This window comes from Aspergillus pseudotamarii (assembly GCF_009193445.1).
Source record: "Aspergillus pseudotamarii strain CBS 117625 unplaced genomic scaffold BDV38scaffold_13, whole genome shotgun sequence".
Lineage (NCBI taxonomy): Eukaryota > Fungi > Ascomycota > Eurotiomycetes > Eurotiales > Aspergillaceae > Aspergillus > Aspergillus pseudotamarii.
Genome location: NW_022475027.1, coordinates 1 through 64,303, shown reverse-complemented (window position 1 = coordinate 64,303; position 64,303 = coordinate 1). Strand labels below are relative to the sequence as shown.

The window sequence follows — 64,303 nt, the reverse complement described above, 5'->3', positions numbered from 1 at the left end:
GCTGTGCTTGACCGCGCCCACTGGATATCGAACTGTGCTTTTGATGTTTGTTTCCAGGCCGCTGGGGAAGCGAAGGCCAGCTTTGGTCCATACTCCGCCCATGTATCATGCTGTCAATGCCATCCTGACTGACCCTGTAGTCGCCAATAGTGGCAGGGCTGCCGTTCGGTATTCTTCGTGTACTAGGCTCGTGAGATCGGCCACGTGATAATTCAAATCGGTTGGGGTTGGGCAGCTCATTCGGTGAGGACCCAAGACCCAGGAGATCATTCTCGGGACCGGTCCCCAGCGACATGGATGCACCAATATCCATCTCTTCATGGTCCGGGTCATAGTCGTAATTCTCGTAACTCTTCACCTTGCGTTTTTGGGCTTCCGTCGATGGTCCGCGAAGAGGAATAGCAACAGGGACGTCCACGAGATCATCCCAGACGCACACACGGGTTCTTCGTGTGAGCTCTAGGGGTCCATGGTCAGGTTGCTTCAACGTCTCCACAACGTTCCAAGCCTGTCCCTTCATGACTGCGATCTGTCTTGCAAACATGCTCTCCTTGAAGTCATCGTCTTGAGAAAATACGCGTCGCAGCGCCATCTGCGTACCGCTCCACCAGGATGTTGAGGTCAAGAGAGGTAAGAAATGGTCCCGAGTCTTCTGAGAGAAGGGTTGTCCGATCAAAGAAACCGGAAGGAATAGCCAGCCGAACGGAAAGCTTCGCCACTAGAGGGTGTGAGCAATTTGATGCGATTAGGCCAATTCACAATCTACTTACAGCATCAGGATGTTTCCATGGCCAGGACAAACTGTTATCGATAGCGCCGATCTGAATAGACGCTTGGGGCTCCGACGAGTTCAGAGGAGTGCCAGTGCGACTCACTGCCACCATTGCCGCGTGTCGCCTGTAGGGAAGAGGAGCAGAGCCCGTGCGCTCCGAATTGACAGAAACGGGGCGAGCGGGAGGAAGATGGTCGTCGTCGTCGTCGTCCTGCTGAGTCCCGTTAGGCTTCGGTGGATCGGCGACAATAGACACTTCTTCGGTGTTCCAATCGATTTTGATCATCCAGTTATCCAACCCACGGTCAGTATTGCGCATGATATAATCCAAAATCACCAACTTCTCCAACTCCTCGCGGAATGACTGCTTGAGCCCCTCGGTCCAATAGAATCGCCGCTCCCTACTCTCCTCCCTTGGTGATGGGGTTTGTATATCCCCGTTCTCATAATCTTCCTCATCTTCGTCATCCGACTGCATTCCGGAAGGACGGCAAGCCTCGTTCCACGGCCGCTTTTTGCGCTTCGGGGCATCTTCCGCGCGAAAGCCAGTATTGGTCTGGTCTGGCCAGGGATGGTCTCGCAGGAAGAGATTCGCATCCTTGTAGCCCTTGAGAAAAACCTGAAAGCTACCCGCCTTAGGGGGGAGGGGTCGCTTGCCCATCCATGCCTTTCTCCGGTCCCAGAAATCGTAGTAAAATGATTTCGAGGATAGCCACACAATATCGGTGTAGGGGACGAGATTAGTGCGTAGACGAGAGTCGAGGACATAAGCGGCTGCTTCCGAGACATATGATAAGTTAGGAATCAGGCAGGCACGACCAAAGAAACATGGGAACAGGTTTCGATGAATCCATTTCGTCCACTTGGGATTGCGGGACGCATAAGGCTCCTCGTCTTTGGGTTTGAAGACCCCGACGACTTTGCCTTCGCCGTTGCGCGCAAAGTAACTACCAGAGCTTCCCTGAGAAATCATCCGAGGGTGCATCCCCATCCGTATCGCTGAGTGGACACTCTCTACAACGTCCTCGAACTCCTCCCGAGCCCTTCGCGCTGCGCCTTCAATTTCATCCGACTCAAGCTCTTCGGCGGAGATCGGTCTTACACCATTCGGGGCTTGGAATACGGAGTGGTAGATTTCAAGCCTTTCTTCCTCCAAAGTCTTTCCCTTGACCTTGTTGATCTTAAACTTGGAGGCGATCTCTTCGGCCCACCGCTCCAGGCGCGCATTGATGGCCTTGATATCTACCCCAGAATTTCTCCGGCCTCGGCGATGGTAGCCACTCGGTCTCCGACGATGTCCTGGGGGCGAAGACAGAATGGACGCATCCATTTGCGCGTGGGAGGAGATGGGGGCATATCGGGGAGCGGAGTGGGAAGTTGTGCCGAGGGAATCGTGTAGGTCATCGTCATCTGAATAATCATACAAGTCATTGGCTCTATCCTCTTCTTCCTGGGCCAGACGGGCGTAGCCCGACGTTGCAGGTCGGTTCTTCGGCATGGTGTATCTGTGGTCTAATGGAAGGGCCGGGAGGCGAATGCAGGTCGTTGCATTTGAGGGAAGGAAGGAATGGCAGAGAAAGGAAGGAGGAAGCGAGAGAACGAACTAAAAGAGGGAAAAGAAGAGGAAGAAAGAATCGAATCACGGCATTACTCAATAACAACAGAGAAATTGCAAGTAAGAGAAGGGTTCCCTCTGGGGAGTAAAAGAGGGAGGAGGACTGGTAGATTAGGTGGTGAGAGAAGGGAACTTTACTTGATCCCTCCAATAAGCCAATAAGACCGCCGCCGTCATCCACCGAGAACTTGAAGGGCCAGCACACACAGAGTACCTACGGTGGCTCTTTACTGTACCGTACCGCGAAGTCCCGTGGCATGGGGCCAAAAGGCGAATAGCTAGTCTAGATCCAGCCACAGAGCGGGTACTTTACCGTACCGCACCGCCACAGCCCTGTCCCGTGTGGCTCCACCGGAGCTTAAAAAAGCCCCTGAAATTTAGAGGATCAACTTCTCTTCATACTTATTTCGTTGCCTATCCTCGGCCAGAATATGCGCAGCAGGGCGATCCGAGATGACCGGTCGCGTTCATTTGTTCAAGGCCCAGAACCCGACCCAGCTAGTAAACATACGTCGTGGATACAACCCTCTTTGCTCTTGAGCTGGTAGATTTGGTTGCATACAAAAACTGGGGCATAGCAACTCACATACATTGTATCAAGTTTGAACCGAAAGAATTCATGTTTACAAAACGTAGTAACGAATTGGATAGACCCCATCCGAGAAATCGGTCATGTCTGGACTCTAAATCACTTTAAGAAGCGAGCCAGCCGACAGACATTAGGGGTTCGAGAGCTGATATTTCAATGCGAAGCTCTGAGGACAGTTATTTACCTGCATTGGTGGCTACATATCACGGTCCATGTCTCGGTTCTTATCCTCGCTTTGAAATGAGCATTGCTACCAAGATCATCGATCTATTCATATATATATATATATATATATATCTCTCTCTCTCTCTCTCTCTCTCTCTTCGACAAGAGACGGGCGAAAAACCGGATCAATGTGACGGTCTTGTTCATGATATTAGCCACCTGCCATCACTAGTGTCATCGAACTGAGGCATGGGACGATCTTTTATTGATTGTGATGCCAATACTAGTACCCTAGCGCTTCTCTCGTGCCATTATGAGCCCATCTAGGTATCACTCAATGAAATTCTGCTACTTCATAACATCACCATCTAACCCCCAAATGCTGGGCAAGAAAGGGGGATGCAGGGGCGAGATGCGACTATCGCGTGGATTGCCATTTCATTCATTCCTAGCCCTGCGTGCTGCATACATAGGCGCATAAATCCTAGAGGCAGGAAAGAGTAACTCGTAGGCAATAAGCACCGCAGGAGCTTCATACTAATAGTAGTCCTGATACCATACGAGATACAGACACCAACCAACATAGCAAATTATTCAAAATCACGTTAATTCGTATGAGCAGGGTCCAACTGATTGAGATTATTACGTTTCATTAATAACCACGGCCAAGCATTGCTGCTGTTCCCGCCGATAAATAACAATCGATAGTGTCCGAGGGACACGCGATAGCGATCCCGATAATCAATCAATCTTTCTCCAGAACCTCTTCCACTTCTTCTCCGTCTCGTGTAACGAACGAACTTCTTGGCCACGACTGGACCTTTCTGTCCTATGAATTAAAGAGGTATGCTCTTCCTAACATCTGCCGCCTGGTTGGCTCGCTATTTCTCCCAATCCGTCTAAATCAATGACTCCTCTTCGTTGTCGTTCCCTCCCAGAGTCGATCTGGTTGAATTCTCCCTATCTCCTCTGTTCAGACCTTTTCCTTTTTCCACCGACTTCTTCGGCTTTGACGCTCCAACGCTAAGATTAGGAAAGAATATTTGCTACAGCATACCTTATATACGGACAGTCCCATTTTACGTTAAAAAAAAACCGGGAACATTCCGTATCTTTCCTCCCTTTTTCTACGTGGCTGGTCCCTTCCGAACGGCACCGATTTCCCTCTCAGTCGTTCTACGACGACCATCACGTACTGCTCTCAATTCGGTCCATTCAGGCCGGATTTCTAGGGGGTTCTTCACCACACCATTCACAGTGGCTTCACTCTTGTTCCGGGCGTCGCCCATCGACCCAGCCCTGCGTCCTACCTCGCCATCGGCCTCCCAGTCTCACGATCTCAAGTACAACAATACTGCTTCTTCAATTGACAGTCCGTCCGCCTCTCGCCAGTCGACAACGGACGCGGTAGCGAGTGCATCGTCGGCATCATCGCAGTATTTTGGAGCGCTTCCTGAGTTTGGTTCTCTGGATAAAAGCCCTGGTAGTAGCGACAGCAACGGTAGCAACTTTCCTGGTTCCCTAGGCCCATCCCTGTCAGGACTGTCTGCTTTGGCCTCGGTCGCATCGGCCCCAACTTCCAATCTGCGGTATGTACTTGGAGTGGTATCATGTGCTGCTGTCGCGTTACGCCCATATCGAAAGCGAACCTACTAGCCCTGAAATCTCTATCATCTTACGCTTCTATCCTATGAACCATATGGTCAAGGTTGCGAATGCCTGAGTGACTAACAAGAATTTTTTACGCGAACAGGAATTCCGGTAGTAATGCGCAGCCCATGACCAATATGACTTACGCGACATCATCTCCCGCAGCAACTACTGGTGGACAAGGCAATAGCCCTGTAAGTAGAGTGAGAGTGTTGAGGATTTGTTCTTATCGTATCGTATCTTGTGTTGGCGCTTATCAAGATGCGACCCCATTTGGTTTTTTTTTGGCTATTTTCTATTTTTTTTTTTTTTCCCCGGGGGCATTTGGAAAGTCCTTCCCAATCTGTTATCAGCAGCCGATGGAGTCTTGGCACCGCACCAGCCGCTGCGTGTCAAGTCTTATCGCGCCAGCCCGTCAAATCTCTCCCGATCTTATCAACCGTCGCTCTTTTCCCTCTATTCCACTATCAGCCCCATACCTCATCTAACCCATTTGCTTCCACCCTCCTTTCTCGATCCCCTCATCTTTTCCTACAATGGCGACGACCTTGGCTGATCAGAAGCGTCCTCAATTACAGCCCGTGTGCCAGAATTGTGGTACTTCCACCACGCCCTTGTGGCGCCGGGATGAACTCGGTTCGGTCCTCTGCAACGCCTGTGGCTTATTCCTGAAGCTCCACGGAAGACCCCGTCCGATAAGCTTGAAAACCGATGTGATCAAAAGTCGCAATAGGGTCAAGACCGCGGGTCAGGGCCCGAAGCGTAAGGTGAGCAGGAATCCTCGAAAATTTTTCTATTCATCATTGTTGCTCCGCCGTAGCTCGAAACTCCAGAATGGTACAAAGTGCTGATATGTAATCGCCTCAATTAGTCCAGCAGTGCCGTTGATGCAAATGGACTTTCCACGTCCAGATCAGAGGCCGGTACTCCCCCACTTGGATCTCATGGATATCGTCGCGCGTCGCGGAAGATGTCACCGGGCCATTCGGATCGTTCCAACTCACCAGTCTCCCGAACAGAAACGCCTGGTCTTCCTCCGATGCAACAGCAGCAGCTCCCGCCGCAGCATAACTCCAATATTGCGCCGCAGCACATGTTCGACAGCGTTACCCTGGGAGATCACGGTCTGACGAATGGGCTATCGTCTGGGCAACTTCGCCAGCAGTCTCCCACCTCGACGTCTGCGGCCGTGGACCGCCACAACGAGTCTCCTCAGACAATTGAGGGGCTCTTGGCAGCGAACACATCGTTGAAAACCCGCGTGCGAGAATTGGAGTTTGTCAATGACCTTTTTAGGGGCCGGGTAACGGAACTCGAACAGAGCGATGCTGCCGCGCGCCGGTCCGAGATGATCGCCCGCGACTCGGAATCGCGCCTTAAACGAGCCCTCGAGGAAGCGCAACGGCGTGAAGAAGACCTTAAGCGTCGAGTGTCTGAACTGGAACGTCACGTTGGTGAAGCCAGTAATGGCAACCCGGACGAAGATGAAAGTTCTGGTGAGCCGATGGCGAAACGGATGAGGCTGTCTGATGTGGTAGATCAACCCTCCACTTCTCCTACCAAATCGCCAAAGAGCTTCTAACCACAGGGATCACAGGGATCGAACGACGGTTCGTGAATCTCACCGGCCCCCTCGATTCGTGCAAAAACGAAATACAACCGCTTTGCTGAGTTCTCTGATCTACCTTGGTCTTTTTGATACCCTTTACGTGTCTTGTCATTTGGCTGGATGTATATCGGATTAAAACTAATAACTCTCCCTTCCAATACTTCAATTCTTTATTCATTCGTTTTCTTTACTTCACATCTTTATTGCTCTTGGATTGCCGAGCACCTTGAATTCCGGTACGGGACGGAGGAGATCATTTGGGACAGCAAACCGCGGAATCGCGAAAACGTTCATATGAAGAAAAGGAGATTTCAAAACAAAGGGGGGCAGCCTTGTTCAGTTGTTTTATGTTTATTATTCCCAATTGTTTTGTTTCTTTTACCGCCTAGCTTTGGCTTCCTCGGATCGTCGAAGACCAGGCTGGCAGGATGACGATAGGATTGCAAGCAGGACTGCAGTGGTTACGTGGTAATTGATTGAATTCAGGTCAGGATCTGGCAACCCAGCAGGGAAATGACTTGTGTTGAAAAACTTCGATATTCTTGTTGTTCTAAAATGCGTTCCATTCCATTCTACCGTGTTATTTTTAGCTAGTCTTTTTCTTGATGTGACTCTATATTATATAGTGTATGATGTGTGAATGCCCCGATCCGGCCATTTATCGTTTTGCCTGTCTTATCTTATCTTCCCAGTTTTTATCTATTATCTTCTGCCAATGGTTTTCACGCCGGTTTCGGTTATCTTACCTCGGCTATTGCGGGTGTCGCTCGGATATCCATTTGTTCACTTTACTTCACCTATGGAGTACTTACTACTCCGTAATGTTTGCTAAGACCGGCGTCATGTGTGGATAGTAAAAGAACATGTATGAATTTGGATGTGTGGGCTCTATACAAGGCATTGTCCCCTGATTGGTGAAGGAGCGTGGAATGATCAAGGAAAAATGCAGAATGAATACTTCCAAGGACGAAAGATAGGCCTCCCAAAATTACCATCCGTCTATACATAACCCAGTAGTGACATATGAGATGAGTTATCAAGATAGTCGTCGATACCGCTCAGGCTTGGGTATATAGCTAATAAAAGAATATGCAAAAATGGCTTCTCAGCCAAGCAATTTTGAAAAGATGGAGAGGCCCCCATTAATGAACAGGCGCCACATACATATCTCATTCCCCCCCTTCACGCAAGACGGTCGTGTTCGACCTTCTTGCGAATCGCGCCGTGGACCCGCCTCTCGCGCAGGATACTCCACAGGCATACTATGATACCAGCCACTCCTGAGAAGAATGTGGTATAGTATGCCGTCCGGTAACAGCCCAAGCCGTCGGGACAGTCCCGGTCTCCATCAGGACCGACAACAGAGTGTCGGTCGTAAATACTGCCGTACAACAAATTGAAGACGTTTCCGCTCAGAACGGGGGCGAGGGTCATCACGCCCCAGTTTTGGGAGAGGCCTTCAATACCGAATGTGTGAGCTACTAGGGATGGGAAGACACCGAAAAGGAATCCGTATGCGACCCCCGTGAATCCTGATACGACGATCAACTGGTGTGGGTTGGCAATCGCGGCTCCTGCTAGTTGGGTCACGGTGAATACAACCGCGGAGATGAATAGGCACCAAAACCTTGACATGTCAAGTTTCTTGACTAGTAGGTCTGATCCAATGCCTAAAGTGATAACTGTCGTTAGGAAATGTATGGATCACATGTATGATTGCACGTACCACTGCAGAGTCGGCCGATGAAGTTGCCAAATGACAGGACGGAGACATGCATGACCTGTCTCTGTTGGATGAACCTGGAGCTAGCACTATCGTCGTAGTATTTCCACAATGCTTTGGCCTGCGGGGGTAAGTATATGGATAAACATGCCTGTAACATGGGTATCTTACGCTGTTGCCAATGTTGCTACCATCATTGTTAGTATCTTAGTGAAATAAGGTAGAACTGAGGTAGAGCGAAAACATACTTGATCGTCATCAAACCGATTCCAGAAAGTAGAGCCATCGTCAAGAACAGCTGCCAGAACTCTACTTTGGGCAGCATCGCCAAGCCTCTAATGTCTGGGTGAAGTGAGCCGACGCCAACATCAGAGAGCGCATCATCCTCCTCATGGTAGACCTCCCGAGATTGCCTTGGGGTGCTTTTGGATACCAACGATGACGTTTCATCCAAGTCGGGATTGTGGCTAGTATGGTGGGAGTTGATCGACGCGCCAGATTGCGACCTTACATGCATCGGGGAATGGGATTCAAAAGCTGAAGAATTCTGCATACCTGCTTCATCAGACTCTTCTGGAACATAGCGCAAATCAGAGGACTTCGTCCTATGTAGTCGGGTGGACTCTACTCCAGGCGATCGCTCCCGTGATAACGCCGTGTACGCTTTAGCTGGGGGCATGAGTCGCAGGAGGGGAATGGAGACGAGGTTAAAGAAAAAAGTCCCCAGTGCCAGCAAAAGAAGGAACCGGCCAGTATCATCCTTGAAGATGAATGATGAGACGTTCGACCAGAAAAAAGCGCTCAGTCCAAAGGCTGCCAAGGGGAATGCGGTCGCTGTTCCCCGATGATCGGGGAAGTTCGTTGCGGCTAAGGTTGACGGATCTTAGTTCCGAACGTTCGTAAGGCAGAGATCAACACACCTGTCTTAATTGAAGCCGAGAAGGCGGAGCAACTTCCGAGACCAGTAAGGAATGAGAAAAAGGACAACACGCCAACACTGAGCGAGCCCTTTCCGTGCTCATAGGCTATAGTGGTAGAAGGTCATCAGCACAAACATCATTAAGCGCCGGTGGCAACCAGACAGACAAACCTATATATATAGGATAGTAGCCTATACCGAGGGCCACAGCACCAATAAAAGTTGTGAGTCGTGGACCTCGAGCATCAGTTAACAGCCCCAATGGAACACCCGATGCGTACATGCCTAGATTTCCGGCCACGCCCTAAGAGACATCAGTACGATATACATCGGCTTTTCCGAGGGAAACGAGACAACTTACAATGAAGTTGCTCTCGGTTGACGAGATCTTCATTCGTTCCGCAAATTGTGGCGCCCATGCTGAGTACGCATACTGCGGTCAATCAGTACATCTCTTCAGCAGATGATCTAGTCCACGAGTGAAGTTCAAGAGGGGGGACTTGGAGGCAGGGATAAGCATCAAAGGCAGTCATACATTGGTCCCACAGGCCAGGGCTACTAGTGTGCTCGCAACCACGGATATAATTCGCCTGGTTTTATGAGTTGACTCGGTCATGGTGAATTGTGACGGTGCCGTTGCACCTAATCGTAAAGTGAAGGGCTATGGTATTCCGCCCAGCGCATACACTGCGTGAAGAAGTAATTGAATTGAAATTGGGACCCTTGGGGGGAGGGCAGATAAATGCCGATGACTTTCGGCGAATGAGCAAGATAAAGTTTATCAGCGTCACAGACGTCAGGATGGTATAAGAAAAGGAAACGAATGCAAGGGGTGGTACTGAAATTAAATACGAGAGGTGGGAAAAAGGTTTACGATCCAACGAGTGTAGAGAAGAATAAGATTATAAAAAATAATTTTAAAAAAATAGGAACTTAAAAAAAAAGAGGGGAAGGCAAATTGAACAGGGAGAAAAGCACGCGACGACAGAATGCAAAGTGGCCGTAGGACTCGTAATCGTTGCCGAACTAAATCGTCCTTGACCCCAAATGTATTCGGAGGTACCCCCAGTATACGAATAGGGACGTAAGTACTGGTCAGGTACAGTACTTAACGTACAGCGTTATCGGCCCCTGATAGCCACCCCGTATCCTCGCTTATGTAACCCCCTATCGGCACATGACGAAGGCGGCGGCGGCGACGGCGACTCTTCCGGTCGCTTGCATCTCCATCGCATCATTCTAGCGGTCTATGCAAACTCACCCTCCAGGTCTAGTATATAACATTAAACCTTACCACTAAGTATCATCTGTTGAAGATCACAGTCCCTTTCCCGGGAGGGGAGCTTTAACAACATGGGCGCTCTACTCTCTCTGCCACTTTTGGCGGTGCCAAGTGCCAGTACCGTACGTGCATTTCCATTGCTACCTGATCGGACCTCAACTGATATCAACCCAGCTTATAACGCTTGCAACTTCATGTTGCGGGGCTGCAACTTGCTCGGCAGTATGTAGTGCGTGCGGCAAGTTTCAAAATAGGTAAGTATTCTTTTGTCTCGCTGAGTGTATGATCAGCCACTGACATTCGGGGCCCTCGGATTTCCAGTATGGCTACGAGAATCGCCTACGCCTTCATCCTTCTGATCAATTCAATCGTTTCGTGGATAATGCTCACACCATGGGCGCTCAAGAAGCTACAAAATCTGACTTTGGACTATATGGAAATCACTTGCGACGGCAAAGAATGCCATGGTTGGGTGGCGGTCCACCGTATTAACTTCGGTCTCGGTCTCTTTCACCTGGTTCTTGCGCTGTTCCTGTTGGGGGTGAGGTCATCTAAAGATGGCCGTGCGGCCCTTCAGAATGGCTTCTGGGGCCCAAAAATCATCCTCTGGATCGCCTTCGTGGTCGTGTCATTCTTTATTCCGCAGTCATTCTTTTTCGTCTATGGCCGTTACATCGCCTTTATTTGCGCTATGCTCTTCCTGCTGCTGGGTCTTATCCTTCTGGTAGATCTGGCGCACTCCTGGGCTGAGATCTGTCTGCAGAAGATTGAGGATAGCGACTCCCGAATTTGGCGCGGGCTGCTCATTGGTTCAACTATTGGCATGTACATCGCATCGATCTTGATGACCGTCCTTATGTATGTTTTCTTCGCCGGCAGTGGATGCGCCATGAACCAAGCCGCGATTACGGTAAGTCATTAATCACTGGCCACATTTGTCTTACTGGGGCTCGGCTGACGAATCAGGTTAACCTCGTTGTTTTCTTGATCATTTCCTTCGTGTCCATTCAGCCTATCGTGCAAGAATCCAATCCGCGAGCGGGTCTGGCTCAAGCAGCCATGGTGACTGTCTATTGCACGTATCTGACTATGTCGGCTGTTTCAATGGAACCAGATGACCGCCAGTGCAATCCTTTAGTGCGCGCTCGCGGGACGAGAACGGCCAGTATTGTTTTGGGAGCCATTCTTACCATGGCTACCATCGCATACACGACAACACGTGCAGCCACTCAGGGCCTTGCGTTGGGATCCAAGGGCGGCCATAACTATTCGCCGCTGGGGACGGATGACAACGAACATGGTCTTGTGACCCAACAGCCGACCAGTCGTCGCGAGATGCGGGCCGAAGTTCTTCGTGCTGCCGTGGCTAGTGGCAGTTTACCCGCTAGTGCACTCGACGACGACAGCGACGATGAATCCGATGACTATAACACTAAGGACGATGAACGAGGGTCGACGCAGTATAACTACTCCTTGTTTCACGTGATTTTCTTCTTGGCTACGACCTGGGTGGCCACACTTCTCACTCAGCGCTTGGAAACCGAAGCCGAGAGTACAGATGACTTTGCTGCTGTGGGGCGGACTTACTGGGCCAGCTGGGTGAAGATCATCAGCGCCTGGGTTTGCTACGCGATTTACCTGTGGACGCTGATTGCCCCGGTGGTTATGCCTGATCGATTCGGCGTGTACTGAAATTGTTGCACACCGTCACTTTGAATTGTGTTGACTATACAGCGGAGTTGGGCGTTCACTAGCAATGAGAGTTATTCCAATATCCACGGTGCATCTTTCTTCCTGAGTTATTATATAGTTTACTGCATGGGGTTGTAGCTATGATGAATGAGACTGTATTATCTACTATTATATATGGGAACTGCACTTTTGGCGAACCACGGAAGAATGCAATGTATAGTCTGAAATTCACGTCTACTCGATGTACAGCCGTTTCTCTACCCCTATCAGTCTGAGTAATCCGAGTAACCTGAGTAGATCTAGGGCCTGTGCTGCTAAGTTTACTGAGTGTATCAAATATACTGTAGAAGGGCTGTAAACAGCATGTTATACCTAAATCGTAAATGGAGATCAATGGGGTAGATTATCTTATCTTTGTCCGGTGCTTACGTAGTGATCGCGGTATCGCGTAAAGTGGCCGACCGCCCGCGTAAGTCGCGTTCGCATCAACTATCTTCACCATGGGATGAATATGGCGACTATCAAGGCCATCGAGGCCCGTTCGGTACGTACCCATGAATTTGTGAATGAGCAGCTCCTAACTTCGTCGTATTGCGTCTTTCCAGGTCCACCAAATCCAATCCGGTCAAGTCATCGTCGATCTCTGCTCTGTTGCTAAGGAGTTGGTCGAAAACAGTCTTGACGCCGGTGCCACATCGATAGGTACACAGGACCCTTAACTGCTTTATATAAAACTCTATGTGCCTGTTTATGGTTTCTGTAGGACAGCAAACTGATCAATCTATCTTTCCCAACAGAGGTCCGATTTAAGAATAATGGACTGGACCTGATTGAGGTGCAAGACAACGGCAGTGGAATATCTCCGGAGAACTACGAGAATGTCGGTAAGCTTTCCTCCCATCTTTGTGCTTAAGTATGGGAAGTATCTAACTCTACAGTCTACCAGCACTCAAACATTATACATCGAAGCTTTCTTCCTTCGAGGATCTATCGCGGCTACAGACGTTCGGTTTCCGCGGCGAAGCACTATCGTCCCTATGCGCCCTGTCCGAGTTCCATGTTATCACTGCCCAAGCCAACCAGGCTCCTAAAGCCAACCGTCTCGATTTCGAACCTTCCGGGAAACTGAAGAAGACACAAATCGTCGCGGGCCAGAAGGGCACAACGGTATCGGTGGAGGCACTGTTCAAGAAACTACCTGTGCGGCGCCGTGAGCTAGAGAAGAATATCAAACGTGAATATGGAAAGGTTTTAAACCTTCTTCATGCGTACGCATGCGTCAGCACAGGCGTCCGTTTCAGCGTCAAGAACACTGTCGCAAAGACCCGCAACGTGGTGGTCTTCTCTACGAACGGTAACCGGACAACGAAAGAGAACATCGCCAACGTTTACGGCGCGAAGACCCTCCTGGCTTTGATTCCGCTCGATCTAACCTTGGAATTCGAGCCATCTACGGCTGGAAAGCGAGCCGCTGTGGATGAAGGGCGGGAGGTGAATAAGATCTTCGTCCGGGGACATGTCTCGAGACCTGTTTTCGGGGAAGGCAGGCAAACACCTGACCGTCAAATGTTCTTTGTCAACTCTCGTCCTTGTGGATTACCACAAATAGCTAAAGCGTTTAATGAGGTTTATAAATCATTCAACGTGTCACAGTCACCATTTGTGTTTGCGGACTTTCATATGGATACTAACGCATACGATGTCAATGTTTCACCTGATAAGCGCACAATTCTACTGCACGACGCGGGAGTTATGATTGAGTCTCTGAAAACATCACTTACGCAGTTGTTTGAATCATCGGACCAGACAGTTCCCCAATCTCAAGTCAACAATGCTAAGCAGTCAACTACTAAACTACAGTCCGGAAAATTGCAAGACATTCTAACTCGTAAATCTTCGTCTGGGGGCACAGAGGCTGCGGATGATGAGGGATCAGAACTGGACGAAAGCCAGGCCAATGGCAGAAGCAGGCTCAACTCCCAACATAGGATGAGGAGCTTCTTGAGCGATCTCGGGTCGTCGCCAGGGGGTAGAGCGAGCATATCCTCGTCTCCCCTGCGTGCGGACAAAGAACCTGTGTGTGATCTGACATTGTTGCCTCCAAATACGCCTACCCAATCGAAACGCGACTCATTCGAAACAGACAATCAGCTCTTCGTTACAAATGATGACATCCAACATGAAGAGCCCTCACCGGGTGCAGGCGAGAACATGCGACCAGAACGCCCCACTGACGAAGGTTCACAGATTGCTGATGATAACGATGCTCCACTAAGAAGTGCACCACCAGACTCGCAGCAGACAATAACGCAGAGACGAGAGCCGTCTGCGGAAATACCTAATACTATACAGAATGCGTTCGACCGAATGAGGCCAAGACGAGCGCCGGCTGAGGTGGCGACGATCACTATCGGAAACAAGACCGTGACGTCCATAGTAGGAAGTGGTCCCTATCGAAAGCGTGATATTGACCATGTTGACACTACTAGCTCCACATCTCGGAAAAGACGTATACATACCCCATCTCGTCCGAGTATATTTGGGAAGCACATGAGGGGCTTTACAGCGCCTGGGGTACAGGTAGAGCACACCGCGAGCAGCGAGGCCGAGGAGGAGGAGGAATATGAAGAGGAAAACGAGGAAGAAGAGGAAGAAGAAGAGGAAAACGAGGAAGAGGAGGTTGAAGAGGAGATTGAAGATGAAGAACCTGAGGGTGATTCTCGATCTCATGTTCCTTCCAACCAAGATAGTGCTCAATCGCAAGATGAAGCTCTACCTGAGGCTGAAGTCAAGGATGAACCCACTCTGTCTCTGCAAGATGCTGCACCTGCGGGGAAGACCTTGAGCGACGAAGAGAAGAAGAAACACGAAGAAGCTGAAGTTCAGCGATTGATTCGACAGGCAGAAGAAAAAGCTGCCTTGCCACAGAAAAGCAATATCAACCGTGCCAACAAGCTGAATAAGGGCGCTGCTCATCGCGATTCCACAGTCAACCTAGTGAGCACTATCGATGGGTCACTTTCTAGGATTCAGCTTCAGATGGACAAGCTTCAGGAAAGGCTTCGCTTGCACGGCTCGAATGCTGTACATTCTCAGGACAATGAGGCTGAAAATTCGCAGGAAACTGCTGAGGAGCGGTTGTCGCTAACTGTTTCCAAGGATGACTTTGGCAGGATGCGGATTACTGGGCAGTTCAACTTGGGATTCATCCTAGCCACCCGGTCCTCAACTGATGTCTCTGACTCAGCACCATCCAGTGCGAAGGATGAGCTTTTTATCATTGACCAGCACGCTTCTGACGAGAAATTCAACTTCGAGAGACTCCAGGCGGAAACCGTGGTGCAGAATCAACGACTTGTGCAACCGAAGCAGCTGGATCTGACGGCGGTTGAAGAGGAAATCGTGATAGAGAATCAATCTGCGCTGGAGAAGAATGGCTTTGTTGTGGAAGTTGATGACAGCGGCAACGAACCAATTGGCCGCAGGTGCAAGCTGGTCTCGCTACCACTTAGCAAGGAAGTCGTCTTCGGCGTGCGAGATCTAGAGGAGCTCATTGTCCTGCTTTCCGAGACGCCGGCCAGCAGCGCAGCAGGGCCCATGTATGTTCCGCGACCGAGTAAGGTGCGAAAAATGTTCGCTATGCGGGCGTGTCGGTCCAGCATTATGATTGGGAAGAATCTTTCTCAGAAGCAAATGACCCGAGTAGTGCGAAACATGGGCACGATTGACAAACCATGGAACTGCCCACATGGTCGACCGACCATGCGACATCTGATGAGCCTGGGACAATGGAACGAGTACGATGAGTTCGATGGTGATGAAGAGAGTGAGTTGGAGGATCGCCGGTCATGGACGGATACGTTGGATATCTGGAAGGATTACTTCAAGGAAATGACCGGCGAGGAAGAGGAAAGTGAAGGGTGAAGATGAAGATGAAGCAGATTAACATCATTATCCTTTTTGGTTACGGGTCTTATATATCCAGCGATGTATTAGATCAATGAAATTAACTTGGAAATACTCCATGAGTGCTACTGCCCTAAATTCAATCGCATAAATCATCACATCATCAACCCTAACCCATGACTTAAAAGATAAAAGAATTCAAGTCACCACCACTGAAACCACCCCTTCCCCTTCTTTCCATCCTTATTCCCATTCTCAACCTCCTCTCCAAACCCATTAACCCTCCCATTCCCCTCCAACCCCCGATCTACCCCATTCCCAAGACCACGAGAATCCCCCTCCTCCTCCTCCTCCCCCTCCTCCGCCAACCTCACCGTCTCCTCCACAATCAACAAATCCCTCTCAATCAACTCCGCCCAATTCTGCACATCTCCGATCTCCTTCAACCCATCCCTCGCCTGATCCGCCACCTTGGCCAACTGGTCATTCTGCTTGGCGAGTTGCTCCGTCGCCCGCCGCACATCGGCCTCTTGCTTGTCGAGCACGGTAGCGTTCTCGTGGAGAGTGCGGGCTCGATCGCGGAGCGCGGTTTCGTAGTTTGCGCCGACGGAGCGGAGGGAGGCTGTGAAGGCGGCTTTGGCTTCGGCGGTGCGTTGGTCGGTTGTTTCCGGGGCGATTGTGGTTTGGTCTGTTGGGGTTGTTTGGGATGTTGTGGTTGTGGTTGTGGTTGTTGGTGGTGGTGAGGTGGACATTTTGGATTTGGGTTGAGGGTTGTTGTTTTATAAATGTTATAATGGTTACGTTGGGTGTAGGTGGATTGGTAGTATAGGTTAGTAGATATGGTTGTTTCTTGGGAGTGGGTAGATGGGGTTTAACATGCGTTTTTATGTATAAATGGGAGTTGGTTTTGGGTGACCCCACTTGGGAATTACGCTAAGAGGCTGTCGTGCAGATTAAAATGAGGTGCATACTTAGTATACTCTATTACTGATCTTGGACTCTTGGTGTGTGGAACTGAGTTAATTGAGAGTATTAACTTGATTGTGGTCATACTAAAGTTCATTTATATGTAGAGTGCTATCTATCAGGTGCTTGAATAGAGTATACATGAATCAAAATAGTATTTATATATATTCAGTCAGATGCTTAAGCGTCTTCAATCTCCACACCTGCATTGTGAATCGCTTCCAGAGCCCATTTCTGCTCAGCACCCCGGGCGATATCCACTGGCGTTTTGCCTTCTTTATTCGCTTGGTGGAGTAGTTCGGGCGCTTTTCGGACGAAGGTTTCTACCGTCTGTCGATATTGTTTCTGCCCAGCTACACTGTCACAATACACGGCTACCAGATGGTGGAGCGTGCTATTTCCTGCATGGTCAACGGCCGTGATATCCGCCCCGCGCTTGTACAACGTCATGGCTCGTGTGATGTCTCCCTCCGGGTAAGCAACGATTCTGATATACTTGGGAATGGGCTCATAGAGGGGATACGTGACTGCGAAGGAGTCTGTACCAACGATTTCACAACGCGATGCAGCAAGTAGGAGTGTTCGGCCCTGGGCATCGCGGCGCTCGAGGTCCAGGTCTGAAATCTCGAGGAAGGGCTGGATGGTTCCGCCGTGCTCGAAAATGTGGTGAAGGATTGTGGTTTCGTCGCTACAGGCGCGGAAGGGGTCTGCGCCTTGTTGTAATAGGTATTTGATAAACTTAATGGCGCTGTCTCGGGTGTTTGACTCGTTGAATTTTGGCATTGATAGGTAGTGGAGAGCGTGGAGGGTGAAGTTTGTTAGGTTCTTGTCATCGTGGAAGCGCTGAGTATACCATACATTGCCTTCTTTTTGTACGGTAGTCGTGTTGCAGTTGATGCCGCTCTCCTGAAGGAGGGATAGGATATCGAGGTTTAAGTTGTCTAGTGTGGTGAACAATACCCGGCTTGTGTATTTTTCCAGGGATGCTCCGTTCTAAAGTAGTAGACGGAACAGGTCAATGTCGTACGTTGCCAGACTCAATGGGGACCAGCCGTTATAGCTTGGCATGTTGGGGTCAGCGCCAGCTTCGAGCAAAGTTTTGACAATCTTCTTTCGTTGATGTGATTCGGATAGGGATTTGTGCACTGCGTTCAGCAATGGTGTGTTGCCGCTGGTACTTTGGAGGTTAGGGTTAGCGCCATGCTGGAGCAGGTATTGAACTGCTTTCGTATGCCACCACTGACCTCCTTTGGCAAGGTAATGTAAAGCACTTTCGCCGGGTTGGTAGGCCCGTCTTAGCCATATTGTTGATTGGAAGGGGAGTTTTGGTCGAATCTCTATTCCTGGTTGGAACTGGACGTTGATATCTGCTTTGAAGTGTTCCACTATGACCTTAATGACCTCCAGGTTGGGGACTTTTCGCTCTGCGGCTATCAGAAGATACGGCATGAGCTGCTTCTTCAACGTGTTCACTCCACCGTTAATCCAACCTGGATCCGCCATGAGGTTTCCTAGGCGTTTGAAGAGGTCGGCGTAGCCCCATTTTGCGAGGTTCACAAGGATCCCAGGGAGGGCGGTCTGTACATGTGCTGTGTCTGCATGTTTTTCCAACCCTTCAGCTAGGGCATGATACTGTCGGAGAAGTAAGAGGCGAGCAACCGTACGGTCGCTAACGGACTCCCTGAAGCAAACGTCAAGAATGTCTGGGAGGTGCCGAGAAGTAAGTGTGAGATACATATATCCAAAATCCGGAAACCGCATGGTCTCTAAGCCATGTTGTTCCATCAGTCGTCCAAGCTCTGACACCAGCTCCTCGGATCCACTAAAGACAGCTTCCGCCATAGGGGACATGCGAGAGGGCCAATGAGTGAGTGTAGCCCCATGGGCGACGAGAGCCCGAAGAATCCCAGTCACATTTGTGGTGTCATTCTCAGAGGTCACTTCCAATCGTCGTATGGCCTCTCGTGAGACCTTATCGATGAGTTGTGGTAGGTTGGGCCTTTTCTCGTCCTTTGACAAGATTCCAGCAGCGCTGACCTTACCATCGAGCTCAGGAAGTTCTAAATGGACCGGCCATCTCTGTTCTTCCTTCGCATATTCACAGCAGACCAGCAGAGGTGTCTCTCCACGATGGTATTTTGCGTCGACTTCTGCGTTGACATCGGCTCCAAATTCAAGCAAAAGGCTTACTGTTTCCAATCTCCCTGATCGGCATGCATCATGTAAAGGTGTGCGGCCATTCTTGCATCGTTTGTTCACGAGTGAAAGCTGGTTGATCGAGGTATAATGCTCAAGTAGAAGCCCAACAATATTGGCTTGGCGTGCTGTGGATGCAATATGAAGCAGATTCCTGCCGTCACCAGTCACCGCTGTGGTATCTGCACCGAGATCGATAAGTCTGGCCACCAACGTCTCGGAGCAGCTAGCCGCCAGATGAATTGGCCGTATGCCATCATGATCCGCTATGTCTAACGCTTCTACCAGCCCTGCTTCGAGAACAAGATCTATCGCTCTCTTATCACCGGCTACTGTAGGTAAGAACATATACTCGGATACTTGGCGACACAGGAGATACAGTGGTGTTTGACCCTTGAAGTTAGCCTGGGTTGGGGACACTCCCGCATCCAACAGCTTCTGGATGATATATATGTCGCTTTCGTCCGAGAATGAGGCAAAGTCCGCTGCGAGACGATGTAGAACGGTGTCTCCCTCATAATTTGCCATGTTTGGATCTGCTCCGATGGATAACAAAAATTCAAGCGCTTCATTTCCTCGACGGCCGTTGCCGCGTTTATAATGTAACACTCCGTTGCCTTTGTAGTTCTGTGTGTTAACATTGGCTCCTCGCTTGATTAAAAAAGTAACTTGTCGCTCGTAATCGACAGCTTGCTGCATAGTATATGCTAGCAGTGTGAACCCCTGATTGTCCTTGCCTTCAATATCAGCACCAGCAGCGAGAAGGACATCTACTGCATCCTCAACCCATTCCATAGGTCCATCCACCATATGCAATGGAAGCTTGCCCTTTAAGTTTCTCTGGTCAACACGCAGGCCGAGCTTAAGCAGCTCAGATATCGTCCGACTGCCGGGTCGATGACCCCTCGCAGCAAGATGTAACAGTGTATTACCTTTAGCATCAGTGTCATTCCAACTGGAAACGTCAGGTCGAAACAGAGAAAGGTCGCCTAACTGGCCCTGAGCAGCAAAGCATTGCAACGGAGACTGGCCATCAGACACTCTTTTCACATCGAGCTTCGCCCCGCGATTTAGAAACAGTTGGAAAATATCTCCTGATTTATGTAAACTCAGGAGATGTAACGGGGTAGATCCAGAGTCGTCCACAGCATTTACGTCTGCTCCACTTTCAATGAGCAACTTTGTATATGGCATATTGTCATGAACAGATTCATGTAGGACAGTTCTTCCCGTTGCGTCCCGGGCGTTCAGATCGCATCCTGCGCGCAGAAGTAAGGGCAGCAGCTCGGGAAAGACCTCGCTCGGCAAGGGATCTGATTGTCGTCTCTCCCGACGCGGTCTCAGGAAACCATGGAGGGGTGTGAAGATAGGCTCTATCTTAGACTGTGAAGATGAGGGGGGCTCCTCCCATGACTTCAAACGTGCGTCGGCCCCGTGGTCCACGAGCAGCCGAACCACTTCCAAGTAACAATGGCTCACTGCAATGAACAAGGTAGTCCTGCCATCCTTGACGGCATTGACATCCGTCCTGGGGCATTCAAGTAGAGCCTCAGCGAAGGAAACGTTTCCAGAAGCACAGGAATCGCAAAGAGCCGAGTTGAGTTCTTCCGTAGATGCCGTAGGGATTGCATTCTTGAGAGATTCGAGCGAGCCCGAGGCACATGCGGCCTGAATTGTAGGGTTTTCATGAGACATTTCAGTGTCAGGATATCTGCGGGGAGAATGTGGTATCCAGACAAAGTAACATACTCTCTATCTTGGTTTGGAGGGGAAAGGAATACATGTTTATATATTCCATTCCATGAGGTGCACTTATGGTAGAGTGGGTAGTGGGGACTTCGTGTTGGCGTTCCAGAGATTCGAAGCCTTAGCGTGCTTTCTGCCTTGGGGTTGCCTAAGGCTAGACCCAAGCAGTTGAATGACTGATAGAGTAGGGTCAATTAGTAGCACTATCAAGAGATCACGGGTCATATTTCCGACTACCGACGCGGGTCATTCTAATCCGTGTGTGTAAATTTATGCACTAACTTAAACACCCCCCGGGGCTTCGCTACATTTCGGTCCCATTACCTTCACTGGACTGATTATAGGGTGGTCTACTAGCTAGACGATATCCAAACTACACCCCCAAGCAACTAAGTCATTACCTATTTTTTCTCCGGAAAAGCCTCCGTGCGGATTTGGCCCCAGCAGAATTTAGCTCTGATCCAAAGCAGGAGACATATACTGGGGCAAATACTAGAAGTGACGATCTCCCATTCCACGACTAGTGCTTGTTTGCTGCTCATTTTGACAAGGGACATATAAGCTCCGATGCCACCCCTGAGGCTAAGGGCTGCGGAGTCGTTCCAAGTAGATGAACAGCCGTCACTTTGTGAATGGCATTACCAAGGTACGTCTTCACCATTGTAAGCCTCCCACCCTGGTACGTGAATATTCTTGAAATGGCCATTGTCCATCCGGTCGGCACCCAGAATAACGTTAAGAACCGCCTCTGCACCTTGTGGGAGAGTGAGGTCCGCATTCATACCGCCCATGTCACTCTGAAGCCACTGTAAAAGTATTAGCCCCCTAAGCCGACATGTTAGGGAACGGGAGAAGACGATGAACCCCAGGGTTCACGGAAAGAAAAATAAAGTCATCATCCTTATAAGATAGTGCGTATTGGACGGTCAAGGCATTCAAAGCCGCTTTGCTTATCTTATACGCCGGGCAAGGTGCGTAGGCGACGCCCGATGCATTCGTTAAGGACCCATATGCGCTTGAACTGCCAGAACTGATGAGTAAAACAGAAATGTTAACCAGGACCGCCGACTCACATATTGGCAATCTTCTTCAGCTTGCTGCCGCGCATGAAAGGAAGGTACTGTCATATAACGTTATGCGTGCCCACAACATTCACCGACAAGTGATAGTCGAGGTCTGACCTGTTGGACTGATGAGGTTGAGTTTCTGACAGGGAGGCGACAGTAAGGAAATCATACATGTGAACTAGCTTCCCCTGAGTCTCACTGTGTACACCAGCACAGTTGATCAGGATATCTAGACTCTTCTCTTTCAGGGCGGATTGGACAGCTATCACTGATTGTGTGATCGCCTTCTCGTCGGTGATATCCAAAGGCACGAACACGATAGAGCCGTGGGAGTGCGAGATCAAGTCGGGCAACTCCGGGCTACATTTTCGAGCCGCAGCAATCACTATACCCCCTTGGCATTCGCCGGAAGCCAGCTGCCTCACCAGCTCCAGCCCGAGGCCACGGGAACTACCCGTAACGAGGACGTTCGACATGATTGTCCACACCGAGTGAAGTGTTGGATATCCGAGCTCATCTCACAGAACCCGATCGGCCTCTTCTAGCTCTGTAGCAGATATAAGGAAAGGCACTAATGGGGTGGTAAAGTTTGTTCCCCGGAAGTTCATCGACTAGTACGTCACGATACCCAAAGAATCCGGACATCCGAAGTCAGTGGGGATTGATCAGAGCCCCACTTGCCCCATGGGTTCCGCATTGGCAAAAGTTTAAACAGCTACTAGTAAATGGTCCGATTCGTCCGGACGAAGAGGTCCCTGAATGCCGAGACATATTCCCTGTCCATACTTAACATGTCCCCACAGGCAAAGCATGTTTATATAAGCTGTACTTCGTGGCATCTACAAAGAATGTGGTAATATATGATCATTGCTTGCTCGCTTGACGGCGCGTTCTTGGTACATCTCAGGTTAACGCGACTATCGAGCCTTGCATCATGACCGACCCCAGTATGAATGAAGGCCATTTATCTGTTCTACGGTCGTTTTTACACCCTGGTGAAATAATCACACCGGATTCTCCGGCCTACCTACCGAACGCCCAAACATGGGCATCCCAAAAACAACTGAACCCCCGTCTTATTGTCAGGCCTGCAACAATAGAGACTTTGAGCAAGCTAGTCGCCTACCTATACTCCACAGACCTGGATTTTGCGATTTACGGGCATGGTTTCATGTCTGCTTCCGCCAAGGATGTGCTTATCAATATGTCAGCCTTTGATAACTTTCACTTCGACGAGCATTCGGAATTAGCGACTATTGGTGCAGGCCAGACATGGGAGGACGTGTACAGAAAGCTTCGGAAGGCGGCACCGAACTATGGAAGTATAATCCTCCCGTCTCCCTCTCGGACTAGCGTCACGCTGACATGTATTAGTCGTGGGGGCACGTACCCCTTGTGTAGGGGTAGCTGGTACCATCATCAGTGGCGGGTTTTCATGGCTTTCTGGCGAGTTTGGCTGCATCTCTGACCCAGAAAATATGCTGGATGCGAAAGTTGTCAAGTACGATGGTTCTGTTGTGTGGGCGTCAAGAGAACCCCAGCTGCTGTGGGCCCTCCGTGGCGGTGGTGGCGGCTTTGGCGGTAGATGACCATCGCACCTTGGTATCCCCGATTCATTTATACTAATCTATCGGATATAGTACTTGTGCAGGTCGTGCTTCGGGTGTTTCCCTATCCCCAGACGATTTGGGCGGGTCCGATTCTGATTCCCAGAGAACAACTCGAGGGGGTAGCTGGTGGAATTGCCAACTTCGTCTCCAAACCGGTCGATCCAAAGATCACAATGTTCCTGTATGTCGTGAAGAAACGGCTGCTCGAGTCCATTGGCACCGATACAGATATGCTGGTTATCCATGTATTTGACGCACATGGGGAAGTTCATGGACGTGCCAGCTTTCAATGGGCATTAGATATTCCGGGAGCTATCGACCAAACTCGAATTACGTGCCTTGAAGGTGTAGCTAACCTGCAAGGTGAAGTTAAGGACCCGTCATGTATGAGTGCTGGAACTCATTCTTGGTGCAGATAAAGCGCATATTGTCAAAGGCTCAATGAAACAATTCTGGGCGCCGCTGCTCTTACCGGAAATCTCAAAGAAGTCAATTATCCGAGCTATCCGGTGGTCCGAGGAAATCCAACAACTTGACGAATCGCTGGCAGATTGCACCTACCTGATTTTCGAGTTACTGAGTTCGGTACGTGGTAACCGTAAATGCTGATGCCTATGACACGAGGGTATGATTAACTCTTATATCTACTTAGCGAGAACCAGTGGGTTCATCATCAAACTGTGCTTGGCCAAGGCCCGCAGGCGGAAAGCATATCCTGCTCCTTGGAACTGGGTGTCCTGCCGGCTCCGGGCCTTGCAAAGAAACCCTTGCACGAGAACTTGCCATTGAGGCGGCTTCGAAAGTCCTGGGAGAGGATGCGGAATACTGCTATCTACCAAATGGTTTCGAGGACTTCCATGACGCCAAAAAGGTATTACCCAGCCGTCTCCGACGAGTTTATGAGTCGCTTACTCCGTATAGATATGGGGGCGTCACTTCGCTCCGCTGCAGGCTTTGAGGAGGCGCTATGACCCACGCGACAGGCTTAAAGGGGCAATTAAAGCATGACAGAGAGGAAGCGTTGCATGTGCAAACACATTCAAGATGTGGCAGAACTGAGGTGCTTATCTAGAACTGATAGATACGAAAGAACATACTATTTCCCTCAGCCACGCTAGCTGTACACATCTTGGAGATGTTATCTTGTAAACAGAGGATCCTATAGTGGTACTTTGGGGGTCACAGGAGGGTGGACAGAGAATTGGGCGCTAACTTTAACTGAAGGAATATATATTTGTGCCGGTGGTGAGCAGAGAGATATCAGCATTTCTCTAATATAAGTCAACCATACGAGGGCTTATGATGCTTAGTGAACGTGACTATTTATTCCGTTTGCTCTGCCACGTCTCGTTGACGTTGACTGGTAGGTGGCTTTACTATAGACCGCAAGCCAAGCGATCGGTCGTTGGATGGATCTGTGAACCAGAGAATTGTTTCAATGTCGTGCCGCGCAAACTTGCTACTTAATCGAAGCTGTCTTCCGCGCCAATATAGGACAAACGGAAAAGGTACAAAAACGCAGGTCAAACAACCTAGCAATGTACAGGCCCAACCTACCCCCAAGTTGTGGAACATGGCAGCCGCAAATAATGGAAATCCGGCCCCGAATGATGAACGCATGAAATCATTCCCGGCGAGCACCGACGCTGCATATTTGGGATATGCATGCGCCAAGTAGCAAAATATCGGATTAAAGATCAGACATCCACCGACCGAGAACAGGCCCGCCGCAGCAATTGGGGCTATCCAGTGAACCGACCCAAAGTTCCCAGTCCACCCGAACCAAAAGAGGGAGACCGGCAAGCAAATGCTTCCCACGCACGCTGGAGGCAGCTCGTATTCTGGTACGATGGACCCACCGTCCCTGATCCTTTTCGATTGATAAAAATACTTCCATGTGAAGTATCCAGGAATGGCGAACAGGACTGTGCCGGTGATGATCCCTAAAAATGACATCCCGCTTTGTCCTGGGTTGAACCCGTGTATCTCTTCAAAGACGATTGGGAAGGCCTCGAACCAGATGTAGAGGATGCCATAAACGAGCGAAATGTACACGTTCATGACGAGGAGGATTGGTTCCAGGAAACACAGTTGGAAAGGACGAACCAGTGCTTCAAACAGAATGTCCTAAGAATTTGTGAGGTCTGATCAAGGAAAGGGAGTCGCGCGCAATGGCATACCGTGGGTGGAATTTGGCGTAGCTCGAGCTCAGCCTCAGAGCAAAAGTTCGAGTTTCGACTCATGTGGCGTATCCGTCGTGCCCGTCGGTAGAGAATGTTTGGACCATATGTCTCCGGCAGGAGAAAGAATAACAGGACAGCAGCGAAGCCAGACACCCAGATAAGCTGCCAGATAGTCCATGTCCAGTCTTGTGCAGATGATGCAAACCCGCCCACCATCGGCCCAAGAACAGGTGCAGCGATAGCGAATGTTCCCCATATGACAATCATATAATCGCGTGCCCTGGGGCTCCAGATGTCAGCCATCGATGCACCCCCCGTCGCGAGGGCTGGCGAGCCAATGAATCCAGTTAAGAATCGAAAGGCTAGGAACATTCCAAAGTTTTCCGAGTATACGACGGCGAAATTCAGACCCACAAAGATGAAGAGCGTAAGCACGTAAATTGGACTCCTTCCGACCATGGGAAGTTCGGAAAGAGGTGACCAAATCATTGGCCCTTTCGCCAAACGTCAGTTATGGTGCAACCAGTGAGCGGAATAGCCAAACTAACCGACTCCATAACCTAGCACGAACAGTGTGAGACCCAAAGTTGCAGCAATATCACTCACTCCAAATTGTTTCGCTGCCCCGGGAATACCTGGGGAGTAGATGGCCGAGCCGATGTAAATTGCAAAGGTCAATACCCATACCAGCGAACTAACGAGAAGCTTTTTGGCGAAGCTCCAGTTCTGTGGATTCTACCAGGCGTTAGCTGGTCAGCAAAGGGTATAGAGTCCTCTATAAGGTACATACCTCACTATCACCTGATCTCCAGCCTACAATCATAGCCTTCTCGTCCCGAGGAGCAGGCATGGGCCACGACCCTTGGCGTGACCGGTAGGAAGCCTGAGACATGATAGTCTCTAATCCATTTGGCTCAACGATGCTTTCATTGCGAGTCAGTTCAGGAAATGCCGGCCCTACTTCTGCGGCGGTAGCAACCATCGCCTGGATGAAAGATGGATCCCGTTCCTCAGGGTAGAGCAGTAGCCGGCGACCGCTCAAGAGTCGAACGATCTTCCCAAACGCTGTGTCTCTAACCAGTTCCCTCATGGTTGATATCGTCGACGGCGGGTCCACACAATATGAAAGCTTTGTGTCAGGGTTCCGTCCAGGTAAGCCTGGGGACGAGGCCGCATTTAAAAAAAGGGACTCAGGTAACGCCTGTTCGAGGCAATCTTGGTTCCCAGGGTAATTGAAACTCAAGCAGCACAAAGTTTGACATAAAAATCATCAGGTTTGAAATCAAGTGGATTACGCTAGACAATTGCCGGTGAAAATAGATCAGAATCAAGGCAATTCTGGGGAGTTCCGAAGATGAATGGAATGCTTCGGAAAGCCGAGAGTATCGGATATTGCTTAACCTTCGATCTGCTCATGGATTTTGGTAGGCCCGCTGGACGGCATAAGCGTATACATCCGACCGGAACTGATCCACTCCGTTGTTCCACTCCCCACAAATCTTTCTAGACATGCTCTCGGCACCTCATGAAGCAACAATGCTTGGTTGAGGTACGGCCGCGGGCGGTCTTCCGGAGCGGCCGGCGGAAGGGGCAGGGGCAGGGAAATACCAGGGAACAGATCCCCTGTGTATAATTTTAAACGTTAAGCCGCGCCGGCTGCATGCCCATGTTTTCCATTGCAATAGGGAATTTCTAAAGATTCATATAATTTCAGTTTCCCCTCCTACGAAGTGATCAGGGGACTTACAATCTATCACAATCGCAGTCAAACCAGGGCCCATTCGCCTCCCCCAACATGGCTTCTGCGTGCGAACTCCGACGAACGTCTCATGATGAGCGGCTTGCTGGGTCTGAGCCGTACGATGTTGTGGACTGGGATGGCCCTGAGGATGATGCAAATCCGTTATACTGGGGTACGCCAAAGAAAGTTCTGAACGTTGCATGCGTGTCGATTTTCAACTTTCTGACGTACGTCTTGGAACAATCGATCGATGGTCTTCTGGTATACAAAACTGACAGGAGGCTTTAGTCCATTGGGATCGGCCATGTTTGCGCCTGGTGTCACACAAGTGATGGAGCAGTTCCATTCGACGAGCAAACCTCTCTCATCCTTCGTGGTTTCTGTGTATCTGTTAGGGTTTGCTTTCGGACCCCTGATCGTGGCGCCTCTTTCTGAGCTTTATGGCCGACTGCCGCTCTACCATGGATGCAATATACTGTTCACTTTATCTAACATAGCCTGCGCTCTTGCTCCCAGCATGTCATCTTTAATAGGTTTCCGATTCTTGGCTGGGTCAGCTGGCAGTGCGCCCTTGGCACTCGGAGCTGGAACGATAGCAGATATCATGGAACCCAAGCGTCGTGGACTAGCGATAGCTGTGTGGGCTACCGGTCCTGTTGTCGGCCCCGTGGTTGGCCCGTATGTTGCACCAGCCCTATATCCTGCGCCAGTCTCTGTACGTTGGGATGCGGTAGCTGACAGATTCATTGTGCCCCAGTGTTTGTGGCGGGTTCCTGACAGAAAATGCGTCATGGCGGTGGGTTTTCTGGGTGATTGCAATTCTGGTGCCGTCCTTCCTATCCACGATGAAATGAAAACGGGTTAACAGACTGCGTTCCAGAGCGGTATCTGCACCGGATTCTCATTTCTATTCCTCCGTGAAACCTACGCCCCGATCCTCTTATCTCGCAAGACAAAGCGCCTGATTCGCGAGACTGGACATTCCAACAAACGTTCCGCCCTTCATAGTGACTTAACCCCTTCTACTCTCTTTACAACATCGATCACCCGCCCTCTTAAAATGCTGGTGTTTTCTCCCATAATATCAGCGTTGTCCCTGTATGTCGCTGTAGTTTATGGCTTCCTCTATCTGCTGTTCACGACCATGTCGCAAGTGTACGGAAATCAGTACCACTTTACTGCCGGACTTGTCGGGCTGACTTACATCGGATTGGGTGCTGGTTCCACCATTGGTCTTCTTGCAATGGGTCGCTTCTCAGATGTCGTATCCAAGCGCCTGGCTGGTGGAACGAAAGGTTCTTGGAAGCCAGAATTTCGACTGGCTCTAATGATACCTCTCAGTCTTGGTCTGCCTATCGGGTTATTTTGGTATGGCTGGGCAGCAGAGAAGAAGGCGCATTGGATATTGCCTATCATTGGAACTGGATGGATTGGGATTGGGGTCGTGGCTTCGTTTGTAAGCTTTGTTTCATAAACACTACAGTCTGGATGGGCTAACGAGGGTCAACGGCATAGGTTGCTATCCAGAGCTATCTTGTGGACGCTTTTACAACACATGCAGCATCTGCAGCGGCTGCTTCGACGGTCCTTCGATCACTGCTGGGAGCGGTGCTACCTCTCGCTGGGCCCTCCATGTACAGCGCCCTTGGTTTAGGATGGGGTAACTCGGTATTAGCCTTTATAGCCATCGCCATGCTTCCACTTCCACTTGTGTTCTTTATGTACGGAGAAAGGATTCGAGAGAAACAGCTATTTGTGTTTTGACCGATATTGGGCAACCGATGACATGGCTATCTTAGTGATTGCAAGCAGGCCGATTTGCTTACAGAACGGCACCGGGCGTCTAGATCTGCGTTACATTGGAAGTCTAGGTCTCTATTTAGACTTGCAAACCCGTATACGAAGACTTGATGGCTGATATACACCGTCTACTTCCAATTTCACGGTAGACGGTCAGCCATCCTATTACTTTGCTTGAAGCCATTATTCTTTGTATGACGGCTGGTTTGTACCCGGTGTTTCAAAATTTTGATTTGCCCATCAGGCTATGCACAAGGGACAAAAACCACTCATTTATAGTAGTAGAACACAAACCGAACCTACCCAGTAAGATCGAGCTTCGTGGTGGGTCTGTGCATGTGGGGCCCCGTGACGATCCTGGGCTTTCCGCTTTCTTTCGGTTTTCCGAACAGAGAAGACTTTGTTCCAGACCAGTTCGATGAACGGAGGTTCGGCCCCACCCATCGGTCACTAACGGCAACCCTAACGCCATCTGCGCATGTTTATCCAGCTATCCGGAGATTCCTGTCTTGCGTCTACCAGAGCATATGCTGAAAAACACGCCGCCCTTTTTTATCGACGACCCTGCGCGGGGAATGCGAAAATGTCTATCCGATGGAAACCCCCCTGCGGAACCTAGCTGCCTTAGCACGGTGGCCTGATCCCAGGTGATGTGCTCGTGGTAAAGGTGGTCTCCTCGGATATTGACAACCGCCATGAATGGAATTTCCAGCTTACAGCCGGATGGCGGTATGCCAGGAATACTGCAAGTGTAAGGTGTATGAACATGGCAATCTGGAATATGCATAGTACTTACAGCCAGTCCGATCTCCGAATCATGTGTTAGAGTCATGATAAACTCGTCTACTACGCGGTCCATGCCGATGGTCCGACTTATAAGAAACATGCCGACTCGGTGTCCAGGGTGTGAGAAGGTCAGTGCCTCTTTAGCTCATAATTGCTTCGTACAGTGATAAAGAATAACGACTTGCCCACAAAGGATACACAATGTCTCTTGCGAATAACGGTCCTCTGTGGCCCTTAAGTACATCTGGAATAAGACCTGATGGCCCGTCTTTCCCTGCCTCTGGTGGGAACTCCGTTCCCCCTCCTCTTGTTCTGGCGGCTAGGCCTCCATTGTCGATATGGGGGAGTTAAATCCGACACCCCACGCTTTATCGGAGAGAAGATGAAGGCCAATTACGTCCTTTTCCTCTTGGCCGAACTACGTACGTGGTACTACTCAGCACGAATTCGAAGAAAGTCTTGACGCGGTCTGAACATCACCCGTGTGTCAATTGCACATAAACCCTTGGTATCTTATCCTAGGTACAGTCCTCCACTAGCCCCTTAACAACGGTATCCAAAGTTGGTGGACTCAGTCCCATCGCCGAGTAGTTTATCAACCGGTCAGAAAAGTCCGATCCAAACCCTTCTTGAAAAGTTAAGGCGAAGAGCAGGCTGAACACCGCCATATGATCACCATCCTCCATGCCCTTCTTAGCCTCCTGAGCTGCCACCTTGGAATTCACCCTAACTACTTCCCAATCTGCTTGTATCGTCCTTGTCATCCGTATCGCACTCTCAAAAACGTCGCGCTGGCTGACCAAGAAGGAACTGAAATAGATCCAGGCATTCCGGTGCTGTTGGATGAACTCGTCCGGCATACTGAAGAAGCGTGCAAGGCTGATGGCTATCCAGGGAAGAGTCGATGTATTGATCTTGACCTGGCCATCATCGTAGAATGTAACTTTGCGGTTCCGGATGTCAAGACCCCAGAAACCGTTGCGCACATTGAAATCGAAGAAGAGCCCATTCACAACGCCAATCCATGAACTAACTCCGAGCTCCTCAATCAAAGCACGGAAAGGCTTCTGCATCTCTGCCAAACCTATCTCCCGGTTCAATCTCTCATGTGTCGGATCCGATCCAAACTCAGTTGGAACGATGTACGGCACTCGGGCAGCCGCCGCCGCCCGGATCAATGGGATCTGCTTTCCGTAGCTCTCTGGGCTCAGACTTATGATGAGAGCATCCTGACTGACAAGACAGCGAGCAAGGGATGCCTCATCATCCAGATCGACTCGATTCACGGAGACTCTGCTGTCGAAGATCCTGCCATTCTCCGGTCTGGTTATGACTGAGATATGGTGGACCCCAGTATCAAGAAGAGCTTCAAGTATGTGGGATCCTAAAGCGCCTGTCGCCCCAACTAGCACAATGCGACGTGATTGAATATTGACCATTCTGAAGTAGCAAACGAAGCAACAGGAAAGCGGGCGTGAAGGTAACCATAAAAAAGTTGGAATTCGTGCTTCGTCCTAATGCAAACTGGATCGTTCTCAGCATGCTCGAAGGGTTCCGCAAGAAAACACGACTCTTGAAATTATAAGGGTTTACGAGCTTGGATCCCCGTGGTCCTTTTGATTCCAAACAGTGGATTCACCGGGGAATTACTCCACTCTCCACCAAAAAGTAGGTCCGGTCCTTCGGCAATCCGAGCATATCAGGATAGCGTAATGGAGCTAGTGTTTCTATCCCCACTTATCGGTTGATGTGGGTACCTTTGCTCCGGAGGATAAACCACCCCAGGAAAGCCTCGGGTGCTTGCAAATGAGCCGTACACACTACCGATGGGACCAAAGCGTTGTAGTAAACCGATCTCAGGCATCCTTGCATTCAAATTCACGTTTAACAAACTAAATCAGAGAGTGTACTTGCTACCCGAGAAACATGGGACCAGGCAGTTGGGCATGTCTTTCGCAATATGACATTTGAATCTCCAGCCCGTACAATGTCCGGCTAGGAGCACCTTGGGATCCAGCTTCTTCAAATCCTCCATCGTCGCGTTGAGTTTAGCATCGTCCGCGTCCGCTAGATGATATCCACCCACGACGCAGTAGAGAGGGCTGCCGTTTCCCAGCCTGACTGCATCTTGACAGGTGTTCACGATACCTGCGTGACCGCAACCGGTGAAAACAACAAGACCTTTACCTGAAATGCGATAAGATAGACGTTAGGTCTGCCCTTGCGAACACCAAGTTGCTTAGATTGTAAGGTCATACCTTTTAGATTACACATCACATATCGTTCTTCCATAATCAAGGTGTCTTCTTCCCATTGGGCAGTTGAGTCATTGAAGCGCAATCCTCCGTGGATACCATCCTCGTAACTAGTTTTGCGAGGTATCTCACCCGAGACAAGGAAAAAGTCATCCAACACAGTATGAGATTGGTCACTTTTTAGTAAAGTAGCTCCGGCTGTCTCCAGCTCCTCGAAAGAAGGATCGGCTTCGAGAGAGATTGGTTGATCTGCCTGTACCCCTCGGAATGCAGGCCGATCTGGGTGCACGTCCACCACTACACGTTTTGAGCCAGGCTCGTTGAGATTTATCAGTTCGATTGCCGTAGTCAGGCCACCTATTGTATTGGTTTAGCTTTACTTTTATCAAAAGTTTCAAGGCTATCCCTGCTTCCATACCGGAGTGGTCTCGGTGATAATGAGAGAGAGTAATATGCTCAATCTTGCCAACTTCGGTCCTAAGTCGGCGAGAATTTCTTTCCCACACAGCGCCTTCGGGTCCAGCATCGAAGAGAAGGTAGTGCTTCCGGGAGCCCTTCGTGGCAACCTGTGAAATATAAGCTATTAACCCTTATTCAAACGGCGGAAACCTACGAGGAGCAACGAGATTCCGTGAGCCGCGCAACATATATTATCCATGCGCATTTCCATAGTCGCTCCACCCCGTTGGGTGCCCGACTTCAACGGCGTCAGTGGAATTCCCATAAACCGACTCGCCGCCTTTACGGCAGGGTTGGGGCTTGGAGAGATCGGGTCAAGTTCATCGTTGACGATGACATGGATCTCGAGTTCTTCAATCTCTGTGAGCATGGTATTGCCTCTTCTTCGAACTTCGGTTGAAGGATGGATTAGGGATCATCACGTCCACTACAAAGGGATGGGCGTGTTCTAGTTAAAAAGCCAAGGCGGCAGGTGTCATGATATCATGGCGATATCGCCGTATGCCTAGCCAGCTCGGTATCCGACCGTAGAAGGCAATGGGTTTCCGGTGGTTCGGAGGTCCGGCTGTTCCAACATGACAACTACCAGCGGTTAGAACTGCCGGATATGGATCTCGCCAGATGTTTATTCTTGTTTAGGCTATACTACTATGAAAGAATGGAGGTCAGCTTAGAGAAAATATAGGATGCCGGTGTATACACTGATTATCGCAGGAGAACTCATTTGTACCCTACCTGTGATCTCGTCGCGACGACTTCGACTTGGCAACGAAACTCTATTCACAAGGAAGCAATATATCGAATCATCGATGCTGACGACGCCGTATGGGGCAATATCAACGCGCATGTACCTCTCTCCCGGCAGTTTCCACCCCCCTCTTCTCTCCGGGTGGTTCGCTCCGGAATTGCATCATACGGGATGGCCGGCATACGAGGACCATTAAGTGTGGGAGCTCGTCTCCTCATTCAGGAAGTCGACGAGACTTCGGCTGACGGCTCTTTCTGGGTCCTTCTCTGGGGTGGTGCCAATGTTCTAGCCCAAGCTTTGTGGAGTGTCCAGAACTCTCGAAGTACGGAAAGCTTATCGACATTCGTCCGGAAGCTTCGTGTCTACTCTATCTCTGACCAAGACGACGCAGGGCCGTGGTTACAAACAAATTTGCATGTTTTATATTGCGAGCATACATTCATTGAACATGTATGGCCTAGCGGCGTGGACTGGAATCAGTGGAGAAGAGCATTATGGCTTCGACAGAAGCGGGCCTGATCACAAGTTAGTGACAAAAAGTTGGCTCCAGGAAAACATTCAGATCGGGCCGTATGGCAAGCGAGCATATCCTGACCCGGTCTTTATTGTGGAAGGCGACACGCTGACATTCTTATCTTTGATTCAAAATGGGCTCACTGATCCGAATCGTCCCGAATGGGGTTTTGGGGGGGGGGCCGCTATATGTTGACGGACCCTTCGGGCGAGAGCGGTCACTACGGAGATGCAGCGGACACCGTGATAGGAGTTGATGATAGGGCTCATGTGAGCAATCAAGCCACAATTTGGCGTTGGCGAGAGGCATATCAAACGGACTTCGCCGCATGCAGTGGACACTGAGTCCGCGTTTCGCAGGCACCAACCATGCACCGATCGCAGTGGTTAATGGTGACTGCAGTTTGAAACCACTTATTATTAATTCTGGCTTAGGGGAAACAGTTCTCTTGGATGCTTCTCAGTCATGGGATCCCGATGTTGGTAACACTTTGAAGTTTCGATGGATGCAGTATGCGGAGCCGTCGTCGACTAGGTGGACCATTCGCTACGCAGTCCCGAAGCTCCAAATTGAAGATGCAGGACCACAAGCACAACACATGGGCAAGGTGGCGGTCAGATTACCGTCCCAGGATGACGGCTTTCTGTCCCCGTTGGATTCCCGCAAGTTCGTTCCCTGGGGTCCTCTCACGTACCATACTGTACTGGAGGTGATGGATGATGACATTTACCCGATGCGAGCCTATCGCAGGGTGTTGATCAGGGTTGGCATATTTTGATGGATTCTTGGTCGGGGGCCTATTACTAGTTTGTCTTGCTATAGCATGTCCATAGAAGTAAGCTTGCTCAACCGCTCCCTCTAGGGATCAAAAGTAAAACACCAAATGACCCTAGTAAGGGACCCCACTTCCTAGGGTACACTACGTAGTAATTTGCCTAAAAGGCCCTACCAGGTTTAATGGCGCTCTACCACTACGCCCATCAGGGCCGACCTTCAATTAAATACTACTCCCAACCCTCCACCAACACTATCCCGGCGGAAGTGAAATCCCACCAACCCTCACAATGACCTGGCAAACATTAAAGAATCGACTCTGTCACCGTCCGAACAACGCTGCTCTGTATGTCCGGCCAAAATAAAGCCCAACCCACTAACTCCCTTCTATTACCATGTTCCCGCTGCTAAACATTAGCCCTAAGTTTGGCTACTATGAACCTGGTTGCGAATGCCCTTGAGCGCTGGCTCGATCGCAATTCTGCGAAGTGGTTGCATCACATCATGCTCGCTGTCAATTGTATCGTTGTCGCTAGTGTCGTGTTGAGAGAAGTACGGCGGTCGACTAGTGGTCCGAGTGTCGAACGGACTGGTTCTGGTGAGAAGAAGGAGTGTCTGGTTGATGGTGGGGAGGAGTAGGGGTTCATCTCTGTATGAGTTGGGTTGTGTGTGTATGTGCTTGGGGTGAGAAGTGTGAGAATACTGGAGTTGAGCTTCTGTGTAGGGCTTTGTGGTGAGATGGCTGGGTGCTTTGTTTCTGTATGAATGAATATCATGCTGCTGTCGTGTATGGGGTGTCGAGTCGTTCTTATGTTGGTATTCTGTGGATGAGCTTGTTGATTTATTGGATAGGATGGGTGTGATTGTGTTTTCTTGAAAATATGATTTAATATATAGTATACACACTATGTGAAACACATCAGAGGGGAAATAAGACACCCCGACGATGTCACGGTGAATGGGCGTTGAGTATTCTAGATTTCTATAATCTCCTATGTATAACACATGCATCTTGCAAGTTTCATCATTAGATACTGTTCGACAACATATGCTTCCATGTACAAGGTGAACATCCAGAGTACATTCCAACTCTCATAAACAACTATTACACTCGTTTAAATTCGCTGAATGCTTCAGATCATCCCAAACGCCATGCATGCCAAGCCGAAATATCAACATTTTTCCCGCACGAATATATGTATTAAGGTACCGGGTGCAAGAGCAAACAAGGAATAGAACACGCTCCACAAATTTACATATTTGCCAGTTCCTGGTCAATCTGGCGATCGAGGAATGCTCGCTTGTCTCCGGTCAAGGTCGCTTGAAGCCGCTGCTCGACCAATGCGCGAACTGTGAGAGGTTCAGTTAGCATGTATCTCATAACACGGCTGGGTTCAGTTGCTCACCTTGCTTCTTCGTTACAGTGTCCAAGTCCACTTCGGCCAGACAGCTACGGATAGCATCCGTAATCGCCATTTCATCAGGCCCACCACTTCCGCGGAAGTCAAATGCACTTTGAGGCCGCGAGGTATAACCACCTACAGGGCTCCGAGAGTTTGGCCGGGGAACCCCTAGGAGATTGTCCGTGCTCTGCATTAGGCCCACGCTATGCCGATTTGACGGATCCTGGAACTGGCTGAGATTGCCCACCGACAGGTTTCGAGACTGGTGCCCTGGCTGAAGCGGCATATCAGTATACCGACTAAAGCTGGACAGGTGCGAATGCCGGTTGCCTGGGATGTTTCCGCCGAACGGGGCGGGCGACTGCGGCGGCATGTAAGGACTACCATTCCGGCCTGCTCCTGGAAATCCGGTCAAGATGGTAGATGCAGGCTTGACCGAGGAATATTGCGAATGCATATCATCCATTTCCATGCCCATATCCCCATACTGACCTCCGTAGAATTTCTCCTGGCTCATGTTATAATCTCCACGGCGGCCAGGCAGATTATTGGCAAGAGCGTAATCGTCCCAGCGCTGGAGAGGAATGCTGCGAGGGTCGAATGGCTCGTCTTCTACCGCAACAACCCGCTTGTTTCCCTTCTCTCCAAGGACAACGCGAGTGTTACCCCAGCTGAAGTCGTCCTGTTTCCAGAATGAATACATCGGCAGAACGAAACTATAGATCGGATAGGCACAGATATAAATGATCATCCAACCGATATGCTGCCACTGCCGTTTCACAATAAAGATAATCGCCTGAAGGCCATACACACCAGCCAAGATGGCGATAGATATGATTGGAATTGGTCCACCACTAGCGACACTGTAGATTAGGTAACCCAAGTAGACGCAGGTGGCTGGGAGGATGATGGTTCCAAGAAGATCGACCAATACGACAAAACGCATACTGAAGCAGCAGAAGCCGCAGAGGTCTTTCAGGGCAGCAAGTTCCACCAGGTTATGGACAGTGGAGTTGATCCAGCGACGTCGCTGAGACAAAAGGACGGAAAACGTCTCGGGGGCGGCAGTGCTAGCGTAGGCATCCGGGATGAATTTGTAAGACATGGTAGGGAAGTGCTTCGTCATCAATGTAGTCAAGTAACGATCCTCACCCAAAGAAAGCAGGTTTTTCTTGTGCAGCGTGTCCACGTCATTGTCTGCGTATTCTTTAATAACCTTGTCTGATATGATCAAGGGCCGGCCTTTGTCCGCCGTCCGCAAGCGATACATGCAGAAACTGTACGAGTCAGCATCTTCGTGATATATATATGGCACCGATGTTTTATACTTACCACCCAGGAAGACAGGTCACACTGCCAAAGAGAGACTCGAATGCTTTTGAGAGATGATGAGAAATGTAGTACTCGTAAACCTGAATCATGGTCCACCAGCTTCGTTCCTCATTTTGCAAACTCGTCTCACCACAGATACCGGCAATGCGAGCATCATTGGCACAGGCAGCGACAAGACGATTAAGTGAATCTTCTCGAACACTTGTATCCGCATCCACCATCAGGCAGTATTCATAGAGCTCAGGGTCAACGCCAATCACATTGTTGATCTGGTGGAAAATCTCCAGCTCAAGAGGCGACATTGGAGCGCGATGGTGTACGCGATTGAGGAAGTTCAGAATTTGAATCTGCGAGTCACGTTTACCCCTGTTTCCAGGCTTAGACTTGCTTTGCTCTGACTCTTTGCCGACCTTCACGACAACGATGTAAGGAACAACATTCCCTTCGTACTCATAAAGTCCGGAGTAAACCTTGCCGTAGTTGAGTTGATCACTGCCTTGTCCAATTGACTTAAACGGTAAAGCAGGGGGGTCGATCTTGGGATCTACTCCCAGAATATCCAGAACGATCTTGGGCGTTGGGCGGTCGTTACCGCCACCAACAATCATACCGTCGCAGATGACATAAATCAGTTTCCTCTTGTTGTCATACTGGAGAGCTGTCAATGAATCAAGGCCTTTTCGCAGTGAGTCCTCGCCCTCAGTGTATGCTGGCACCAAGCAGATGACGAACTTGTCCTGCGGGGCAGGTCGACGTTTGGATCCTAGCTGGAGAGCAGCGAGGAACTTGACAAGAACGACTGCACAAATAAGACACGTGAATGCCAACAGGATGTAATTATTGACTTGGCATCTCGCACTATCACGGAAATCGACTTTGCCTTTATAGAACACGTAATCGAGACAGGTTTGCGCTTTGGTGGCATTTTCACTATCTGGCCATTTGTCCGTCACGTCAGTGCCTGGATAATTTTTGAAAAGTTCCGTGATACTGCTTGGCAGGAAGTCGTAAGTGTCTATATTGTTCATCTGCTTGAGGGTATAGAAATAGTCCGTCAAATCGTAAATTTTTTCGTCCTTGATGACCCAGGACCGTGAGCTGCTGTCTGCTTGTTTTGACACAACACTCCGCTTCCATACAACGGACCCCTTATAGTACTCGTCAATCTTTGGTAGAAAGACATCTTCGTACCAGGTGATTTTGTTCAGTTTTGTGTTCGGATCCGGCTGCGAGAGAGGGCCACAGCTGTGCTTGGCATTTGGATACAACACCGCGTTTGTGTCGTTGTTTCTCAGTGTGATAGACTCATCCGTCACAAAGTCACCACAGAGTCGAGTAAGCGGAGGGGGGAAGTAGGCGTCAAGATTTTCACCCATGAAAGGCTCCATGTTCGATGTCGTTGTCTCAATGCTTGTGTCACTGTGTTGGATTTTCCAGAACTTGCTGATGTCGTAGACTTTGCCGTGAATACTGACGTAAAAGTCATTATTCCCTTGATGATAACTGACTTCTTTCTCGTTCCAGACTTTGTCCTTGTTTGGACAAAGCAAGTTACCGAAGGCGATGATATAGAAACAGACAATAGCGTTAAAGAGAAGGATAAGAAACACGAGGACGAGCTTTTCTCTCCACGCCATTCGCACATCAGGACGCTTCATTCGGCCCACGAAGCGAAGAACGAACGATGGAATCCAGAAAGTCATGGCCCAGACAAAGCCAGTCCAGACACGTCGGCCAAGGGTAATCTCCTTTTTCTCAATATGTTTGGGATCGGCATACTCAGGATCAAGTTCGCCTAAGTAGCGGCCGTCCTCGTCATAGTAGGGGTTGTCATACTTCTTATCATCTCCCTTTGTACCTAAGCCATAATCACCACCCGTGTGCAATGTATGCGGAGCGCTGGGCGCAATTGACTTTGCACCACCGGCAACACTGGGAACCAGTGTGCTTTGTCTGTTGAGAAGATTATCCCGGCTCCCTAGAAGGCTTGTAGATTCTGCCATGGGAGGCACTGCATAATGTGGAACGCCAGGGTCAAGCATGCCACTTCCATACACGAAAGGGCTTGCTGCTGGTGGCTCTTCAGGCTTTAGATCGAGCATTGTCTCTGCTTCCCACCAAGCATTTTCTCTCACCCAGATTCGCTGATGGCCAACCACGGCATCGCCGTTGGTCCAACCCCTTTCAACTAACCAGTTCTCAACACCGTCCTTCCCTTCCCCACACCCAAGGCGAAAGTATCTACCGATGAACTCTTCCACGTCAAAGTCGGCTGTGAAATCGATATGTTTAAGGCGACGATTTGCCCACTCAGCGAGTCGCCATTCCCGTAGTTGACGGGAAACGGCGCCTGCGGACCAGGCCGCAGTCGGCATACCAGGGTTCAGATTCTCGGGTAGGTCATCGGTGGGATGGATAGAGACATGATGCCAAACACGACTACTGCCTAGCGTGGTAGCCAGATCAAATCGGCCTTTCTTACCCAGGGTGATTCCTTCGGAATCAGCGGTAAACAAAATCTGCCGAAGAAACGAATCCGTTTCGACTTCAAGCCCAACTTTCTCCAAGACTCCGTGTCTCTTGTCAAGTTCATACTCTCGTTCGCGCCAGGTAGGGCCTGTGGATATTCCCAGATCGACTTCAACCTGGGCAATCGCTGCATTCATATCATTCAGGACGGCCGGGCCAGCTGGAGGAACGACGACCCCGTCCTCTTTCATTTCTGCGTTGATACCCAGGGTATCGTCAAATACCCCTCTCATCGCCACCGCCTTTCCCAGCGCAGGCCTAGGCAGATCAACCACGGTGATGCTTACCGTATCATCGTCGGACCACTGAGCTGGCTGTCCAGAGCCACGACTGCTATCATCTAAGCTCGCCTGAAGCTGGCTCGCTATGGCTTCATTGGCTTTTCCGATCACCCAGTCAACCAAGGCCTCGTAGATTCCAGATATCAACAGCTCCCTATCATCGGTGGAGCATTTATGTAGAAGAACTTCGGGGTCTATGCCCAGCAAACCACCCACATCTTCACATGCCTCCTCCAGGTCTTCTTGGTCAACTAGGAAGCCCGCCGCATTACCCAGTTTGAGCAACCCAGCAAGCACTGACAGAAGACCTCGTTGAGATGCACCTTTGATGCCAATGGCCTTAAGAGCAGATCTGAAGTCTTCGGCAGCGGCAGCGTCGTCGGCGGTAGGAAGATATGATGGTGGTGCGTATGTACCCGACTTGCGGAGCAGGGCGTAGGAAGAGGCGTCTTTCAGGTCCAAGAACTCCCGCTCGGCTGGTGTTGATGCAGACGTTAAGAGATAATAAAACACATCGAAGGCACGATATCCCGGCTCAGAAGGAATGTCGAGGAATCCTTTGCGGACATTGATCCCTGAAGTTGAAAGTGCTAGAGATAGCCCGGTGATGTCGCCCTTGAGGGTCAAGGTGTAGCAAGCCGAAAGCGCGGAATAGAGAGAGTATGAAGGGTTGAAGGTGGTGACAGCCGTCAAAAAGGGACGGAGAGCGGCCAACGCTGTGAAGGCGATATTGGGAGTGGACAAAGGCAGTGCTGCTAAGAATGGCTCTAAAACGGATGGTGCTGAGTGGTGAGCAGAACTGGTTATGATTGACTGTCAGTTGGTCCTCCAATACTGCTGGATCTTAGGATGAGTGCTAACCATAAAACAATACAACCGTCCTCTGCTCTTCTCCTTGCGTGCTCCCAAGCTCTGACTGCTAGTTCGTGATCTATTGTAGGCCCGGTATGACCTTCCGGGGTTGATTGCGTTGCAGTAAGCCATGTATTAACGACTAGACTGGTTCCCGCGTCGAGTTGGTAGGGTTGTCCGGTCGTGTAGTGCGCATGCAACGCATTCAGCAACGTTGTCGTCGACACCTGCCCACCTGACTGAGGCGCTCGGCCACCGGTAGAGAAAGCAGCCGAATGGCTGGAATAGACCGAATAGCGATTTGACATGGTTGTGCAACCCCGAGGTTAATCGGCGGTCTATCACCGATATGATCTCGTAAAGAACGCCAACCAAGGGATGGAACGATGAACCAAATCCTGTACGTTCAGAGCATAAAACTACAATCTTCCCGTTTTCTGTTCCGACTTCAGTCCTAGACGAAGGATATAGGCATGCGTACACGGTCTTAGTGTCGCTGCGGTCGTGAGATGAACGGATATGCGTGTACAGTTTGAGCGGGGAAGCTTTGAATAGTAAATTCAGAAGCGGTGATCGATAAAGACGATGTCGTAGTATTCTTCAGATTATGAAGCGAATGACGGGAATGTGGATGAACAGCGAGTGTTGGGCAAAGCGACGTTTGTAAAGCCCGGAGATTATAATTACAACCGATGATACGAAGCGAAGGGCTAAACGATTCGGTTATCAAAAGAAAAGAAAGAGAAATAGGATAGGAAGAGAGGAAGATCAAACACACTCGAAAGCACTACTCCGGTAACGAAGGAAAAAAGCAAGCAAGAGGAATTCAAACAACAACAACAACAACAAGAGGCGGACAATTGAAGTGGATAGAATAGGAAGAAGCAGACAGAAAGAAGAGAACGAGACGATCGCCTGTGATGCGAGTTTGTTGCCAGCCAGCCTAAGGTAAGTTGTCGTCCCAGAAGCTTAACTGGATATGGGTTGGTACTGTCAGTACGAGCATACGAAAATTACTTGATTTTCCTTTTGCTCGGTGCTTTTGTTGTTTCAAGGCAAATTCCCGCCCTTCGCTTGATTTCAATTGGTAATCCTGATTGACGGCCATGAAACTACAGAGTGCAAAAAATGGAGTAGTATTGGCCCCACCACTGATAGTAGCTCATATTTAGTCCGTAAATCAATCATATCTGGTATTTGGGTCATAACAATGGACAATTTTTCCCCCCTTTCTTCCTCGGTGCATTCTGTTTGGGTTTGGGTTTGGGGGGTGTTGAGAAACGAGATTTTCAATCGTATATAATACATAGTGGTCGTCGTGTAATCTTTCATTTTCCAGAGGCTATTCTTTTTTATTACTTTGATTGTTTGGGTGGGTTTGTTTACTTTTCTTTTTTTTTTTTTTTTTTTTGTTTCCCTTTCGGTTCCCCTCAAAACCTGTCAGGTGGCGTGCATCAGAACATTTTGTTCTTGGCCAATGGCGGTAGCGAGGAGAGTCAGATCCATGGCCCTAGACCCTTAGAGACTCCCATAGCTAAAAATGGCACACCTTGTCTCACCCGCACTCCGTGGCCACCAGATTTCCGTATCGAATACCGTAAAGATTGGGTCAACAGACCTGCTGGGGACAGCTGTGTCTTAGTCAAGGCCAATTAAAGTTATCTTGCTCTGATACAATTTTTCTATTCTAAGTGTGTCCAAGTGGTGTCATATGCTTAGTTCCCATACTCGTATCCAGAATCATGCAGCATGCACCTGGCACTGGCCGCCTTAACGGTGTTGTTATTTTTATATCAAGTCAGATTATTACGCCTCTTTCAAGGCATGTGTGGCGGCTCTAGTCATTGTTTTCTGCAGAACATCCACTGTACAGACTACATGCGATCTAGTACAGAGTATGTATTTCGGTTATATTCGTAGTTGGTCACTAGTGAGTCTCAAAAAACATGTCGAGCTAGTACGTATTCGAAGTTTAGGAGGTATATGCTGGTGCTAGAAAAAGCAATCCGATTATGCCCATTGAGCAATATGAGCTGGCCCTCTACAAGAAACGTAATCTACAGAATATCATATTAGGGATCATATTGAAGGGCCACGGTAATCATAACCATTTCCACCAAAACCTGAAAGCAAAAATTTCAAGACACATTCCATCATCTTCCATTATGAATTTCAAAAACGATCATGGGAAGCAAAATCAGCCAAAGGACTAATGGGGCCCCTAGTTTCATACCTTTCCCTGTTAGAACAAGTTAATCGAATGATCCGACCCACCCTCACCTAAATTGATTTTCTTTCTTTCTTTTTTTTTCTTTTTCTTTTTCTTTTTTTTTTTTGCGTTCTTCTTCCCCCTAAACCACTCAGGGTCTGGTCCCTTCTCTTGTCCTCCCACATGATTGTGACCTATAAAGGAGACGACTTACTAACTCTCGAAGGGGAAAACCTCCTATATTGCAGGTGACCATGCATTTATTGATTGAATAGATATTTATAGTGCCTCCTATACGGAATGGATGAACTTAAAAAAACATAAAAAATTTTACTTTTGCATACCGTAATGCTCAAGGGGTATGTAGCGCGGGCGCCCCTGAAGCCGTTCGGTAACCTCTCAAGAGCATGTGGCGCTAACCATGGGAAGAACTGATGCCGTACGGCTGGTATCTTGAATCAACCAAGGTATGAAATCGGGGAGCCGAAACTGTAATTCGTGCTGGATATAATCAGGTTTCGTATTTGTTAATATCTCCCAAGGTTCATCGACTGTGCCGTGTAGTACCAGGATATTGTCTATCAGGACCTGCCTGCTTCGGGTATGATGTTCATATACACTGATTCTGAATGATTGGAAGGAGGGGAACGGGTAAAGTTCAAAGTTCGGCCGACTGGGTTTGCCAAACCCCACTGTAGTCTGAGTGGTCGGCTCAAAGACGCTGCGTCCACTTGGCCTCGGTTGTTGGGGGGAAACCTCTGACAATAATAACAATCTGATCCGCTCACTCAATCTACGTCGGACAGGATACAGATTAATGGTGATGGATGTCCTTACTCGTGACGGCCAATCCGAGTATTTATATCATCGGGTGCTGATCCAACTAGTAATTTTGAAATTTCCTTTTTTCCTTTTTGCCCCAATTGTTTGATACAGACATACCTCAGGTATTGAACGAAAGTACATACCAAACGAGTAATTTGAAAAACCACAATTCAAGACAAGTGTGGCCCACCGAGTAACCTACCCAAGCAAGCATCTGATGGTTAGTAACAGATCCATTCAATACCACACTTACCCAGTTAAAGTAACTGCCACTAGTGAACAGTGGACGTCGTAGTTTTTGGTTCACTCTTTCTTTTCCCCAGAAGCTGTTCCATATCGTTTGTTTCTTTTCTTCCGAAAAGCTCACCTCTGTTGAATTGCTCCGGTTCTGTTTTGCTTTTGTAGTTTCTTTGCATCTTTCTTCCTTTTCTCTTCCTCTGTTTCGGTTGATCTTTTCATTTCCTGATTGGATTCAAATATCCTCCCAGAGTAATAAACATAATCACAGCGTGTTCAACTATCGTTCCATTCGCCTGCAAGTCATTCTCCAGATACGATCGCTACACTTCTCTTCCACGCCACTCGCTTCGAAACTCGCCAGCTGTACATCTCGCATTCATTGCGCCAAAGTTCCGCAGCAGATCAACGGGACGCTTGCTGTTTGAGGATCCGTTTGCCATCTCGACCAGCGATGCGCCTATCTTTTCTCTATTGATAAGACATATTCTCCATTCCAGGGCGTTCCAACATTCCAAGCCATCCAACGCCTCATCTAAATCAGCATAACTGAGCGGCCCTATCCAGTTCGAGACCACGGCAGGCAAGATCGCTTTCTGGAAATTTTTTTCCCTCCCTTTCTCCTTCACCGGCATCTTGACCGATCTTTCGTAAGACGCCTATACTGATTGCTACTATTGTGACCGGTGCTTAAGAAACCCCAGCGTCGAGGTTTCGAGCCATTGATAATATGGTTGGGCCTTCGCCAGCTGGGACAGCTCCGTCCCATGCGCAGTCGTCGCTACCCTCGTTACCAGCTCATCTGCAATCAGACACGCATTTGACTGCTCATTTAGCCAGCCGGTATGATTTAGCGGTCCACCATTTCTCCACTTATCACTGACGTCGTGGGGTTTCTTCCAGGTTCCATGTCGGTTTACCTACAGCTCGCCTGTCTTCTCAGGCTCTGATCAGCCTTAACACATACAATTCATCTTCAAAGGGCCCTGATGGCGGCAAGGAGGGCAGTGCTATGGGCGAGGCGGAAGACCTCGCCCGTCGTGCCTTCACTCGCCTGGGCGCCCGCGGAGAGAATCAGGCCATTGTCTTTCTGTAAGCGCATTCTGGAAATGTCCACACCTACATGCCCTGGATTCTAATTGACGATATGTAGCGGGGAGTGCGGGGCTGGAAAAACTACCCTTCGAGCACATGTGTTGTCGTCGTTTCTCTCGTTCTCATCAACACCCTTGTCATCCAAACTGTCGTACGCCTCCTTTATCTTTGACACATTGACAACGACCAAGTCTTTGACCACACCCACGGCATCGAAGGCGGGGCTTTTCTTGGAACTACAGTATGACGGTTCATCATCGGTCAACCCAACGCTGATCGGTGGTAAAATCATCGACCACAGACTCGAACGCAGTCGTATTGCGTCAGTCCCCACAGGTGAAAGAAGCTTCCATGTCCTCTATTATCTCTTAGCTGGGACAAGTGCGGCGGAAAAGAGCCACTTGGGCTTTGACAACTCTATCCACGTTTCGACGAGTGCCGGCAAGCTTTCGTCCGCATCAATAGGTCACAAGAGGTGGAGATATCTGGGACATCCCACCCAGCTGAAGGTAGGCATCAATGATGCGGAGGGGTTTCAACATTTCAAGACAGCACTCAGGAAACTCGAATTCCCACGCAGTGAGATAGCCGAGATCTGCCAAATTCTCGCTGTTATCCTTCATATCGGCCAACTAGACTTTGCCAGCGGACAAGCTACCTTGACATCAGCAGAGGAGTCTGGCGGCTATTCCCATGAGGGTGGAGAGACTGTCACGGTAGTAAAGAATAAGGATGTCCTGTCAAGCGTCGCTGCATTCTTGGGTCTTGGAGTCGATGAACTTGAGAATAGTTTTAGCTACCGGACCAAGACCATCCACCGGGAGCGCGTCACGGTGATGCTGGACCCAAAGGGTGCCCGGCAAAATGCTGATGAACTTGCGCGCACTATCTACTCCCTACTAGTGGCGTATATTCTCGAGACCGTCAATCAGAGAATATGCGCGGCGGAGGATAGCGTTGCCAACACCGTGTCTATCGTTGATTTTCCTGGTTTCTCCCAGGCATGCTCAACAGGTTCTACACTGGATCAACTTCTTAGCAATGCAGCCACCGAATCATTGTACAATTTTTGCCTGCAGTCCTTCTTCGACCGCAAAGCTGATATGCTAGAGCGCGAAGAGGTTGTAGTCCCCGCAACGAGCTACTTCGACAACACTGATGCTGTCCGTGGGCTGTTGAAACATGGAAATGGGCTTCTCAGCATCCTCGATGATCAAACCAGGCGCGGTAGAACGGAAGCTCAATTTGCCGAGTCGTTGAAGAAGCGGTTCGAGAACAAAAACCCGGCTATTGTTGTCGGAACCTCGGGGTCTACTCACGGCACTGGATATGTCTCGCAGCAAGCCCGCTCGGCATTTACTGTGAAACATTTCGCTGGTGAAGTTGATTACTCTATCTCTGGTCTACTTGAGGAAAATGGAGAGGTTATTTCCGGTGACCTGATGAACTTGATGAAGTCCACCAGGAGCGACTTCGTGAGAGAGCTCTTCGGTCAAGAAGCACTGCAGACAGTGACCCACCCCAAGGAGAAAACAGCTATTATGCAAGCTCAGGTAAGCTCAAAGCCCTTGAGAATGCCTAGCATGGCAAGACGAAAAGCCAGCCCAGCATCTCGTCTTACTTTCGATGCACCCACGGCGGAAGAACCCGAAGACTATGAGAGTTATGGGGGAAGTACAGCCAAGAGCTCCGGAAGGCGGAAGAGCGCGATGTCTATGACAGGCATCCAGGGTGCTGCCGGGCAATTCCTTTCCTCGCTTGAAATTGTCAATAAGTGCCTCAGCTCCCCTAGTTTGAACCCATATTTCATTTTCTGTTTAAAGCCAAACGACCGGCGAATCGCGAATCAATTCGACAGCAAGTGTGTGCGAGCCCAGGTGCAAACATTCGGCATCGCTGAGATCAGCCAACGTCTTAGGAACGCGGATTTCAGCGTTTTTCTTCCCTTCGAGGAATTCCTTGGTTTGGCGGAGATAGGCAACGTCGTGGTGGGAAGTGATAAAGAAAAGTCGGAGGTTGTGCTAGATGAGAAGCGGTGGCCGGGTAATGAAGCCCGTGTTGGCAGCACGGGTGTTTTTCTGAGCGAACGCTGCTGGGCAGATCTCGCAAAGGTGGGCGAGCGTGTCGTTCCTGTCTACCACGCCGACGGCTCGGACGAAGGTGGTGATGGTCTCCTTCACCCACGCACCGCTGGGTATGGGGATTCCAAGGTTCGTCTTCTTAACCCGGCGGACCAATCTCCCGGAAATTTTATATACGGCGATGAAAGCAAGCAAGGATATTTCGGAAGTCGCGATCTTGATGGGCGATCTGACACTGGTGGCTCTGGCCTGAACTCAGGTGATATGTTCCACAATCTCGAAACAAGAGAGCAGATGTTGGAAAAAGGGAATGAGAAGAAAATGGAAGAGGTGGACGAAGTACCTGTTTCTGGCAGTCGCAAACGCTGGATGGCAATCGTCTGGTTGCTCACATTCTACATTCCGGACTTTGCCATCAAGCTCTTCGGTCGGATGAAACGAAAGGACGTACGAACTGCTTGGCGTGAGAAATTCGCCATCAACTTGATTATTTGGTTCAGTTGTGCCGTCGCCATTTTCTTTATCGTCGCCTTCCCTGGTTTGGTATGTCCAACACAGCATGTGTATTCAGCCGCGGAATTGTCTTCTCATAACGGCAAAGATGGCCATAATTCTTATATTGCCATTCGCGGCGTGGTTTTTGACCTTGATAAATTCATGCCCCGACACTATCCCGACATTGTGCCGCAGTCATCTTTGAAAAAATATGCCGGCATAGATGCTACCGGTCTCTTTCCTGTGCAAGTGTCAGCGTTATGCCAAGGTAAGGATGGGTCGATCGATCCCACTGTTCTTCTGGATTACACCCCCACGAACATCTCCGGATCGGCGACGACCATCAGCTCAGGAGACGTCAACGCAAAATACCACGATTTCCGCTACTTCACCAATGACTCCCGTCCAGACTGGTTCGCAGAGCAGATGCAAGAACTTAGGGCGACTTATCTGAAAGGATACATTGGCTATACGCCACAGTACATCTCCACGTTGGCCAAAAAATCCCAGAATATTGCAAGCATAGACGGAAAAGTTTACGATTTGTCAACTTATATCAGTGGAGGTCGACGGGTCGCAGCTCCTCCCGGAAAGGAGGTCCCAGCTAATGTCGACCGGGAGTTCATGGATCCTTTGGTTGTGTCGCTCTTTCAAGATCTTCCCGGGCAGGATTTGAGTAAACACTGGGAACAGCTGCAGATAGATGCAGGCATGCGTGATCGGATGCAGATGTGTCTGGATAATCTTTTCTTCGTCGGCAAGGTTGATACGCGTAATTCAGCTCAATGTCAGTTTGCGCGTTACTTCATCCTTGCAATCTCGATCTTGATTTGCTCGGTTGTCATCTTCAAATTTGCTGCCGCTTTACAATTTGGCAAGAAAAATATTCCTGAAAATCTTGATAAATTCATCATTTGTCAAGTGCCGGCTTACACTGAAGATGAGGAGTCCCTTCGTCGTGCAATGGATTCTATGGCCCGCATGCAGTATGACGACAAGCGTAAACTCCTTGTTGTCATCTGTGATGGTATGATTATTGGACAAGGAAACGATCGACCTACTCCACGGATAGTATTGGATATTCTGGGTGTTCCAGAATCTGTGGATCCCGAGCCCCTCAGCTTTGAGAGTTTGGGCGAAGGCATGAAGCAGCACAACATGGGTAAAATTTACTCTGGTCTCTATGAGGTGCAGGGACATATCGTTCCTTTCCTTGTTGTCGTTAAAGTCGGAAAGCCTTCTGAAGTCTCCCGACCTGGTAACCGTGGAAAGCGTGACTCTCAGATGGTACTCATGCGCTTTTTGAACCGCGTGCATTACAACCTTCCCATGAGTCCCATGGAACTGGAAATGTACCACCAAATTCGTAACATTATTGGCGTCAATCCCACGTTCTACGAGTTCATTCTGCAAGTCGACGCTGATACGGTAGTTGCGCCGGATTCAGGAACTCGATTCGTCGCTTCTTGCCTAGCCGACACACGCATAATAGGTATCTGTGGCGAAACAGGTTTAACAAATGCTAAGCATTCAGCGGTGACCATGATCCAAGTTTACGAGTACTTCATATCCCACAATTTGATTAAGGCTTTCGAAAGTCTTTTCGGATCAGTCACATGTTTGCCGGGCTGCTTCACCATGTACCGTATTCGCTCTGCAGAAACCGCAAAACCGCTTTTCGTTAGCAAGGAGGTTGTGGAAGCCTACTCGGAAATTCGCGTCGACACACTCCATATGAAGAACCTGCTACATCTGGGTGAGGATCGATACTTGACAACCCTTCTCTTGAAGCATCATCCTAGTTTCAAGACGAAGTTCCTTTTTGCAGCTAAGGCCTGGACGATCGCACCTGAAAGCTTCTCAGTCTTCTTATCGCAACGTCGTAGATGGATCAACTCAACTGTCCACAATTTGATTGAATTGATCCCCCTTCAGCAACTCTGTGGTTTTTGTTGTTTTAGTATGAGATTCATTGTCTTCGTTGACCTTCTCAGTACCTGCATTCAACCTGTCTCGCTCGCCTATATCATCTACTTGATTGTCTGGCTTGCCCGGGATTCGTCTACCATCCCATGGACGTCTTTTGTTCTCATCGCAGCGATCTATGGTCTTCAGGCCCTCATCTTCATCTTCCGTCGCAAGTGGGAAATGATTGGCTGGATGATTGTGTACCTCCTGGCCATGCCTATATTCTCCGTGGCCCTGCCCCTCTACTCGTTCTGGCACATGGATGACTTCTCTTGGGGAAACACTCGTGTCATCACTGGAGAACAGGGCCGCAAAGTCGTCATTTCAGATGAAGGAAAGTTCGACCCCGCCTCTATTCCGAAGAAGAGATGGGAGGAGTATCAAGCGGAGCTCTGGGAGGCCCAGACGTCACGAGACGACCGCTCAGAAGTGTCAGGCTTCTCCTATGGTACCAAGTCATATCACCCTGCGCAGTCCGAATATGGTTTCCCTGGAGCTAGACCAATCTCACATGTTGATCTCCCCCGCTACGGGTCCAGGATGTCTCTAGCTCCTTCCGAGATGATGAGCCGTCATATGGACATGGAAATGGAGGATCTGTCACATCTGCCTAGCGACGATGCCATTCTCGCGGAGATCCGTGAGATCCTGCGGTCGGTCGACCTGATGACTGTGACGAAGAAGAGTATCAAACAAGAGCTGGAGAGACGTTTTGGTGTGAATCTCGATGCCAAGCGTCCATATATCAACTCAGGTAAGAAATGTTCCCCGCTAAAATGTCACGACAGAACTTACTAACTTTTCGTGATCCTTGTAGCTACCGAAGCTGTTCTATCAGGCGCGCTCTAATCTGAGGGCCAAGCTCGATGTGTATCGCATGGAAGACCGTTACCTTTTCCGCGGTGTATAAAAATTTATTACCTGATTTAATATTCGCATATTCAATGTCCCAACTTATAAGCTCGCAGCTGTCATTGTTTGTCTACAGCTTCGTATTTTTGGCCTTCTCGACACCGATCTATGATGTCCATGACTATCTCACCATTACTGCACCAGCTTTTGTTTGATGTCTTTCTTTCATGACAATCACTCGACATCTTTCGGGATGCATTGCCAGCGCTTTGTTTAGACTTGACGGAATCAGTCTGGAGTTGTACAGTACTTGCTTTGTTTCTAGTGTTATTCTGTGGTATTTGTTGATTGATTGAAATGTACTGTTGAGCGTTGAGACTGCACATCTTGAATGTCATTTACAATAGATAATTTTTCACAGCGAGTCACACACACACAAGAAAAAATCAATGTATAATGCAATTAATATATGAAACAAATGGGTATAGTATTATGATTGCCATCCCACGTACTGTCTAGAACGAAGGTGTTATGGAGGGTTCTACCGGTCTATCAGCCAGTTTGCGATGATCTTGCTGCATACCCAGGATCTCCCAAGCGCGCCCCATCATTCCATGTCCTAGCCCCTGCGGAAAGCCACCGAACACCGAATTCTTGGGTGCGTGTCTCCGGGCTCGGTCACGAGCAAGGCGCTCTTTCTTCGTATTAACCAGTCTGTCCTGCTCTCTTTCCTGGTTGACGATATCATCGCGCCATTCGGTCCAGTGCTCGAAGTTCTCCCGCTGTTGGAGAACCTGGTAGCGCAGCTTAGTCTTCGACGGACGCCAACCGGCACGGTTACCATTCTCTTGAGACATGGTGGACTTCAGATCGCAGATATTCGACTCCTTAGTTAACTTGAGAAGGTGAGTAAAGACATCCCTGCTCTCCGAGGCGGTCTGTTGGATCTTGTCACGCTGGGCATTACCGTTGGCTTGTGTAAGGGGCACGTCAAGCCAAGAGTACATCTCCGCTGAGCGCTGCACAGAGTAGGGGTCGAGCATGTCGGCGCGGCGATTCTCTTCGCGCAGGAAGCGGACGGCCGCTTGCAGACTTTCCACCTCGGCGCGGAGAGCCTCGTTCTCACGCATCGTGGCCAGGGAAAGGGCGTTGTCGACCACAACGCCCTCGGTTGTGGTGATTCCGGTTGTGCCGGACGCGCGTTTGACCCTGTCCAGTCGGGCTTTGATCTCCTGACGCTCTGTTTCCAGGGCTTGGAGGTCTTTACGTTGTTTTTCAACCACGCTCTCCATTTCTGTTTCTTTTGCTCGCATGGTTTCGATCTTGTTTTCGAGTTCTTTGACCATGGAGGCTTTTTTGCTGGCTTCTTGCATTCTGGACTCGACGAGTTCGACCTTCAGCGCCTGCTCTTCGATGGTCTTGTCCTTGACACCTAGGGCTGTTGAGGCTTCGTGGATTTCGTTCTTAAGACGTCGGATTTCTTCGTCCGCGTCTGGGGACACTGCTTTGTTGGATTTTAGTTCGGATGCTCGGGCAATCCATGGTGAAGGGAGTCTTTCGAATTCTGATGTGATCGACAAATCAGTTGAGATTGAGTCGAGTTCCTCGAGGTTTCCGCCTAGGCTGCGCAGTCGGTTGGCGATGAAGGACATTGTGTCGCTGCATTCGCTTCCTGATTCCGATGGCTGCGCGTAGAGGGTGGAGACCTGGGACATGCTCTTCGTAGCCTCCTCTAGTGTCAGTGGCTCTGTTCGGCTTTCGTCGCTTACAATAAGCGCGATGTTCTCTCCTAAGTGCCGAGCCAGCTCGGAAAGATCTTTGGCGGCTTCCTCGGTTTTCTTGAAGGGGCCTGCTATGTCTTGGGACAGGGCAAGAGACCTTGATCGGAGATCTTCCAACGCCTTGTGGATCTTTCCCATGGCTACTTTAAGCCCCCGGGCTTGGGTTACTAGGGTTTCCATTTTGCTGAAGAGGAACTTGGTCTCTTCTTCTTCGCCTTCTGGGATGGAGATTTTGGTCTGCAGCAGAGTTCTGAGGCGTGATATTAATGATGCGGCGTGGTCGATGTATGACTGAGTTAATGATGAGCGCATGCAGAGCTCGTCGGCGAATGTCTCTAATGAGGTTGGTAGGTGAACTTCCGCCAGATGGGATAGCAGTGCGATGGACCTTTGCAGCTCAATGCCACATTTCTTCATGTTCAGCTCGTTCTTCCTTATGGATTCTATCCAGAAGTTCATGGTGCGCTCTACCGGCTCCATCTCGAACAATGTCGCCTTGATCCTGTCGAAGCTCTCTGCGGAGCAGTTGGTGATGTAGTTGATGAATCGGTCGCAGATGGAAGCGATCCACATGAGTTTCTCGAGAGCATCATGTGCTGTGAAGCCATCTTCCACTACGGCCGGATCGGATGTCTGCTCCGGGAATCTCTCTCGCATAGTGCTAATCATCAAAGACGCTTTGAAACTAACACGCTTGAAACGTAGAAGTGCAAGGATGCCATTTTTCTCTCCCTCAAAGTACTCGGGAAGGTATAGTTTCAAGATAGACAGGTGTTGAGAAGCCTCTTGGGCATCCATGCGTTCCAGCTCAATGTCGATAGTCTTTGTCTGCGCTTTGGAAACCGATGCCTGCAGCTTCAAGTTCAGGTCCATCATGGCACGAGATCTTGTGGTTAAATCCGTAGCTTCGGCTTCTGTAATCTGCTGAGAGGCTCGCATATCCTCCAGGTCACCTTGAAGAGTAGAGACCAGCTCCCTAAATCGCGCCAAAGTGTACTCCAAGTCCTCGATGACTTCGTCTTGCTGGGCAACCTTGCGGCATTGCTCATTGAATAGAGAATCCTTGTAGTCGAGTTCTTCTTGCATTTGCTTTTCTGTCTCGATATGGTTGTACTCGAGCTCGTCGTTGATTTCTTTCAGCGCTTCGAGGTCCTCGATGGCAGCGTTGAGTTCGTTGATCTCCTCTTGATAGTGCATGTTCTTATCTGCGAGCTCCTCAATCATCTCCTCCGCACCGAGAGCAGTCTCCAGTTGCTGCTTAAGATCCTCAACATTGTTTTCCGCTACAAGCAGCTTTTCCTTTGTGGATTCATACTGGGACTTGATGCTTTCATAGTCCTCCAAATCTTGTTGTAGTTCCTTGATTTGGTCCTTCAACTCCGATTCCTGCTGCTGTGTCATATCGCGAAGCCGTATGAGGGCCTCACGAAGACGCTCATTTGTTCTCTCCATTTGCAGCCATCCATGACTGGACTTCTCCTCCGGACTCATTGTCTGGCCGAGCTCCTCATTCTCCTCGCGCAGGACCTCCGCTTCCAACTGAAGTTCCTCCACCCTCAACTTCAATGTTTCAACCTCATGTCTAAAAGCATCGGCCGTCTCTTCCGCCATCTCGCGGTCGAGGGTTGCCATTTCCAGAATCGAGTCATGCTCCGCTTGGATGCGCTCGATCTCTTCGAGTTGGGCCTCCGAGTCTCTCAACTTCTTTCGCAGGTCGCTAATCTCAAGCTGCTGTGGCTGGTATTTAGCTTGCAGTTTCTGGATAATACTTTCGAACTTATCCCGCTCCTGCTGGAGCGTCTCCAAAGCCTTGAGCTTTTCTCGATCCTCAGTCCGCTTCTTCTCCATCACCCTAAGCTTTGTTTTCAACTCTTCCAGCTCCCTTGATAGCGCAGTACTCTGAGCTTGTCGCGGCGACGAGGTCTGGGAAAGCCCCGGGCGAGCAGCACCTGCCCGTGATGAACCAGAAGCCAGTCTAGACGGCTTAGCATTTGGCTCATCGCTTTCCATCTCACCGGCCTCGGCATAGTGATCGGCGGTCTCGATATCCTCCGAGTGTGGACTCTCTCTCTCCTGTTCTTCCGAGCTTTTGGAAGCGGTTGGCCGTAAAGCAGGGCGCTTGGCTACCCCAGCGGGTGTTGTTGTGGCTCCTTGTAGGCCTGGTCTAACAGTTCTATTCGAACCTCCAGATATCGATGGCCGGGACTGCCGCGACGCAGATGGAGGAGGCGGGGGGCCCATAGATGTCGACTTAGCCCCAATGGACGGCCGACCTTTAGATGTCGCAGCGGACGGCCGCGAAGGCCCGCTAATGGAGGAGCGTGGCGTGGATGCGCCCGATAGTTGCTTCGTCGGCGATTGCGATTTTGTAGGCGACTGCGGTTGCTGGGTCAATGAGCAAGCAGTCCCATGAGTTCCATAGTTCACGATATACATACCTTCAAGCCCAATCGCTGGGACGCACTCTTTGCCGCAGGACTCGGACTGGCCGAGCTACCACTATGTCTTTTCGTATTCGCACCCTGTATAGCGCTCGGTTTCTTGATCCCCAGTCCGCTCGCAGAAGCTCCAGTTTGGGCCCGCCCTCTGGTCTGCGGAGCATTCGTGGTCCCCTTAACAGCTGGTTTGGCTTCTTTTGCAGGTGGGCCAATAATAGCCGCAATGGCAGTCGGTCGGACAAACATGCCATATCCGAATTCGCAGTCGAAGTAGCGTTCTCCCTGGACTGCTCCGTCATTCTTTCCCGTGGGTTCGTCCAATTCAATGCCGACCCAGTCCCCGGCAGCGAAGTGAGTGGTTCCAGCAAACCGCACGGTGGCCTGCCGACCGTCGGTTAGTGTGACCACATGGCCGGGTGTTAAATCAGCCATGATCAAGCATTCAGAGATAAAGCCCCTGCGCGAACAATGGCTCTGGATATCGAGTATGGCGGTCAGATAGGGGCCGTTGTTGATGTGTTTGTTACTAGTCGGCGGACCTCCGTTCGGAGCCTTAGGACGCGATCCGCGCGGAAGGACTCTTGGCAGCCTGAGGCATCAGATAATCTTATCAGCATATCTTAGTCTTTGGTTATTCAAACTGGATCATTATGTAGGTAATGATAATAGGCATTTTATGATTATATTCGTACCAACACATGTATACGTCTAAATCTATGTATAAAGGAAGAAACCCTATGTATAGCCGTCGCTCGTACTCTTCATAACATGCGTAACACAATACAATGTACAAAAATCTCTATGCAAACCATCTATTCACACTCAATTCAGTTCGAGGTCTTGAATAAGTGTGGGAAACATGTCCTCAGTTCTTCCAGGCTCCGGATCATGTATTGCGACACCGGGGCTTCGGGCAAAGGGAGTCCTGGCTCAACGAGGTGAGCCGTCTGCCAGCCGCGAGCCGCGGCATGCTTGCAGTTCAAACCAGAGTCATCTACAAGAGCGAGTTAGTACTGCGTACAAGCCTTACTCCCAAACCATGGAAGTACATACCGACAAAATAGCGTTCTGCCGTACTCGGGACATTTGCCTCCCTCTCCGCCTTAGCGTACATCTCCTGTGTTGGCTTGCACACCAGAGGGAGTTGCCCGTAGTCGCAGAAGGTGATGCCCTCGAACTGGTCATCCACCCCTAACAATTTCACGACACGCTTTCCATGAGTGACGTATGCGTTGGTCAGAAGCCACAACCTCACTTTACTTCTATCGATGTCCTCAAGCAGCTTGCGCAACTGGGGATCGGGTTTCAGGATCGTGTCCAATGGCAGCACATCGTCGACTTCGCTGTTGAATAGGAGTGGGTCGATTTTATGGTGGCGAGCGAGACCTTCAATTGCAAGTCCATATTCTGTGTAGTATTTCTTGTGCAGCATATGAGCGTCTTCGCCGTTGAGGGAGAGGTGTTTCACGAAGAATTGATCTGTAATAGAGAGATATCTAGTTAGTCCCGTTTTTAAATGTATGGATCGCATATATCACTCACGAATCAGCTTCTGCATTTCATCATGGATGTTACATTCTATATGCGATCGTCAGCATTCAGTATCACATTCCCCGCCAATGGGGAGGGGCTTCGTACTTCTGGAGTAGAGCTGTACACATCGCACGTTAGTTTAGAAGGAATAAAAGGTTCATGGTTTGTAATGTCGACATACACAGTTATCGATGTCAAAGAAGAACACCGGTCTAGAATCCGAGCCCGCGCTGGTTGCATCGTTTGATGGAGACATGGCTTTTCTGAAATGATGTATACAAGTATTGGAAAAGGAGGCAGTTCCGATGCAAGTAAGAAGGGACGGCGACAGGTTCTGAGGTTTAGGTGACAAGTAGCATGCACGAGAAGATCCTAACAGCAATGACCGGGAGAAGATATGACTCATAGCGCAAGATGAGCAGGAGTCGAATGTACAAGACACTGATTCTTATATCGGGGGGGTGGATCGATAGCCAATAACCGCGGGATAAAACGCCCACCCGCCATCGCTGTCCGGAGGGAGTTTAGCGTCTCACAAGAGAGCTGGCGGTCGGCGACCCGTTCGGACTTTGTACTGCTACTTTTCCTTCGGAAACAACACAACGTCCCCGTTCCTTTCCCCAACTATTCCGACTTGTGATCACGCCCAGGCCGTCTGACTTGTCAGACGCTGATTCGAGACTGGGGAGTTTACAGCCTGGGAAAGGTGTGAAGAGCCATTATTATTAGAAGTGTCACGAGTTTAAGAAGACCTTCAGTTAGCAAGGATAATTTTCTCGTGAAAGCTCCCCAAACCATGGCAGCAGCTCAACTTCCCACGGGTAGTATACCTACAGGGCTACCAACAAATGAGGAAGTCCAGGAATATGAGAAAATCCTGAAAATAAGTGACGAAATATTTACTGGAACTCACCCTAGATTGAAAGTTCCCCAGCAGTTTGTGCGCAAACCCGCGTCGCGCAATCCCCCTACCTCCACCCAAACCCAGGTAAAAACGAGTGAACGGCCTGGGTCTTCCACATGGAATGCACCTCAGCCGTTTCCAACACCTACAAAACCTACAAGCGCACTAAGTACAAATGCCGGTGATGGTCTGTCTAGCGCGACCGCTCCCTCGCGTATTGTGCCGAAACCTACTTCTGAAATTGACCCTATCTTCCTGACCAAGTCGGATGATCTAGTCAGAGCAGAACTACAATTACAGCGTCAAAGGGTGGAAAGGGCTTTGCGGGAACAACTTGAACAGAAGAGACAAGAGTCAAGGCAAAAAGCCTCTATACAGGACGCAAAGCCTGATTTCGATGTTTCTGATGTCTTAAATAAGGCCTTTGAGATAGTCAAGCCATCCCCGTCAGTTGATGGCCGTGGTGCTGGAGAGCCTAGTGACTCCGAGAATTCGTTCTACTCTAGTAGAGCCCCTGACTCTCCGCAGCAGGGCGACCAACAGAAACCGTCACCTGCACCTCCCTCTACTTCCGATGAGCCTGCTACTGAGGCTCCAGCAGAGAATTATTCAGATGAGTTGCAACGGCTTGAAGCCCTCAACCGCACTGAATCGGATCAGGATATGCAAGATACTTACCCGGTTGCAGACCACGGAATACCCTACCAGAAACAGCCGCGCCCTGCTGCGGCAGACTCCGCCGCTCATAAGTACCAAGAAGGTCAGCCAACAGACGCGTTTGAAGAGCCAGAGTATTCACCGCCAGCCCCGGGTGTGGCCCCGATGGAGAGAGGGGAGAATTATGATCATCAGCGAGGTTACTACCCCAACGGACCAAGGAGGCGTGGCCCAGACGCTCGTCAGCCCGACCGCCCCCGTTATGCCCCCGGGTCGAACTCGCCTAGAGACGATGTAAGGGTTGTGCGTAACCATATAACGTCCCCAGCAGCTCCACGGCCTTCCAGGGTTTCTCCCTTGGCCAATGCCAAAGTTCCCTCCGTTTATCAGCACAAGGAACCACGTCCAGTGTACGGTGCGGAACACCAGGCAAGTCCCGATGCTCCACCCCAACAATTGATGCCTAGAAAGCGCAGAAGGTTGCATGAGGAAAGAGACCGGTCTCGCGCGGTCGCATATAGAATGCAAACTGGAGCCCCTGATGACACTTACATCAAGGAGGAGCCAGTTTCGCCGCCGCCGTTCACAGACACTTCCCCAGCATACCGTAGTCGTCCGGCTCAAGAAAGACCAATTTACATTGATATCGCATCTCCCCACTACACGCCGGTAGTCGAAAGGAGAGAGCCCCCAATGAGAGACCCTGCATATGATGTAGATGCTTATGATATCCGTGGCGATTCCGGGATGCCGCGAACCGTTTCGCGGCTGAGTACCAGACGGCCTATTCGTGATGACCAAGATCTGCGGAGAGTTGCGAGTCTTCATCAAGCTCGGCAACCTGAATATTCTCGTGAATATATTGACCAAGCTAGTCCCCATACTATGCGAGCTTCGTCCTACGCTGTTGTTGAGCGGCCCCCACCCAGGTATTATGACGAGATCACGACGCCTCCCGCGCGGCGCTATATTCCAGTGGGAGATTCCCCGACCTCGCCACGATATCAAGAGACATACTATGATGAGGAACCTACAAACCGTATTATGGCACCTCCAACACGGAGAATCGTGGTTGATGAGCAAGGCAATCAGTACTACGAAACTGTGCCTGCGCCGAGGATGCAAGCAATGCCTCCCCCAACCAGTCGAATGCCGGTACCAAGAAATGAGGTCTACGACGACCATCCGCCAGTACGCTATACAAGTGTTCGGGCCCCATCTGTCGTTGAAGATCCGTACGGTGGCCGGAGGTACGTGCAGGATATGCCACCTCCGCAAAGTACTTATCGACGGGTCACCGACTACGCTCGCCCAGCCCCGAGTGAGCGTCGGTCTTATGTAGCACCATTCGATGAGCGAGAACCACTGCCACGCAGCGCCAGTGTCCAGGTGACTGACTACTCTATGCGACGCCCGCATTATATTGAAGAGGCCGAAGTTCCACGCGAGAGGATCATCCGAGTGCCAAGCGTACGACCACCAACCGCTCGGTACGACGAACCGCGGGAGGTCATTCAGCGAGTAGAGAGTGTCCGGCCAGCTGGCAGGGATGTGAGCATATATATGGACGATGATCCCCGACGACCCAGAGAATATATCGAGCGGCCCGTCTATCTTTCTACACGACCTGTGGCTAGAGAAGAACACTACTACGACAACGGCGAACCCGAGAGGGTGGTGCTTGATGGCGGAGTCCATCGAGTTCCTCAGCGCTATTAACGGTGAAGCCTTGTCCAGTATGAACGCATGATTATTTAAAAGCTTTTCTTTTTTCGCGACATATGTTTGCAGTAATTATCCATGTACAGAGTACGGTCTTTCTAATATTCAAGCGGAGCATTGACGCTTCTTTTTCTTGTACATTTGATTCGTCTTAAGAGTGACAGGGCAGACAGCGAAGACAACCTGAACTCGCATTGAAAATACCACCACATAGAAAACAGCTTAATAACGTGAAGTATTCAGACGTGGATATTCATATTTTTGCAAGTATTTGATAGCCTGATATCTACAATTACCTGCCTAAGTGCTGTGTAACACCGGGGGTACGCTAGGTATTATATATTGCTAATTGTATCAACGAATTCAATCAAAGCCCAATAATAGTCATCAATAGCACACTGCATAGTCAGTCCATGTCTACTAGTACGACAGGATAATACTAATGACAACCCAAATCTCCAGCTAATAAGCAGGCATAAAAGCGGTGGGGACGGCGGTCAACATCAACATAGAAAGCGACGACAAGGCAGAGTAGTCAGACAGTTCTTCACCTTAGGTGGAGAATCAAAGTTAAGCTCTTCGGACGGTACACGTATGTAAACCATCCCTAACTTTCCCCATGACATGCGCCGAATAGAAGCTTTATACTAGCTAGTATATAATTGGCACCTGGCTAGTCATGTATCTTTACATGTTTTAAAAAAAAAAAAAAAAAAATAACACCCACCCCTTCGACCTGTGCGACACATGACAAGGCCTTGTCTACTACTAAGTAATACTACTGCTGCTGCTGCTTAGTAGTATCTTTATTCGCTCATGCAGTGGGTTCAGTAAGATCGGCTGCTTCCGGAAACCGGTTCCAGACTCGATGTACCTACGAGTGCCTTGTTTTTTGCGGCTGCTAAGGTATGTATATATTCCAGGCAGGGGTTAGACTAATTAGTACTAATGTACACGGTGGTACTCGCGGTATGTACCCTGGTGAGGAAGTACCTTTGTCCTAGATATTACACGGCATATCTAGTAGTGTGTGTATACCTATATACATTTGACAGGATTGTACTGCATATGTAGTGCTAAGGCGGGAGCATGAGAATAGTATATATAATCAATCCATTCGTTGAGATGGCGCGTGATACGGGGATAAAGGTACTGTAAATATGTATCTCCGGTGCTTGTTCAGGGGTTCTTACCTGTTGGTCTTATCGCTTGTGCTTTGTCCTACCTGAAAGGGTAAGGTATGTAAAGGTGGTGGTAAATCTACGTACTTTGTTCCTCTGCTACGACGCTTTTGAGGTGATGAAGTCACTGACCTTTGACCCACTCCGTGACGTCGTTGGGGGATCTTGTCTTAAAATCGGTCGTGGTTTCTGCTGGGGATGTTGTTGTGTTTGTCTTTTCAGTAGGGAAATTGAGAGGTCAGTTAATAGTTTTTCGTTAGAGGAAGATATCAAGAATAACAGGTAGCTCTGAGTACGGAATCAAGTGATTAAAGTTCATTCCTGCCTGAGGCTGAACGGTGGAGGTCCCATTCAGGAAAGGATTCAGGACGCCAGATCGGGTAGCAGGGAAGTATGATGGAGGTGGTTCCTTTGACCCTATCACGACCGTTGATCTTTGAGTTTATTACGAGAACTCAATCATCGGATTTCACGGATGTAATTGGCACGCCCTCCAGTCGATTATCTCACGGCTGTTGGCGAGTGCACTCCATTCGGGGTAGTGTTGTATGTATTACTTACTAGTGAGGTACATACATACTTTCCTTTTTTCGTTCGCTGGGGATGTGAGGTCAGGTGGTGTTGCTGTGTGTACTACAGGGACTCGAGTATCAACGATTACCGACATACATACATGCATTTGCCACACCTCCGTTAAAAAGGAAAAGTGGCCAGAGAACATACCAATCACTAGCCGATTCCCAGGTAACGGGACGGAAGTATATCCACAGTGCATTAGTGGCATTTGGGCAACAGCAATGTGATAATGGAGGACTTCTCTCCCCTCCCCTCCCCTTCCGTTAGTGTGCGATATGGTGTGAGAGGGGGTTTTGAGAGATACCTAACTAAAACTACTAGTAGTCGAGAGTGACAGTCCCTAAGCGGTGCTCCATCCATTGAGATCTGCTGAGATTAAAGGTGGTGTGGCACTGGACTTGACCTTTTGTAGGGTCCCAAAAGTTGAACCATGAGCGCCAGCACCAAGCATGGACCTGGTTTCATCGTGGGACATTCCTGCCTTGCGTCACCTGTGTATCATGACTTCTCCGCTTCGGATGTGTGGGAAAGGGAGACCGACATGACTATTGTTTACTCTGATTACTATGGAGTGTTGTCCATTGGGTTTCATGAATGATCCATGGTTTTCCATTTTCGCCTTGGAGCTTTTCTGGGAGATATGGCGAACCTTTAATCAGGGATCAGCAGAATTGATGCCAATGCCAGGCGTTAGGCAGGTATATTACAGAGTTACGGGTTGCTCCCCTCCAACGTCCGCAGGGGCGTGTCACCGAACTCGCCGAAAACCCCCCCTCCAAAAAAAATGAAAGAAAGAAAGGAAAAAGAAAAGAGAAAAAACAGTTCGTTATAAATGTCATGTAGAATTTCGTTATGCAGAGTAAAAGGCAGTGTTGGGGTTGACCTTAAAAAGCAAGAGAGAGGGGGGGAAGAAATAGAATAAAAAAAAAGCCCGTTATGCCATTTCTCTGCAGGGAGGATCCAAGCCATTGGGCTGTCCTTGCAAAGGTACGGATCCTGTCAGTGTCAGTGCAGCGATGGGTCTTTGGAGACACCACAATGCTGGGCTCTGGTCTAGTTCAAAGTCGTGACGGAATCGTCCGGTTGTTAATGCTCGACTTTACCGTACGCGCCAGTAACACCGCACCACACGTGAGAAAGGATTCTCGCTTGCGGATCCCAAAAAGGAAAAACACGAGTGGGGCCTTGCCCGTGCAGGGACTGTGATGAAAGCAGTGGAAATATCGATTCCAGTTCGTATGTGTGTGCGCGTGTGCCCCCGGAAGCCATGGGAGGGCATCCAAAGGTGGAGAGGATAGGGTGGCTTCAAGTGCTTCGCATTTCTTTTTCTTGTGAAGAAAATCGGGTTTGACCTCGAGCGGGGAGAAGCTTTTGTTCAAGGGAGGCGGGGGGGAAGAGCATAATTGAGTCATGCTGGAGCAAGCTCTGCTTGAAGAATGTTGCCTGACAATAGGACATTCATTCAAAGTGTAACCGACATACCATTATTCAAGTCACAGATGTTAATTCGAATCATATTAAGTTCTGTATTAAAGTCGTCTGGAAAATTCATCGCGACGTGCTAATAAGGCCAATTGGTCTTGGATCTTAATTACGATACGGTTAGTTTAGGTCAGTACTACCAGTTAGTGAGCGTTCTGTCCGATAGTTAGTCTGGTGGGAGGGTGGAAGTCACTAGTCCGCTGCAAACATTGGGGGCCTAGACGCCGACTTTGGGCTGAGGTTGACCCGCATATCCCGCTTTGAAAAGAGAGAAGCACGTCGAACTTTGTTATCTTCAGAAGAAGAGGAAAAAAGAAGAGGGATAGGGAGTGAGTCGGAGGAAGAAAAATAGAAGAGAGAAATAGAGAAAAAAAAAAAAAAAAAGGAAAGGGAAACTTCTATTGGTATTGAAAGGGGAGAAAAAAAAAAAGAGAGATAAAATGGATGAATGATAATCAAATTGTTTTTGTCTAGGAGCTGAAAGGTCTGTCGACATTCCTTTCATTGTACCTGAGGTTATGATGGTGGTGAACTTTTTTTTTATTTTATTGTTATTTTAATTTTTCACCACACGAAACAAACCGACCTTGAGTCTCCGAACCAACTCACATACACAATTATACCCATCCTCTTCTTCCCTTTGCCCCCTCCCTCAGCTCTTTCCCATTCATACGAGAATCTTCATTCATAAATACATACTGTACTGGGATACATACATCCATACATACAAAACCAGACCATACGGGGCATCTGCTGACTCAAACCCCCACTAAACCCTTTCCTGTACCCAAGCCAATGCCAAACCTTTCGTTCATACCCATCGATCAGAGACTAATTTTATTATTATTTTCCATTATATGATTTTATTTTTTAGTACCACTGATTATTCACTGGCAAGCCAGAACCCCTTCGCTGGAGGAGCTTGAAGTCTGACCATTGGGATCACCCGGTTTTCTTCTTCTCTTCTACTCATACCTATTTACTCATTTTCTTTCGGATTGATCTATCTCATTTTCGATTCCCTTTCCTTCCCCTTCTCTTCAGATTCTTGTTCAATTTCCCTTTTTTCCTTAGTTTCTTTCTTTTTTCTTTTTTTTTTTTTT

At 49.4% G+C, this 64,303-nt stretch overlaps 21 protein-coding genes across 21 annotated transcripts in view; 10 read left to right on the top strand and 11 right to left on the bottom strand.

Moving 5' to 3' along the window:
• The window catches only part of BDV38DRAFT_240645 (1-phosphatidylinositol 4-kinase LSB6), a 2,973-nt gene extending 482 nt beyond the window's left edge, over nt 1–2,491 (bottom strand). The window contains exons 1-2 of the mRNA XM_032053913.1: nt 771–2,491; nt 1–718 (exon numbers count right to left, since the gene is read on the bottom strand). The exon at nt 1–718 is cut by the window's left edge and continues 482 nt beyond it. Coding sequence (XP_031916003.1) covers nt 1–718; nt 771–2,270 — 2,218 coding nt within the window. The 5' untranslated portion in view covers nt 2,271–2,491. The remainder of the gene's footprint in view (nt 719–770) is intronic.
• Nucleotides 2,492–5,327: 2,836 nt separating this feature from the next.
• BDV38DRAFT_280410 (putative GATA transcription factor (AreB)) lies at nt 5,328–6,373 on the top strand (the record flags this gene model as incomplete). The annotated part of the gene is made up of 2 exons (XM_032059304.1): nt 5,328–5,558; nt 5,663–6,373. The coding sequence occupies 2 exons, from the start codon at nt 5,328–5,330 to the stop codon at nt 6,371–6,373; spliced, it is 942 nt and encodes a 313-aa protein (XP_031916002.1).
• A 1,045-nt stretch (nt 6,374–7,418) lies between these two features.
• Nucleotides 7,419–10,001, bottom strand: BDV38DRAFT_34117 (putative MFS transporter). The gene is made up of 8 exons (XM_032063196.1): nt 9,578–10,001; nt 9,404–9,475; nt 9,214–9,346; nt 9,044–9,148; nt 8,372–8,990; nt 8,295–8,310; nt 8,127–8,244; nt 7,419–8,070 (listed from the first exon to the last, which is right to left on the bottom strand). The coding sequence occupies exons 1-8, from the start codon at nt 9,656–9,658 to the stop codon at nt 7,583–7,585; spliced, it is 1,632 nt and encodes a 543-aa protein (XP_031916001.1). The 5' UTR covers nt 9,659–10,001; the 3' UTR covers nt 7,419–7,582.
• A 282-nt stretch (nt 10,002–10,283) lies between these two features.
• BDV38DRAFT_240612 (serine incorporator domain-containing protein) lies at nt 10,284–12,320 on the top strand. Its single transcript, XM_032053911.1, has 2 exons — nt 10,284–11,234; nt 11,291–12,320. The coding sequence occupies exons 1-2, from the start codon at nt 10,647–10,649 to the stop codon at nt 12,014–12,016; spliced, it is 1,314 nt and encodes a 437-aa protein (XP_031916000.1). The 5' UTR covers nt 10,284–10,646; the 3' UTR covers nt 12,017–12,320.
• A 207-nt stretch (nt 12,321–12,527) lies between these two features.
• On the top strand, nt 12,528–15,940 carry BDV38DRAFT_280407 (ATP-binding mismatch repair protein PMS1; the record flags this gene model as incomplete). The annotated part of the gene is made up of 4 exons (XM_032059303.1): nt 12,528–12,560; nt 12,622–12,718; nt 12,814–12,900; nt 12,963–15,940. The coding sequence occupies 4 exons, from the start codon at nt 12,528–12,530 to the stop codon at nt 15,938–15,940; spliced, it is 3,195 nt and encodes a 1,064-aa protein (XP_031915999.1).
• A 185-nt stretch (nt 15,941–16,125) lies between these two features.
• Nucleotides 16,126–16,674, bottom strand: BDV38DRAFT_280406 (uncharacterized protein; the record flags this gene model as incomplete). Its single annotated transcript, XM_032059302.1, has 1 exon — nt 16,126–16,674. One exon carries the CDS (start codon nt 16,672–16,674, stop codon nt 16,126–16,128), a length of 549 nt encoding a protein of 182 aa, XP_031915998.1.
• A 394-nt stretch (nt 16,675–17,068) lies between these two features.
• On the bottom strand, nt 17,069–20,779 carry BDV38DRAFT_290743 (ankyrin repeat domain-containing protein; the record flags this gene model as incomplete). Its single annotated transcript, XM_032061554.1, has 6 exons — nt 17,069–17,713; nt 17,747–17,852; nt 17,916–18,033; nt 18,067–19,350; nt 19,453–19,773; nt 19,936–20,779. 6 exons carry the CDS (start codon nt 20,777–20,779, stop codon nt 17,069–17,071), a joined length of 3,318 nt encoding a protein of 1,105 aa, XP_031915997.1.
• Nucleotides 20,780–21,468: 689 nt separating this feature from the next.
• BDV38DRAFT_280404 (hydroxyacyl dehydrogenase) lies at nt 21,469–22,373 on the bottom strand (the record flags this gene model as incomplete). Its single annotated transcript, XM_032059301.1, has 4 exons — nt 21,469–21,636; nt 21,695–21,851; nt 21,904–21,950; nt 21,987–22,373. The coding sequence occupies 4 exons, from the start codon at nt 22,371–22,373 to the stop codon at nt 21,469–21,471; spliced, it is 759 nt and encodes a 252-aa protein (XP_031915996.1).
• A 393-nt stretch (nt 22,374–22,766) lies between these two features.
• On the top strand, nt 22,767–24,515 carry BDV38DRAFT_290741 (FAD-binding oxidoreductase; the record flags this gene model as incomplete). The annotated part of the gene is made up of 6 exons (XM_032061553.1): nt 22,767–23,219; nt 23,272–23,478; nt 23,538–23,870; nt 23,923–24,092; nt 24,160–24,378; nt 24,429–24,515. Exons 1-6 carry the CDS (start codon nt 22,832–22,834, stop codon nt 24,513–24,515), a joined length of 1,404 nt encoding a protein of 467 aa, XP_031915995.1. The 5' UTR covers nt 22,767–22,831.
• A 298-nt stretch (nt 24,516–24,813) lies between these two features.
• On the bottom strand, nt 24,814–26,780 carry BDV38DRAFT_269360 (MFS transporter; the record flags this gene model as incomplete). Its single annotated transcript, XM_032056958.1, has 5 exons — nt 24,814–24,883; nt 24,931–25,634; nt 25,688–26,184; nt 26,239–26,425; nt 26,508–26,780. The coding sequence occupies 5 exons, from the start codon at nt 26,778–26,780 to the stop codon at nt 24,814–24,816; spliced, it is 1,731 nt and encodes a 576-aa protein (XP_031915994.1).
• A 705-nt stretch (nt 26,781–27,485) lies between these two features.
• BDV38DRAFT_290735 (MFS transporter) lies at nt 27,486–29,576 on the top strand (the record flags this gene model as incomplete). The annotated part of the gene is made up of 5 exons (XM_032061552.1): nt 27,486–27,658; nt 27,720–28,109; nt 28,189–28,255; nt 28,312–28,887; nt 28,947–29,576. 5 exons carry the CDS (start codon nt 27,486–27,488, stop codon nt 29,193–29,195), a joined length of 1,455 nt encoding a protein of 484 aa, XP_031915993.1. The 3' UTR covers nt 29,196–29,576.
• A 750-nt stretch (nt 29,577–30,326) lies between these two features.
• Nucleotides 30,327–31,685, bottom strand: BDV38DRAFT_34016 (uncharacterized protein). The gene has a single exon (XM_032063195.1). The coding sequence runs from the start codon at nt 31,454–31,456 to the stop codon at nt 30,536–30,538; it is 921 nt and encodes a 306-aa protein (XP_031915992.1). The 5' UTR covers nt 31,457–31,685; the 3' UTR covers nt 30,327–30,535.
• Nucleotides 31,686–33,317, bottom strand: BDV38DRAFT_34015 (MBL fold metallo-hydrolase). The gene is made up of 4 exons (XM_032063194.1): nt 32,886–33,317; nt 32,691–32,838; nt 32,276–32,629; nt 31,686–32,204 (listed from the first exon to the last, which is right to left on the bottom strand). The coding sequence occupies exons 1-4, from the start codon at nt 33,099–33,101 to the stop codon at nt 31,915–31,917; spliced, it is 1,008 nt and encodes a 335-aa protein (XP_031915991.1). The 5' UTR covers nt 33,102–33,317; the 3' UTR covers nt 31,686–31,914.
• Nucleotides 33,318–33,381: 64 nt separating this feature from the next.
• Nucleotides 33,382–33,998, top strand: BDV38DRAFT_280398 (uncharacterized protein; the record flags this gene model as incomplete). Its single annotated transcript, XM_032059300.1, has 2 exons — nt 33,382–33,395; nt 33,446–33,998. 2 exons carry the CDS (start codon nt 33,382–33,384, stop codon nt 33,996–33,998), a joined length of 567 nt encoding a protein of 188 aa, XP_031915990.1.
• Nucleotides 33,999–34,321: 323 nt separating this feature from the next.
• BDV38DRAFT_280397 (uncharacterized protein) lies at nt 34,322–34,771 on the top strand (the record flags this gene model as incomplete). The annotated part of the gene is made up of 1 exon (XM_032059299.1): nt 34,322–34,771. One exon carries the CDS (start codon nt 34,322–34,324, stop codon nt 34,769–34,771), a length of 450 nt encoding a protein of 149 aa, XP_031915989.1.
• Nucleotides 34,772–35,898: 1,127 nt separating this feature from the next.
• On the bottom strand, nt 35,899–41,824 carry csmB (putative chitin synthase). Its single transcript, XM_032063192.1, has 4 exons — nt 41,174–41,824; nt 37,503–41,111; nt 36,174–37,447; nt 35,899–36,117 (listed from the first exon to the last, which is right to left on the bottom strand). Exons 1-4 carry the CDS (start codon nt 41,470–41,472, stop codon nt 36,020–36,022), a joined length of 5,280 nt encoding a protein of 1,759 aa, XP_031915988.1. The 5' UTR covers nt 41,473–41,824; the 3' UTR covers nt 35,899–36,019.
• Nucleotides 41,825–44,774: 2,950 nt separating this feature from the next.
• On the top strand, nt 44,775–50,984 carry chsE (chitin synthase class Va). The gene is made up of 4 exons (XM_032063191.1): nt 44,775–45,278; nt 45,339–45,527; nt 45,589–50,828; nt 50,892–50,984. Exons 1-4 carry the CDS (start codon nt 45,166–45,168, stop codon nt 50,921–50,923), a joined length of 5,574 nt encoding a protein of 1,857 aa, XP_031915987.1. The 5' UTR covers nt 44,775–45,165; the 3' UTR covers nt 50,924–50,984.
• A 432-nt stretch (nt 50,985–51,416) lies between these two features.
• On the bottom strand, nt 51,417–53,791 carry BDV38DRAFT_240586 (putative dynactin). The gene has a single exon (XM_032053910.1). The coding sequence runs from the start codon at nt 53,644–53,646 to the stop codon at nt 51,442–51,444; it is 2,205 nt and encodes a 734-aa protein (XP_031915986.1). The 5' UTR covers nt 53,647–53,791; the 3' UTR covers nt 51,417–51,441.
• On the top strand, nt 53,785–54,134 carry BDV38DRAFT_240585 (uncharacterized protein). The gene has a single exon (XM_032053909.1). It carries the CDS (start codon nt 53,812–53,814, stop codon nt 54,061–54,063), a length of 252 nt encoding a protein of 83 aa, XP_031915985.1. The 5' UTR covers nt 53,785–53,811; the 3' UTR covers nt 54,064–54,134.
• A 1,677-nt stretch (nt 54,135–55,811) lies between these two features.
• On the bottom strand, nt 55,812–57,109 carry BDV38DRAFT_240581 (putative pyrimidine 5'-nucleotidase). Its single transcript, XM_032053908.1, has 5 exons — nt 56,860–57,109; nt 56,784–56,796; nt 56,688–56,723; nt 56,199–56,624; nt 55,812–56,139 (listed from the first exon to the last, which is right to left on the bottom strand). The coding sequence occupies exons 1-5, from the start codon at nt 57,082–57,084 to the stop codon at nt 55,973–55,975; spliced, it is 867 nt and encodes a 288-aa protein (XP_031915984.1). The 5' UTR covers nt 57,085–57,109; the 3' UTR covers nt 55,812–55,972.
• A 179-nt stretch (nt 57,110–57,288) lies between these two features.
• Nucleotides 57,289–60,666, top strand: BDV38DRAFT_240579 (uncharacterized protein). Its single transcript, XM_032053907.1, has one exon. The coding sequence runs from the start codon at nt 57,475–57,477 to the stop codon at nt 59,956–59,958; it is 2,484 nt and encodes an 827-aa protein (XP_031915983.1). The 5' UTR covers nt 57,289–57,474; the 3' UTR covers nt 59,959–60,666.
• Nucleotides 60,667–64,303: the final 3,637 nt, after the last annotated feature.

Excerpts from the sequence above, each read along its gene's own strand:
- BDV38DRAFT_240585 (XM_032053909.1), top strand. The coding sequence starts at position 53,812 with ATGGTTGTACTCGAGCTCGTCGTTGATTTCTTTCAGCGCTTCGAGGTC.
- BDV38DRAFT_34117 (XM_032063196.1), bottom strand. The coding sequence starts at position 9,658 with ATGACCGAGTCAACTCATAAAACCAGGCGAATTATATCCGTGGTTGCG. Across the intron at positions 9,347-9,403 it reads CAACCGAGAGCAACTTCATT|GGCGTGGCCGGAAATCTAGG; the intron begins GTAAGTTGTCTC and ends GATGTCTCTTAG. Across the intron at positions 8,991-9,043 it reads CTCGGCTTCAATTAAGACAG|CCGCAACGAACTTCCCCGAT; the intron begins GTGTGTTGATCT and ends CGTCAACCTTAG.
- chsE (XM_032063191.1), top strand. The coding sequence starts at position 45,166 with ATGGTTGGGCCTTCGCCAGCTGGGACAGCTCCGTCCCATGCGCAGTCG. Across the intron at positions 45,528-45,588 it reads AATCAGGCCATTGTCTTTCT|CGGGGAGTGCGGGGCTGGAA; the intron begins GTAAGCGCATTC and ends GACGATATGTAG. Across the intron at positions 50,829-50,891 it reads GCGTCCATATATCAACTCAG|CTACCGAAGCTGTTCTATCA; the intron begins GTAAGAAATGTT and ends TGATCCTTGTAG.
- BDV38DRAFT_34015 (XM_032063194.1), bottom strand. The coding sequence starts at position 33,101 with ATGCTCACAGAGATTGAAGAACTCGAGATCCATGTCATCGTCAACGAT. Across the intron at positions 32,630-32,690 it reads TTATCACCGAGACCACTCCG|GTGGCCTGACTACGGCAATC; the intron begins GTATGGAAGCAG and ends CCAATACAATAG. Across the intron at positions 32,205-32,275 it reads TGTGATGTGTAATCTAAAAG|GTAAAGGTCTTGTTGTTTTC; the intron begins GTATGACCTTAC and ends ATCGCATTTCAG.
- BDV38DRAFT_240581 (XM_032053908.1), bottom strand. The coding sequence starts at position 57,084 with ATGAGTCATATCTTCTCCCGGTCATTGCTGTTAGGATCTTCTCGTGCA. Across the intron at positions 56,625-56,687 it reads TGAAATGCAGAAGCTGATTC|ATCAATTCTTCGTGAAACAC; the intron begins GTGAGTGATATA and ends TCTCTATTACAG. Across the intron at positions 56,140-56,198 it reads GGCAGAACGCTATTTTGTCG|ATGACTCTGGTTTGAACTGC; the intron begins GTATGTACTTCC and ends TCGCTCTTGTAG.
- csmB (XM_032063192.1), bottom strand. The coding sequence starts at position 41,472 with ATGTCAAATCGCTATTCGGTCTATTCCAGCCATTCGGCTGCTTTCTCT. Across the intron at positions 37,448-37,502 it reads GTGACCTGTCTTCCTGGGTG|TTTCTGCATGTATCGCTTGC; the intron begins GTAAGTATAAAA and ends TGACTCGTACAG. Across the intron at positions 36,118-36,173 it reads CACTGTAACGAAGAAGCAAG|TTCGCGCATTGGTCGAGCAG; the intron begins GTGAGCAACTGA and ends AACCTCTCACAG.
- BDV38DRAFT_34016 (XM_032063195.1), bottom strand. The coding sequence starts at position 31,456 with ATGGTCAATATTCAATCACGTCGCATTGTGCTAGTTGGGGCGACAGGC.
- BDV38DRAFT_240586 (XM_032053910.1), bottom strand. The coding sequence starts at position 53,646 with ATGCGAGCCTCTCAGCAGATTACAGAAGCCGAAGCTACGGATTTAACC.
- BDV38DRAFT_240579 (XM_032053907.1), top strand. The coding sequence starts at position 57,475 with ATGGCAGCAGCTCAACTTCCCACGGGTAGTATACCTACAGGGCTACCA.
- BDV38DRAFT_240612 (XM_032053911.1), top strand. The coding sequence starts at position 10,647 with ATGGCTACGAGAATCGCCTACGCCTTCATCCTTCTGATCAATTCAATC. Across the intron at positions 11,235-11,290 it reads TGAACCAAGCCGCGATTACG|GTTAACCTCGTTGTTTTCTT; the intron begins GTAAGTCATTAA and ends CTGACGAATCAG.